The sequence below is a fragment of the Misgurnus anguillicaudatus genome, chromosome 19 (genome assembly GCF_027580225.2).
Source record: "Misgurnus anguillicaudatus chromosome 19, ASM2758022v2, whole genome shotgun sequence".
Taxonomy (NCBI): domain Eukaryota; kingdom Metazoa; phylum Chordata; class Actinopteri; order Cypriniformes; family Cobitidae; genus Misgurnus; species Misgurnus anguillicaudatus.
In genome coordinates, this window is record NC_073355.2 from 3,852,534 (window position 1) to 3,913,481 (window position 60,948).

The following is a 60,948-nucleotide window of genomic DNA, read 5'->3' on the forward strand; positions in this document are numbered from 1 at the left end:
CAGTGACACTGTCATAGAGTACCTGGTGAATGTGACCAGTGCTCCTGACTTTAGGCCTTGGGAGCTGTCTGACCTCTCCCCTAGAATCAAGATAGACAGGGCTGTAGCAGAGCAGAGCCCACAGACAGGTACAACACACCTTACATAAGCGTATGATAGCAAATAACTAGATAGCAGTGTGATGCTGATTAAATGTTGTCTTACATAGGTGTTCTTGAAAAGCTGCATGAAGCTGCATATAAGAACGCTCTGTCAAACTCACTCTACTGCCCAGACCACATGATGGGCAAAATTGGTGTTGATCATGTGAGTGAATGAGAGCTAGACCATGTCTGAATGTTTTTGTGGGTAACATGATGTGAGACATAAATCAAGGCGCATACAGACACACTCTCTCTGCTCTAAAATTGTAGCTGCAGCAGTTCTTCGAAAATCATTACACCGGTGCACGCATGGCTCTTGTCGGATTAGGTAAGTCTGTGTCATTAATGCATTTATCATGCGCTGTAGCATTTTGTGTTTGTACATAAAAAGGGTTAGAAACTGTGACATTAAATTTCACAGATTTCCAATGTGGGTGGAGCAAATACGGTGCAAATATCACTTAATATAATAGTCCGACTACAACCTTATAGTATCTTTACTATTTTTTTCTTGCTCATTAGTCATTACATTTTATTTATGTTTAAATGTTATTATTGCAAAATTTGTTGTGCATGTAACAGCTTAAATGTTTTAGAATTTTTATTAGCTTAATACCTGTCATATTTCATGGTATTTAGCTAGATGTATTACACAATGTGCATACTTTTTTAGTAGGCTATTAGCATGGCCAATTTACTAATTTAATGTTTTCTTAAAGCTGTAAACTGTAACATTTAAAAATGTATTGTATTAATGCTATCATAAAGTCAATAATTTCTTTTACATTTTATTCTAATTTAAAAGTGTCAGTATTGGTAAAATCTGAATGGGAAACAGAACTGTTAAACTGTATTTCCATTTACATCTGTTGTCTTACAGTAACTGTGTGGTTAAAATTTGTCCTCAGTTTCCTCTGATTAAAACAACAACTCTTAAAGGAGCAGTGTGTACATTTTAGAAGGATCTTTTGACAGAAATGGAAAATAATATACAAAACGATTTTATCAGGGGTGTAAAAAGACCTTTTATAATGAACCGTTATGTGTTTATTACCTTAGAACGAGACTTTTTTATCTACATACACCGAGGGTCCCCTTACATGGAAGTTGACATTTTGTGCTGCCATTTTTCTACAGAAGCCCTTAACGGACAAATGTTTTTACCAAGTTGTCTCCGACGATGATATGTTTGTCCGGTGGCGGCTACCGTAGCTTCTCTGTGTTTCAAAAGCAAGGGGTGAGCGGTGGACTAATGCTGCATTTACACCAACCGCGGTAGAGGCGTGAAGAGCGAGTGATTTCAATTTGCTTTTTGTGGATTTTGCGGTTCACGCGAATTTGCGGCTGATGCCCGAGTTGAAACATTTGAACTTTGGCGGAATGTGGTGGCAGCCCCGCTCGGAGTCACAACGCTTGATATTGTCCATAAGCAGTCACCCGGAGCTATACGAAACAAGTTCTTATTTCTATAGGAGACAGGAATAAAAAGGACGTCGCTTGGAAGAGTGTCAGTGAGGACATCGGGCAACCTGGTAAGCTGTAATACACATTTCACTTTTGAGTCACGTGACGTTTATCGACCCGCGCTGTTTATTTTCCCCTATAGTAAGGTTACCACATACAAACCGGTAACTCTCTCGATAAATGCACAATCAACATCAGTCATCTTGCAAACAGACAACCGCATAGCACTTGCCCCTCCCACAAGAAGCGGAGTTTGCCTCTGACGCGCGTCAAATGCTTGCTTTTTCCGCGCGTCTACTCCGCTCTACATGCACGAATGCATTCAAAGTGTTCAAGCAGCAAACTAGGCGCGGTAGACGCGATTTTGACGCCCAAAACGCGATTGGTGTAAACTCAGCATAAGCCATTTGTTGCAATTCGCAACCTCACCACTAGATGCCGCTAAAATTTACACACTGCACCTTTTAGTTAATAAAGTAGAGTTGTGTGATTATGGAGATAGGGCTATCACAATTATGAAATTTGGCTGACGGTTAATGGGCTTTATGCCCAGCTGCACTACTTCCTAAGCACCTTGTTTCCTGTCTGCCATTGTTGGACGGATTGATTGGTTCAGGTGTGTCTGATTATTGTTGTTGTGACTACTGAGGTCAGGCACACCTGGATTAATCAGTTTGTTTGTGACTACTGAGGTCAGGGACACCTGGATTGGTCAGTTTGTCCAGTAATGGCGGACAGGAAACAAGGAGCTGGCTGGGGTTCGGGATGTATTGCAGCTGGGCATAAAGCCTATTGTCTAATAAATTATGATGATTAACTGTCTGTTTTAGGACTTTGACGATTATGACAATTCATTGCAGAAAGAAATAAATTCCTCACAGATCCTTTCCTAAATTTGGAATTATGTATGTTTACCTGACAGTTTATACTACTTATCAAAGTTTTGCAGCATTTCTTTAAATGCTGTTTTTTCTAATCTACTGTATTGAATAGTTTTGCAATGTATTGCGTTAAAGGTGTCGCACACTGGCCGCGCTGCACCGTTCTAAAAAAATTGAAAATTGACCGGTGTGCGACCCCCTTTACACTGTCAGTAAGGAGCTCCATCTAATACTGTCTCATTTATACATGCATTGCAGCTCCCCCTTGTGTTTTTTAAAGAGATGTGCAATCATTACGGTGATCTGAAATCATCGCAATGAGGTCAAACAATCGTGATGAGAAGATTATGTAATCATTGTGATAGCCCTATATGGAGATGATGTGATGCATTGGTATGTGAATCTGTTTGTTTGTGAAGGGGTCAGTCATGATGCACTAAAGCAGGTTGGAGAGCAGTACTTAAGTGTCCGTAAGGGAGCTGGTGCACCAGCAGTTAAAGCTGTTTACCGCGGTGGTGAGTACACCAGTACCATGACATGTATGTTAGGTTTGGGTGTAATAAAAATTATTTGTGCAAGGAAGGATTTTTGTTTTCAGAAAATGAAACTATGTTTTTTTTAAACCGAAGACCTGTTCAATTATTTTAAAGAAAAGCCATGACAAGCTGTGGGTTATAGGGATGGAACGATACTTCACCGTACGATACTTCGCGATACAAAAAAGCTGTGATGTTGCATCGTGCATGAAGGGGATATTTATACGATGACGTCAACACGTGATCTACTCTGCGCCAGCGTCACCACAGTCACACAGACATCGCTTGAATCACCCGCAGCTTGAACTGAAGGTCAGCAACATGACTTCGGTAGAAACAGAAATTGATATAGATAATGCCCGTCATCTTTTAAGTCCAACGTCTGGCAGCATTTTGTTTTCATATCACTCGACGGGAATCGTACACGCACCAAAACATGTCGAGACGCGCTTCTGTCCGTTTAGCTGCGCGCAGCCGCTTACGAAAACATAACAAAACTATAGTAAGTTTCTAAATAATAATGATAATCTTATTTTGACTCAATCACTATTGGCTCCTGTAGATGGACATCAGAAATGTTTGGTGCAAAGCAGGGAAAGGGAAGCAGAAAGGAGAGATGATGAGTTTTAAGTAGTTTAATTCTCACCCATTCAGGTCTTAAACATTAGAGGAAAAATCTCAAGTAAACCTCTGCCAATAGAATTGCATTGTTGCTGAAAAAAATCAACACATGTATGTGTTATACTATTCTGTATTTTCAGATATGAAATTAATATTTAGTGCAGGGGTGTCCAGACTTCTTTGTGTGGTGATCTACTTTCAAAATGATAAAGCCGACAAGATCTACCTGCTAAAAAACACAGTTAAATTTTTTAATGACAATTTAAAAGCGTATTAGGACTATACTGCATATCTCTACATTGAATTTATTAGGCTACTCCATTCCTTTTGAGGAGTTAAAAAAGTCCTTGAGTACATGTCAAGTACTGCTTAAAATAGCGGAGATGCAGTTTAGTGAAACAAACTAGAAAAAGACAACAGTATCAGAAGCGTATCTCTCTCTCTCTCTCTCTAAGATTTATAAAAAGACATTTGCTAATCACACTAAAAGCTCTTGAAACGCTTGGAAACGCAAGGCGCGACGCACTGCCTTAAAAAAAAAGAGCAGTGCGACGCGCTTTTTATATTGCTAGGTAACCACCGAGTCAGCTGTCTTGTCAATCAAATATTGAAGGGTGAGCGCTCTTTTGCTGTTAACTGTCATATTAGCAGAAACTTTAAAAAGAGGGCGCTTGCTCTGACCTTGTTTGAGGATGAGAGGTGCACAAACACGGGAGAGAGTGAGCGAGTGGAGTCCGGTTCTTCAAAGCAACTGTAAACTTCCCTTACCACGACGTCGGGCGCTTCTCCGCTCTCAGCGTTCCTTCAAAGGCGCGTGCTGCGGCCGGCGGCAAAAACTGCAAGGCGCTCGGCGCGCAAAAACAGCGCGCAAATGCTCCCTGCCCATAGAATATCATTCAAAAAAGCGCCTGCAACTGCCATAAACGCTTTTGGTGTGATTGGCCCCTCTCATAATGCTTATTTCGCGCTCTGCTTTCCGATGCTCATGGAGCATAATACAGTTAACTTATGTGCGATCTACCGGCTGGTCGATCGCAATCGACGTATTGGACACCCCTGATTTAGTGTATAGCTGTAAGCAGGGCAGGACTTACCAGGGTGGAGGCCCCTGGGCTTGAATAAATTTTGGGCCCTACACTCTCAGAATAAAAGGTACAAAAGCTGTCACTGTGACGGTACCCTTTAAATGGGTCCTAATATTTACAATTTAGGTACAGATATAGGTATATTTGTACCCATTATATGCACTCTTTAGGTACAAAGGTGTAAATTATCTTCTGAGAGTGCACATACAGTAAACAACCTAAAATAAAAATACATTATAGAACTATATTTTAGGGAAGTTTCCCGACAGGGTTTAGATTAATCCAGCACTAGGCCTATTTCTAGGTTATATTAGGGCATTCAAGTAGTTTTTACCAACAAACCTTACAAAAAACATTACTGGTGTGCGTCTTGAGACAAAACAATGGCAATGATATATGTTAAGATATATCAGTGCAAGATGTGTTTAAATTAAGACAGATCAAACATGCATTTTAGTCTTGGACTAGGATAAGACCTGACTAGGAAACTGCCCCTATATCTCTCTAGCAGAACATAAGCCCAGTCTAAAATTAAATCATTTTTAGGGATGTCACAAATCCAAATTAATCATGCACATTAAAAAATACCCCATAACAACATTTAAAATCATTGTGTTAGACTTAGCTTAAGAAAAGAAAAATTAGTCTTGATAAACATTCACCTTATTACACACCATATAATGTTATAAACATAATCCACAAGTGTATTTTTTGCAAATAGCGTACAAGGGGTGCAGTGTTTAAGAATGAAAAAGAAAAGATTTTAGGATGTTATTTAATAATTATGACAAGACCGTCATGTAATATTAGACACCAAAAACCAAAGTGGAGAAGATGATCAATCATTAATTTTTGGTCTGATATGAACGTAATACATTAAAACCTTGAACGTAGATATAAAAATGAACACTTTTCAGAAGTTTAAACTGTGATTCTGTTAAGCACAAGCAAACATGCTGAAAGAGAAACTACAGGTAGGCTAGCTAGTGGATTATATCAAAAACCATCAGGACATCAACATGGCCATAATTTAGTGCATCCTCACCTCCAGATGAAGTAATAAACTGGACTGATGATTTAAATGTTGACATAGTCATATGTGCGTTGTTAACTCTCCGGATTTTGTTATGTTTCGTAGCTATGCTCCACTCGTTCACTTCTCCACAGAAACTGTTTGGTTACAGTGTCATGTGAGCTGCAGACTGCGAGCAGATTGGATTTCATTTGGCGCTAGGCAGACCGCTTGGTGATGTCAAAGTACCGCAAGAGCGATTAGAAAGCAGACTTCCCCGTGTGATTTCTCGAATCGCTCTCGCGGTACTCCGATGTCATTCTTCTGGCTATTGTTGAACCACATGAATACACCCGTCTGCTTTCCAGTCACTTTTGCGCAGTGATAATTTGATTTCATATGATGATCGGATCACGCAGTGTCGCATGAAGTCAAATGCACCAAATACCAAATAGCCGACTGTACTGTATATGAGGTTCAACCCGCCAAAGTAGCAAGTGGAGCATGCGAATGGTGAGTGATTCAGATGTCAATTTATGACTGAAAGTGTCAAAGGTTTGTCACACACTGTTAAGTATTTTCACGCTTTTTTAAATGGGTATACGGAAATCCTTGACCATTCCAGTGGGTATACTGCGTATACCGGCGTATCACGTTAGATTACAAAAAAAAAACAAGAAAAAACAGAGTTACAAGACCATAGCTTACTCTAGTAATCTTTTTCATGCTGAGCGCTTCATTTTCGCGTTGCTCTTTCTCGTTATATGTAAAGCTCATTCATGACTCCCATTTCGCGTATTCGCTATTAGCATCTATGGGTTTCAAAAGCAGTAAACTCTGTGCGTCATATTCAGCACCAAGATGACTGACATATATATATATTAACGAATTAAATGCAGCACCAAACAATTTCTCACCAACCAATAGGCTGTAAAATAAAAAATGAAAACGACTGAACAAATCAAACGAACGCAAGCAAGCACGGAGGCCCCTATTGGCCGGGGCCCCTGGGCTCAAGCCCAATCAAGCCCAATGGTAAGTCCGGCCATGGCTGTAGGACACATTTGGCAGTAACTATGACTGAGATTATTTTAGTATAGCAGTCATAAAATGAATGGTTTCTTAAAATAGTGCTATTGTTAAAATATTCTTGTAAAAAACGTTATTAATTATTCTTGTTATATTTGTATAATGTAAAATGCAAATGTGCAAGAAAATATGTTCATTTCCAAACCTTTTATGACATTTATGCCTCCAAACATGTTAACAATGTTCATGTTAAGTATAATGAACATGATACTTAAATATTTTTAAATACATGTAGGAATAGTGTGTTAACCAAAGGACATTGTATAGAAGTCTTAGGCTTTTAAAAAAAATGAGGGGGCCTGTGCCCTAATAGAGCTTTATATCTAACAACACCCTGCTAAGTCCCTTAATTCTAATTTTATGTAAAATTTCCCTTTTTTCAGTGACCTGCAGTACAGAAGGTTCAGTTAAGCCTTAAAATGATAAAATTATTTATTAAGTTTTATGTAAAAAAAGTTACTGAAATTGTAAAAAAACCCCGTGATGTGTATCGTATCGCGAACCAAGCATCGAGATACAGATCGAACCGTGAGCTTAGTGTATCGTTACACCCTTAGTGGGTTACAATAATTTTACACAGAATGGCTAATATGGCTAATGGCAAAAAATATATATATTTTATTACTTGTTTTGGGGTGGATTTTGAGCTGGATATATATTTTTGGAAACAAGATCATTAAGTATTCATTGAAATATTGAAGTGATGTGGTTTTTGCGCAGGTGAGCTCCGGGCGGAGTGTGGTGGAGCTCTGGTGCATGCGTTGGTGACTTGTGAGGGAGCAGTAACAGGCTCTGCAGAGGCAAACGCCTTCAGTGTGCTACAGAGGCTTCTGGGAGCTGGACCGCATGTTAAGAGAGGATCCAACATGACCAGCAGACTTAGCCAAGGCATTGCCAAGGCCACCACACAGCCATTTGATGTGAGTGTTACGTGTGGTCACCCTTGAGGTACAGAAGTATTGATTAGACTTCATCTCGGTTTTGATGGTTTGAATTAATGTTCTTTACAGGCCACAGCTTTTAATGCCACTTACTCTGACTCAGGGCTGTTTGGACTGTATACTATCTCACAAGCACACTCTGCCAGAGAGGTGAGTGTCATGTGACCGGGACGTACACCACCATCAGTCTGTCTTATTTACTCATGTCGGTTCAAAATTGCATACATTAGCATTAGAAAATAAAAATGATTTTATTTTCACTCTGCGTGACGTAAAATGATTTTGGTCTTTGTTTTTATACTTTTGTTATTTTTGATTTCTGTAATTCGCTTTAAAGGTAGATTGTGGAGGGTTTCAAGATCAATTACTTTGAAAAATTGTCAATTCGCTCACCCTTACTCATGGTAAAGATCGACAGAATGTGTTTCATGCAAATAATCATACAGGTTTGGAATGACATGACTCATCAATAGATAATGGGAATGTTTATTCCGGCTGAAAGCAAATGAGTGACTGACGTGTATTGATCTCTATGCAGGTGATCAGTGCAGCCATGACAGAGGTGAAAGCTATAGCTGAAGGAAGACTTACTGCAGATGACCTCACCAGAGCAAAGTAAGCATGTACTCGCACTTGGTGCAGTTGCCTCAAACTGTGCATGAGCCAGTTGTTTTCCCTCCCCACATCCCCGCAGGCCTGCACCTACACTACACTATATGTGACCCTGGACCACAAAACCAGTCTTAGGGCGCACTCACACTATCACACATATTAATCACGCCGTTTCAAAAGAAAATATGTCAATTACGTGACCACTAGGGGTGTAACGATACACTAAGCTCATGGTTCTGTCTGTATCTCGATGCTGGGTTCACGGTTCGATACACATCACAGTATTTTGAGCAAATTAAAAAAATGAAACTGAAATTCAAAAAATAGATTTACTTTCATAATATTAACAATTTCAGTAACTTTTTTGTTCTACATACAAATTATTTAAGAATTGTAACATTGTGAGAATTGTAACATTGTGAAATTGTGCAAAACTAAAGCATCCACTGAGAGGAATTTCAAAACCATTTAATTTGTCATTTCAAACTGGTCAATTTCCAACAAAAATGAAAACAGCAAAAGTAATACCTCTGTACAAATCTGGAGACAAATACCACTTCACAAATTATAGGCCTGTTTCTTTATTGCCATAATGCTCTAAAATTTTAGAAAAACTATTCAATGACAGATTGGATAAATTCATTGATAAATACCAATTACTCACTGACAGTCAATATTGATTCAGAAAAAGTAGGTCAACATCACTAGCTTTAACTGAACTTATTGAAGAAATTACTAATTCTACAGACAAAAAGAAATATGGAGTTGAGGTATTCATTGATTTGAAAAAAGCCTTTGATACCATTAATCATGAAATATTAATCAATAAACTGGAAAGGCTCGGGATTGGGGGATAGTTTTGAATTGGTTAAGCAGCTATTTAAAAGACAGGAAACAATTTTTGAAGTTGGGAGATTATGCATCTGATTGTTTGGATATAAAGTGTGGTGTCCCCCAAGGGTCAGTATTAGGACCAAAATTATTTATTCTCTGCAGCAGGCACTTATTTTGACAAGACACGTGATGCAGTAATACTTTAATAAGTACACTTTATATATTTATATATTTTAATACATTTTATTTTTACTTAAATATATATGAAGAGTTTGTTCCAAAATGCAATAAATCCATTTGGACAAATTTTGGTAAAAACGTGTTATCTTTACCAAGAAAGTGACAAGATGAAAACCACTATTTTCTGTTACAAACTTTCACAAAGCATCTTTAGGTTATTAAAACATAAAAAAATTCAAATCCATAACTTGATTTTCAAAGATTTATTATTAATTATTTTTTCCACAAAATGCAATAAATCCATGACAAGTTTTTTTTTCCCAAAATGCTATAAATCTATTGACTCAATATATAAATGTGCATTCATCTTTGCCATGTTATATTCATTTAGTTGAACAGTGGTATACACTGATTAAAAAAAATAAACAATCAATGCCATTAACCAAAACACTTACTTTGTCATAGTCATCGCTGCGGTTATACTTGGGACATCGTCGCTTAACATTTTTCACAGCGTTCAGCTGTAAAATGTTTTGGTCCTGCTCGATTTTCTTTGACTTTGAGTAAAATTATGGAATGTTTTTGATAAGATGCCATGGGGTCAATGTGTTAGCACGAGAGAAGATAAATGCTGTCGGGAGAACAAGCAACCGTCTCCCAAGTGCCTCTTGCATAAAGTATTAGATGTTGATGGCTTCCGTTTCTTTTCCATCACAGAAAACCACTACACGTTTATCAATGCCATTAAAGTATTATTTTGTTTTTGTTTGTTTGTTGATCACAAAGTACAAGATTAGGAAAACTAGGATTGCGTGTACTCAATGAGCCGTTTGATTGTTTACATTGCGTGGAATGGTGCTCTGTAATTTGTGGAGCGGATTTATTGAAATCTGCAGAAAATGAGGAGTGGCGTTTATTGCGTTATGGGAAAAAGGCAGAAAAGATGACAGAATAACACGGCGGATATTGGATTTTGCGTAAAATTACGAATTTACTTTTAAATACTGACCTGATATAATACTGATTTTGGCAGTAACAATTTTTTTTAATGGCGTTTATCGCGATTTGGAACCAAACTCTTCATATGTTACACTGAATGACATTTTGTCAAAAAGGAAGAAAGTGTGCTGGTATTGTTTCTGGAATAAACAGGCACTGATGAATGATGGAAAGGGTCTGTTGGGTAATGAAAGTGTTGATATTGTGTGTTTTAGGAACCAGTTGCAGGCTGATTATCTCATGTCTTTGGAGAATTCTGAGAGTTGGTTGGAGGAACTGGGGGTTCAGGTTCTGAGCAGTGGATCTTACAGCTCACCGCAGTCTGTGACGCAAAGCATTGACTCTGTGACCTCCAGTGACGTTGTTAAAGTAAGCAACATAATTTTTTTGACAGCGGTCATATCATAAAGGAATATTGGTTCTTGATAAAGAAAATGTACTGTAACACTTGTCCAAACTTTTTTAAACTAAGCTCCAAACCTTTTTCTGGTCTAATATTATAAAGTTCAGAACATTGATTATATTTATGGATAATTACAGTTTAATTTGTGAGCTGTACTTGGTGCTTAAAAGCTTGGCTAAACTTGTTAATGTAATTGTAACGAAGATTTTGGTTCAGGTTGGAGGGAGGTTGAAACTGGCAAATGCTTAACTTTTAATGACTAAAATAAACCACACTACTAGTTAAATCTTGTGAAACCTGTAATTAACGTGTCTGGGTCATATTGCATCCCCAGATCAAAAGAAATAAGAAATTATATTTTGCTTTCAAACAATTTTTGTATTGTGATAAATTTTTGTTATGACAATTAAATACATTTGCTCCCAAATTCGCATAACTGTACTAAGCGCTAAATGCCCTCCAGTGTTTTTGTCATATAATTAAACAAACCCCATGCTGTATGGGCAGATATATTTTTGATCCCAAAACAAGAAAATATTCTTGATTAATGCTGCATTTACACCAGCCACGGTAGAGGCGTCGAGCACGAGTGATGTCAATGTGAAGACGCTTTGACGCGCGTCTGGAGGTCTCGCGGCGCGTCTAGTTCGCGGGAATGGTGCGAATTGAGCCTCTGACGCAGTATGCGTGAATGGTGCTTTTTGTGCATTTTGCGTTTGACGCGAATTTGCGGCTGACGCTCGAGTTGAAAAATTTGAACTTTGGCGGATTTTCGCGACGCGTTAACCAATCAGGAGCCTGCTTGCTGCTGTGGCGGAATGAGTCACTCATTCAACATGAAGGAACGCTTGTTATTGTCCATAAGCAGTCACCCGGAGCTATACGACACAAGTTATTATTTCTATAGAGACAGGAATAAAAAGGACCTCGCTTGGAAGAGTGTCACATTTCACTTTTGAGTCACGTGACATTTATTTTCCCCCTATAGTAAGGTGACCAAATACAAACCGGTAACTCTCTCGATAAATGTAACATCAGACATCTTGCAAACAGGCAACTGCATAAGGAGCGGATTTTGCCTCTGACGCACGTCAAATGCTTGCTTTTTTGCAGTCTTGCATTCAAACTGTTCAAGCGGCAAACTAGACGCGGTAGGCACGATTTTGACGCCTCAGCATTAGGATATCAAAATAGTATAGTCAGTTAAATTAGCCCAAAACTTTTGAAGCCTTCACTCTATTATTGCAAGTAATATTCATTGGAATAAATGATTGAAACAAGTAAAAGTTTTATTATTGTGTCTTTAGCTGCCAAGCTGTTGTAACTTGTTCCATTTGTATAGGTTATGTAATTAGAGGTGTGCCTTTTAACACATTTGAAAATGGCTCATCCAATCAACATTTAAATTGGGGTTTATGTGTTATAAATATAATTAAGGTAGTTTTGCTAATAGCACTGCTTACACTGTAATTAACCCAGTAAAACCACAAAACTGATCAATGACATTTATCAAAACCACCCTTATATTTTCTACAGGCTGCGAAGAAGTTTGTTGAAAGCAAGAAGACGATGTCATGTTGTGGACACCTGGCAAACACACCATTTGCTGATGAATTGTGAAAAAAGGTCCTGGTCTAAAATCAACTATGTTCACTTTACTGAGGTGGTTAAACCTGATTGCTGTACAAAAGTTTTTAATCACTTCATCACAAAATCTGTTCTTTAGTAATACTTTACTGAAAATAATAGTGTAACTTTTGTCCATGTCACTGTATTTTATGTATGTTCATTAAAACAACTGATCAATGAAATGTATTTCTTGTCTGCCCTATTATTCACTTTTTTTAATTTGTACATCAATTTATACAACTATAAAGGACAGTCAACCTGCCCAGCCAGGCAGTCAATTACAAAAGCGGTGGGAATCCTAATAATTTGATCACATATACCATACATATTCATTAGGATTAAATAAAATGAAATGCAGCAATTAAAACGGAAATTTGTGAAATCATTCATTACCACTGACCACAGATTTGCTCCCCATCATGTTGGAAATCGGCACGGCTTATACCATGTCAAAACATGGCAACTCACGTGTTATTTATTTGAGAAATGGGTTTCCAGTCATAAATATGACTTTGTTGGATTGTTCATGTGCTTGGAACTTGTAATTATGATTTTTGACTCCACTTGAAGGCAAATTTATTTGTAATTAAATGTACGTTTTAAGTGTAAAATAGTTTATAGAAAATAATATTGGAAATGTATGGATGTCCTGGACAATGAGGTTGTGTATTCGAAACAAAAAATGTTAATTAATAAAAAAAAATTAAAATGACCTTCCCTTATTACTTAACATATAAGCTTAAATTAATCAGCTGCAACAAAAATGTGAATTTTGTTAAAAAAAACGTTTTTTGTATCAGATAATGTCCAGGATAATTTTAAAGATTGGTTTAATAATATAATGTATTATTATTAATACAACTAATACAATATAATACAATTTGGCATGATGTTTTATTGTTACATAATTATGCTGGTAATGGTCATCTCTGGAATGTAGGACTTTATCAAAGGACTTGTTTATGACTAAGATTTGTTTAAGTTTATTAAATCAATAGTTGTCATTAAGTGTTAAATAAACTTAAGAGTTAAATAAACTTAAGAAAATTGTTTTGTAATTGCTGCATAGTATTTGGACTTAAAGCCCAATTCGACCCACTTACTATAAAAGAGAAAGGAGAACCTATGTGGCCCTATCTGTAAAATCCAGGCTTAAGTCTCATAATCTAATTATAAAATAGGGAGCATCGCAGTTTGAAAATGTAGTCATTGATTTCACATGAATTCCAATCTTTGACATGACCTTACTCAGTCAACATTAAAGATATCAAGGTAAAATTTTCACAGATTGTTCTTTACATTATGTATGATCATTTTAGGTGGAAAACTGTAAATAAAAAAAAGACTTTAGCTGGGTTGTCACAGGCAGGGTCACGTATGATAATACAATGAATTTATTCTTGTGATACTCATTACTGTTATAATGTATTTGTTTTCACGTTTTAGTGTTTGTTGTCAGTACTAACCATAACCCTGGCTTTGACTTAAATGTCAATGCACTGCCACAGAGCTGTGCTCTCGCGATAACAGCGGAACGTGATCTCGGAGGCCTGTTGTGTCTGACGATAGACACTGCGTGGGGGTTTTCGCTTTATGTCACTGGGAGAGACGCGAGAACTGCGTTTAGGCTGCCGTTTCTCATGCGTTGGCGGTGTCTTATTATTGTCCTTTCTTTACTAACGCGCTCATATAACGCTCTTTCATCCCTCCGGGCTGGATTTTGAACAGTTTTGCGATGAAGAAGATGATGCGGCGGCGGTACTGTGCTCGCGCTCGGCGGTCGTACAGATGCGCTTGCAGCTGAGGTGAAAGATGGACCGTAAGACCGTCGATGAAAACGACCAATTAAGGCTCTAATTCGCTGTTGTTTTCCACTTACCCGCTAAAATCCCATGTTTAAGATCTTGTTTAGGATGGTATTGAGGACGTCGAGCGGCGCAAGGCCCTCCGGACGCCAAACAAACAGCCAGGGTCTGTAGCCTGTTAGCTAATAACAGTGAAACACTGCAGTCAACATATAAAGATGGAGCGTCAGCCCTAAGCTGTTATTAGGACGAAGATCAGGAAACATAACCTGGTCTTTAGGCGCTTTTTGCGCTGTAAGGCTCTTGGACTTGCAGCCACATCATATCATTGCATACCATGCTGTCGGGCTTGAACATTGAACATCCTGTTTACTGGCGGCTGTCTGACATCTAAGGAATGATTTAGTTCTTCAGTCATATATCAGTTTGCAGATAACCTGAGATGGATAAACTCACCATTATTTCAGGATGTCTCTTTCTGGCTGCGGATATATTTGCCATAGCGAGCATTGCAAATCCAGACTGGATCAACACTGGCGAGTCAGCAGGTGAGATAAAATCAGTATTCCTCTATAATGTTATGTAAGGGAGCTTTAACTGTGCGCATCAATAATTAAGTTACTTTAATAGATCGGCGACTTCATCTAGTTAGATGAATAATCTTTCATGACAACAAGGGCTCTTCTCCTTTGAGTTGACACTTTATTTTAACCTTCATGAATGATATTAAGAAACAGATATTATTAAACAACGGTTAATAATTGACAGCAATAAAAAATTATTGGAATACGAAATTCATTGGTGAAAGTTATGGGAAACACTATCCATCACTTGTGTTCTTGACATGTCACTCATTGGGGTCAAACTCCACCAGTTTTTAACATTTGGTTATCATGCATATTTCATTCATGTGAGCACTTAGACATTATAATAAATCCCAATATTGCTTGTCATTATTTTTGCCAATTCAATATTTCGGTCCTTCATCTACCTTATTTTTGTTGATTCAATAGCTTTATTTGGCTCCCATGTCATACATACGTGGGATCTACTCCATTATTAAACATTTAAACACGTCCTGCCAAACACTGTCCTCAAATGTCCATGTGCAGGCGGGCTGTTGATAAACAGCTGCTCTTTGTTCAGCATGCATGACCGCTTAGTAATTGGGTCAGCAGGGGTTCAAGCAAAATCCACTGAATTCAGCAAGATTGAGCAGACTTGTGTCATTGTTATTGTCACTTATTACAATGGTGAATCGGTGTCAAAACAAGCTGATAAATGTAACAATACAATTTCAGCAAGTTTTCCCTGACTGTAAGTTTTCCTATTCTCTCTAGCTGTTATTGCTTTTAGTTTGGTGAAAAAGAACAATATACAAATGGTTTATTACTAAAATAGGTTTTGTTTTCTTTACGCAAAGTCTAACCTATTATTTCTTTGTTATTAAACTTAGTGAGAAATATGGCATGGGTGTTTACTGCTTAAACTAAATAGATGCTGTTTTCCAAAGAATGACTTGGAAAAAGGAAATAAACCTCATTGATGCATAGCTGTTTGGTGTTTTTAGATTGTATATCAGCCTACAAAATAAAGAATTTAAATGTTGTTGTTTACTGCATTCAATTCACTAAAATGAATGGTCTCCTTTGTCGAGCCATTGTTAGATTGTTTCCTTCCTGTGAATGGTAAAATCATTGAAGTGTTTGTAGTGTCCCAACCTCCTCTTTGATGTGGTGGAAGACTAAAATGTGGCAAAATAATTCAGTGATGAGACTCTTTTGTGAAAATTCTGTCTTTGTTCTACTTCTAGATGTTTTGACTAAATTCTTGCAGTGTTTTTTTTTTTGTTGTTGTTGTTGTTGTTCAAGTCATTATTTGTATTTATTATTGCTGTATTGATGGGAACAAAATCAAAGACATTTTCTTCTGGCTTCAATTAAAGGCGGAGTGCACAATGTTTGAAAAATGCTTTGGAAAAGGAGACGGGCCGACTACCAAAACACACTTATAGCCAATCAGCAGACACGCTCCTTACTACTAACCAACATCCTTGCCGGGTTGCGTATGTGTGGGGCGGGTCTTTTAAAAGAAGGTCCTGATTCTATTGGGGTAGGGGCGTTTTTGTTTAGGTGATTTCAAATATCAACATTGGCTTTGTGCACTCCGCCTTTAAGGTTATTGTCCTACATAACTATTAGGCCTAAACTTTGGCCTGGTAATGTTTCCCACAAAGTTTGTACCACAGACATCAGTAACTCCTTTTACACATTATAACCCCATTCACACAGACCTTTGGTCCCAGAAAATACCCGTAAAATTGCCAGACAAGCGTCTGTGTGAACACAAACTCGTCCCGTTAATCTTCTGGGATCGTTGCCGGAAAGAGAACCTAGTCAGATGAAACCCTCTGTGTGAACAAGAAGCCGAAAGAATGCTGTAATGGGCGTGTCGTAGTGAGGACGCACGGGTCATCACAACAAAAGTTATGGTTCAGCTCTTTAAAACGAGAGATAACATGCATATAAACATTCACCACGAGAAATGTTGCAAACTATATTGATGCAGTTCAGTGTTTCCTCTTTTTCCAGCTGTGGCGGCAAGGGGCGCCCATGATGATTATAAATGTACATTATTTTTTTAAATATAGAATATAGGCTACAGTAAACTAACATGTATTTTTTATCATTTTCATTCTGTCATTTACTTTTCCTTATATTTATAGCATATTGCTTTTCTATGTTTGATCTAAACTGTATTTTCGTAAAAATACGTTATTACGTAGTACGGATCTTTCATTGTAGTTTTAATGTAGTGTGCATTGCAAGTTCGTGTTCGTGTTTAGCGTTACAGTTTCCTGTTGCAAAGTCACGCACAGTCCTGTTTGATAATCCGCACCGCTGTGATTGACCGAACACCCGACCAGTTATCCGACATCATCAGCAATTTTATTCCACACCCGACCCGTTTGACATAAAGACCCCGACCCGGTCTCACGCAAATCGCGCAGTTAAATATAAGCCTTTAATGGTCTTCAGACAGATCTTAAAGACACATAAGCACGGGCCATTTAAAAACGAGTCGAATTTTGGTCTTGAATGTTAGACCCACATTTTACTCTTGTCTTTTGAGTCCCGACCTGCATCTACAAAGCAATGACAGGCGAATAGCCTATTATTACACCCGTTACATCAAATATTATGCAGCTCACCCGCGGGTACCCCGACCCTGCTGTTTTGTCTGAAAACAGTTAAAACAGTCTCACAGTCTGCCTCAAGTTTTTATTACCAACGTTCTTCTCTTACCACGGGAATAATGTAAGTTTCCTTACAAACAGATTCGACTATTAATGTCTTGCAGTCGCATATGAGTAGTATTCAGTATTTAGCCTTTTGTTTTTGGACAAATATCTTATCATTTAATGTGAAACTTAATGTGAGTGTCGAAGAACGGAAGATTGACAGCTTGAGCGGTCAGCAGTGCGCTGCGTTTATAGCCTATATTCTGAATAACAATTGGCCCGATAAGTTGATTATATGAGTACAGTGGTTCGAAATGGATGTCCAGAAAAACTCGTAATGTGTTAAATCGAAAGTTTAATAATGTCTTTTCTCGCAGCCCTGCGCTGCGTCGGTGTAGATATGCGCCAGTGAACATGATGACCTTGCACCTTAAATTACCCTAAATTTATAGTCATAAAGATAAAAGTAAAACAACATTCGAAACTTCAAATGATGTATTTTTATTTGTGTAAACTCACAATAAGGAGAAAACCTTGTGCTTATTTAAAATAATTAAAAACATGACGTGCCTTCTGCTGCTTTGGTTGTAGAGCGCGTCACAAAAAAAGATCAGAAACTCAAATAGGCCTACTTTTTTATTCGTTTTGTCAATTTGATAATTATTTAAGTAGGGCTGAAACGATTCAGGAAGCACATCATAGCGCGTGGTACATTTTGAATTTAGTTGGCGCGATGGCGGAGCGAATATGTCCATAAACGGCAGAGAGAGACTGTCTAAAGTTTGGGATCATTACATTATCATTACATTCCGCATCTGAACTGAAAACATCCACTGTTGTTTCACCAAGCGTCGATGAAACAAGGTAACGTAGCTTCCGTTGATTTTAATCCCATACTGTATTTGTAGCGATGTCGTTATGCGGTTTGACTAGATTTGATGTTTTTAAGTACTAAACGTATTCACGTTCAATTGCAGGACAGTATAGATTAAAAAAGAACCCCTTCACACACACGCATGCACTACAGGTGTGTGTACTAAAAAACGGCACCACAGTGCAATCATATATGAGCAACTTGTAATCTGACATATTTTGTTCAATAATAATAATAATCTCTGTCTTATTGGAGTTTAGCATAAGGAAGTTATTCTCTCTCACGCGAGTCAGACCGATCGCGCAATGCATCACATATGCTTAAACTTTTATGTAGCCATGCAACAATAATTTCAGCTGCATGCATTCACTGTATACAGCGGGACGTGATGATGTGATTTTCGAACGGATTCTTAACCTAAAATGCCCCGCAATGCGAGTGATGCAAACCAAATGCAGCGATCTATTGAAAATTAATATGTGTATTTCTGCAGTACCAAAATGCAATGAAGCAACTGAACGTCTGAATGGGGTGTCACTCTTCCTCACGCACAGCACGTGTGCACACACAGGTTGTTACCATAGCAAATAGGCTCACCCCAGAAATGATATATTATGGGGTGGTTTCCCGGACAGGGATTGGCTTAAACCAGGACTATGCCTTAGTTTAATTAGGAAATATAACTAGTTTTATCAAACATGCCTTACTAAAAACATTACTTGTGTGCATTTTGAAGCAAAACAAAGAGCACTGATGTATTTTAAGATATGTCAGTGCAAGTTGTTTTCAGTTTGGACAGCTTTTACATTTATTTTAGTCTATGACTAGTCTAATCCCTGTCCGGGAAACTGCCCCTATATGTTAGTAGCCTAATGGTAAATGCTGCAGGTGTAGAAATGTACATAAACTAGATATTTACTTTGATGTCAGGGCTAGATTACAGCACGAAACCTGTTGTGCATATTAATAAATTAAAGTGCTTAATTGTTGGCACTGGCACTAATAAACACTAAATGGGTAAAAATAAATGAAATAAATAGGCTTATTTTTTGGAGCCAAATACCTGATGCTTGAACATTTTACAGCCAAGTCATTTTCGTTATGCATTATTTGTTTTGGTTGTTTAACCTCTCGACGCGCACTAGTTCGTGCACGGAAAAACGTCAGTTGTTTTTAATGCTGCTAACACTATATATATATATATATATATATATATATAGCCTACTGTGTACAAACAAACAATAATAATAACATTGCTATACATCGTTTAAAAGGTCTAAGGGTTTAGCATCAGTGTATGGTGTCCGTTTTGAGATACAATTGCTCTAGCATCATAAATATAGTATTTTGTTACAGAAGTCCAGATGACAACATGCATAAAATAAGCTGACTCCTTACCTTTGTGCTGGTATAAGGAACGCGAATCAAATTCAGTCTGTTTCAGATGTGTGAATAACCCATAAAAACTCTCCAACAAAGTACATCCAATGACCATTTTTGTCCACAAATGCGTATAATCCGTGAAATATAGATATATTGTTCATTGTTTACATCAGATTTCACATGCACGTCTTGTAATAGATTATAATATACAATCTGATGACTATTTACATCGTAACACTTGTATATGAGATTACACTCGCGTTCAAAACCAGCGGTCAAACTTGTTTGTAAAAGTAGGCGGGAGTATAATACATAGTATCCAAACAGCGCTGTCAAATATCGTGACATCATCTGACTCACGCGTTCCTCCAATGACTTCATGGAAAATATTGATAGACAGAACGTGTAGCCAATTAGATAACGAATTCAACGATCTTTGTGTGAAGCTTTATTTCCTGGTGTGGATACGGCATTTTATACGCTTATATAAGGATAAACAATAAAAAGAACGAACGTGTATGCATGTAAACAAAAGACTTTTATTTTGTGGCTGACTGGCACTAGTCTTACAAAAACTCTTGCAAGAACCTCATTTTTGGGTCTATTGACTTCAAATGTGAAACATAACTTCTTTAGACTTGTGGCTTTGGCATCATTGCATTTCTAGGTTTCACACATATATTTATCATTAAGATTTTTAGTGTTAAAAAAGATGTTATGCAAAAAAAATTTATTACAATGTACTTCAGCCTCTCTAACTTTTTTAATTTTTATCTTAAAATTATTTTGAAACATGGAAAACGAAGCTCAAAGTGTCTTCTATCTAATGATACCACAGTTATGCTTATACTCTAAATGGTTTAGTAAAAACAGCCCTTTTAGTGAAAGTAGGTATTTTCATGGTTTGGGGCCAGAATGGGGGTGCTTTTCAAGAGGTTAAAAACACACAAAATTTTTTTATCCGATTAATCGATCGATTCAGTGCTAGATTAATCGATTACAAAAAGAATCGATAGCTGCAGCCCTATTATTAATACAGTGTGTGGAAAGCAATGTTGATGTGAGAGAAGACATGTTTTACACGCAGCTGTACACTATCTCCAAAAGTGCCACGTAAGGTTTAGGTTGTGTTTGTGTCCAATACGTCGATCGCAAAGGCAATGCCGGTAGATCGCACATAAGTTAACTGTGTATCCTCATGCTGCTCCATGCCTCCACGAGCTTCGAAAAACCGAGCGCCAAATTAGCATGGTCTTAGAGTAATTGTGAAACACGTAAGTCTTTTTGAGTTGCTGTGCCTTTCTTCTCAAATGTGTTTTTATAAATCTTATGCCTGCCCACTGCAGCTCAGTCGTGTAAACTTTCAAAATTTACCAGGATGCAATCGCATCGCATTCTTGCAGGCACTGATCCACGCGCCCTGTGTGTATGTGTGTGTGCGCGCGAGCGAAAAAGGTAGAGAGAGAGGAAGCGTTGTGCTGATTTATATCCTTCTGATACTATTGTAATTTTCTTTCTAGTTTGTTTCACTAAACCGTATATCCGCTATTTTAAACAGTACTCGACATGTACTTCAGGATTTTTTTTAAACTCCTCAAAAAATAGAGTAATGGTGACAGCCCTAAATCCAATGTAGAGATATATGCAGTATAGTCCACGCTAATGCTGCAACGGCGCATCGACGTCATCGATTACGTCGACTATGAAAATACGTCTACATGCGTAAAATGCGTTGACGCGTCGCTGTTTACATTCATTTCGCATAATGGCGGCTTCTGCTCCTGGCAGTGTTATACATACATTGATTTGTTTGCGTGCGCCACAAAATCAACAATGCCCGCAACATCACCATTTTTATTTTCATTTAAAACGGCTTCATTTATTGTTGTAAGCGCTCGGTGGTGCCTCTCTCTCTTTCTCTGCGTGAAGCCCCTAGACAGCGCCTCTCATACATGACACTGAGTGAAAGAATTAAAAGTTGGCTGTGTTTTCCATGCGGATTCCTCTGTTTACTTGCATTTTCACGTAAACGTCAGATGTTACTGGCAGAGAAGACGACTGATTCGAGTTTATCATGAAAGGTTAGCAGTGTTTTCCCACACACACTGGTTCTCTATGTGCTTGTGCGCGAGCTCTCTCTCTTCTATGCCCGCGCATGCCTTCTGTAGTAACTCTGTGTAATGGCAATTTTTTAATTTGCGCCGAATTGTCTGCGATGTCGCGTTTATAAATGAAGATTTTAGTAACTTAGTAGTTAAAGGGGACATATTATGAGATTTTTTTAGAGATGAAAACTAAGTCTAAAATAGGTCTCAGCAAAAGTGTGCCGTTTTGGGCGTGTCATTTAAAATGCAAATGAGCGGATGAAGTGCAACCACTGATCACAATGATGGTGGTTTGTTGCAATTGAAACTCAATTGTGCTGTGAAATATTTTATCTCTCTCTTTCTCTCCCTACTAAATGGTTGTGCTGTGGTTGGATAGTGCAGATAAAGGGGGCGGTATTACCTTATTCTGACATCACAATAAGGGCCAAATTACAATGACCTATTTTTCACATGCTTGCAGAAAATGGTTTACCAAAACTAAGTTATTGGGTTGATCTTTTTAACATTTTCTAGGTTGATAGAAGCACTGGGGACACAATTATAGCACTTAAACATGGAAAAAGTCTGATTTTCATAATATGTCCCCTTTAAAGTAACAGCTGGTTGGATTAAACACAAGGTTATTGGGTCATGTCTAGTCATTATTTTAATAGTCTTTGGGGTGGTTTCCTGGACAGAGATTAGCTTATGCCAGGACTAGACCTTAGTTTAATTAGGAAATATAATTAGTTTAAACAAACATGCCTTACTAAAAACATTTCCTGTGTGCATTTTGAGGCCAAACTAAGGGGACTGATGTATTTTAAGATATGTCAGTACAAGATGTTTTCAGTTTGGACAGCTCTTATATTTATTTTAGTCTAGGACTAAAACCGCCCCTATATGTCTGACAACAGAACAGATAATATGTGAAAATAGCATTCAGTTGTGTTAAAATACAATAAAACAAACAATGACTGTCAGATCAGACAGAGAGTAGAAAAACAGATTATCCAACAGATGAAATGGCTATAATCAAAAAAAGAACAGTGTATTAATAATAAAAAATAGTCGTTAGAGTAGTCGACTAATCGGAAAAATAATCGCTAGATTAGTCGACAGAAGAAATAGTCGTTAGTTGGTAAATGGACTGCATTTATATAGCGCTTTCATAGACCAATGGCCATCCAAAGCGCTTTACATGTTGCCTCACATTCACCCATTCACGCACACATTCATACACCGACGGCGGTGTCTGCCATGCAAGGCGCCATCCAGCTCGTCGGGAGCAGCTGGGGTTAGGTGTCTTGCTCAAGGACACCTCGACACTTGGTCGGGTGGAGCCGGGGATTGAACCACCAACCTTCCGATTTGTAGACAACCTACATGAACCACTCGACCACTGCCGCTGAAGTTGCAGCTCTAGTCCACGCATTTAAAGTGTTTTAGCATGTAGATCTTGTCGGCTTTATCATTTTAAAAGTAGATCACCACACAAAAAAGTCTGGACACCCCTGCTTGTGAGAGTGAGGGCCGGGTGATGCGAGGGAGAGTTCGGCCAAATTGTTCAACACAACCAATTTGATCACCCACTTAAAAAATAAGCATCCCGAAGCTTACATAGAATATGGGAAATCAGCTAATTGATGACATTTTGCACATGGGTAAAGGTGCCCAATCAGTAATTTCTGGAAATAAATTACAAAAGTAAAAAAAAGTGTTTTGGAAAATAGCTCTTTATTTGATTATCATAAAAATGTGTTTTCTATTCATAGATATCGGCGAATATCGGCATCGGCCATAACAGACAAGAGTCATATCGGTTATCGGCATCGGCCAAAATGTTCACATCGGTGCATCACTATTAATTACTGTAATCTTAAAATGTTTTTAATTTAGGGATGTCCCGATCAGGTTTTTTTGCCCTCGAGTCCGAGTCATTTGATTTTGAGTATCTGCCGATACCGAGTCTCGATCCGATACTTCTATAATACATAAAAAAATAATAAATAAGAGCGAAAAAAACAGAACCAGGATGTTCCTTATGTCATGCCGCACGCATTGCTGTTTCTGTGTGGAGTCAAAAGAGTCTAACTCTGTGCCAGCGCATAACTACAGATGTGTTAAAAATAATGAGAATATATATAGTTATATATATATATATATATATATATATATATATATATATATATATATATATATATATATATATAATATATATATATATATATATATATATATAATATAATATATATAGAATATATATAGAATATATATAGTACAGGGGTTAAATTGAGATTTGTTTTGTGGGGATGCTCTGTTGGGAGGGAGGGTTCGAGGGGTAACATGTTTAATCCTGATGACAGCAAAGCCACTGGTGTGTTTCAATGACATTTTGGACCTCTCTGATAGGATTTTATAAGTTTCAGTTTTAAAGCTGTGCCACATGTTGACCCAAACTTTAAAACCTGAACTTTAAATTATGCAAATCTATGAGTCTGACACCCTATATGCATTTGTTGCACATGTCATTATGCACAATTGATCAAACTTTAAAGGAAGTTATAAGAATCAACCTCATTGACTAATTCTAGGCATAAGATAGGCTACCCAAAAAGACTCAATTAACAAGAAAAACAACATACTGATTTAGCAATATATCTTATAAATTAGCCATAGAGATTCCTTAAGCTGGTCAGCAGTTAGTTATAAAATACCTATAGTTAGGTTGTAATTAATCTGTATAATCAAAATACATTATTTTATTAAACTATACAATCAGTTGTATCCAGTTAGTTAACATATTGTAATGAGATGAGTGACATGGCTATACATACTTTAATACTAAGTTTTCTCGACGTGGGCACCATTCTTACCTCTCTCTCTCTCTCTATCTCTATCATCTCTAGTCAACAGTATCCTGCGCGAATGCGCGTACGTTCTTGAGGTTCTGAGTGAGACGCGGAGCTGCGTCTGAGCACATGGTGACAAAAACGATTAACGCGTCGTTTAAATGAGCGGTAAAACCCGGTTTTGTCGTACGTTCCTTGCACGCACGAGTGTGAAGCCTATGAATGAAAGCACGTCAATAGGCTTGTTCAACTTCATGCGGCGCCGCAATAATCGACAGCCGGGTGACGTCAAACTACCGCAAGAGTGATCCGCGAAATCATACGGAGGAGTTTGCTTTTAAATCGCTCTCGCGGAAATTTGACGTCATCCGGCTGCCGGTTCTTGTGGCGCTGCATGAAGTCGAACAAGCCTATTCTCTTCTCATCAGTTTACACGCACCAGCGCAGCGCGTACACTGGCGTGGAGCAGAGCGAGACGTTAATGGATTTTAAACCCTGCATATGTATCCGAGTCCTGATCGGGAGGTAAAGTCCGATTCCGATCGAGTCTGAAACCACGTTGAACGGGGCCGATTTCCGATCACGTGATCGGATCGGGACATCCCTATTTTAATTTAATCAATGTAAATTAAAAGGGCACATATTATGCAAATTCCATTTAAATGCAATATGCATCAATGTGTGCATCCGCACACACACACACACACACCCAACATACATACGTTCTATAATCACTGCACCACCGTGGTGAATTGGTTCGTTACCATCGCAGTTGTAAAAAACTAGCACCATCACAGCCCTTTAATCTTATACTTTATCCACAGGAATTAGATCTATTTAAACTAAGAGCACTCGCTGTCTGTTGGTAAGGGACTACGGAGCTGTAGAACATTTGCATTTAAAGGGGAAAAGATATAAAAACAGCGCCTTTTTTACTCACACCCAAATAGGGGCATTTTTAACATGCTATTACAAGTGATCTGTGTGGTATTTTGAGCTGAAATCTCAGTTTTCTGTTAAATCACCCAGGCCTACATTAATAAGACTTGAATGTTTAAAAAATGAATACATTTCCACGTGTGTGCTGTGGGTTTACCAGAGGCTCAGGATGTGCATCTGTGAGTGTTAGAGAGAACAAGCCTGCAGCGGCTGATTTCCACCCACCGGGGTTCAGAGGCTGTTTGACTCATCTCCATAGCATTCCTTATTTCCAGAGCTTCTCAGCCTGCACTAATGAGAGAACAGCCATGTTCAGGAAGCAGACACGTTTGCATGATTTCCTGTTGTTTCACAGACATACTGTGTCTTGTGCATTGCTTCTGTATGTTAGATAAGATAAACATAAACAATATGCATAGCAGTGTGTCCCAGAACTGGAGTAGAAAGGTGCACATTTCAATTACATTAACTCTTTCACCGCCATTGACGAGATATCTCGTCAATTAAGAGAAAACCCTTCCCCACCAATGACGAGATTTTCCGTCTTTCCACAATACCGCTATTATCCACCGGGTGGCGCAACTTATACAACCTGGAAGTAGCGCCTCACGTGAAAGAGAAAGAACTCTGTGTATGTTTTAAAGATCGCTCTGCATCAGATCTCTATCAAAAGTCCTTTGCAAAAATTTAATTATCTCAGCTTTTTGCTCAAAATTGGGTGTTTTTGAAGAAACCTACCAATGTTTGAGAGGTGATTACAAGATAACTAATGAAGGTAGGATGAAAGTTTTTTTGTTTGAAAGCAGATGGTCTGTTCTTTCATCTGATATATTGTTTGTTTATATATTTAAAGAAGAACATTTTCTGGAAGACATTAAACTTTTGTAAAAATCATGAAAAATGCTGCCGCTGGCTGGCAACTTTTTTTTTAAATGCTGTCGGGGAAAGAGTTTAGGCAGAGGTCCCCAACCTTTTTTACACCGCAGACCGGTTTCAGCTTGAGGTTTAGGGGGGTGTTGAGTTGCTGTTCAAACAAAGTGCTGAAAATCCTCCTTTGCAAAATGTATAACGTTTTAAACGGAAGAAAGATTAAACAACCATGCATTGGGAAAATTTATAATTGCTTTATTTATAGTATATTTTATATAGACGTGTAAAACCATATTTTGACGGATATTTTTTTTACTTTTGTCTTAATAATTAACAGTAAACTAACTTGGCTTGCTGTTCTCAATGGCAGCTCGAATCTTGGTCGGGCTCGAGCCCCAAGTTCAAGTAACAGAACGGAAGAAAAATGCAGTAAAGGAGGAGAAATGCCAGAAGAATTGCGGCTGGGCTCGGAGGCACGGAGACTCCCGTTTACCCTAATGATGATTGACACAGTTTCCTTTTAAACCTACGTTAAAAGTGTAGCCGTTAAAATATTATTACTGCAGTAAAAGAGTTTATTTTGATCATGGTGCCACGATCGCTGGATAATTCTGAAGTTGTTTTACAGAAGAATAAAATAATTACTTTTCAGTACTTTGCAATGTCACACAGTTGAACGTCTCTGCGTATTTACATGATTTGCGACGTACATTTGCAAATGATTCATTAATTCATACCTCTGCAATACTTTGATCGATTGTGTTTTAGAAGTACTATATGCTCAAACTATGACAGCAATGTGATTGCCGCTGCGCTGGTAGAGATAAAGAGAGACCACGAAAAAGAGAAAGTGCGGCTTTGTACAAAAGTGGAAATGATTTGTTATTTCAAGTCGGCTCTTAAAGTACAAAATATCCGATTAAGCCATTATGTTGCTATTATACACTTTTTTTCAGGATGTTCTTGCGACCCGGTGGCATTTTGTCCACGACCCGGTACTGGGTCGCGACCCAGTGGTTGAGGACCTCTGCGTTAAGGTATTAAAATCAACCCAGTGTATTACTGACAGCTCTGCAATGCATTATGAAAAATATGCATGAATCCAATTGTTTTTACAAAATAAACAAAATAAATATACTTTTATTTCTATTTAATTATGCATTATAAATAAACTAGTTTTTCTAATTGTTATTATTAATTATTATTCAGCTTAAATAGTCTTAAAACCCCTGTTTCAACAGTGCTTTTTTACACCTCAGATTTGAAAAGCTTTCCGAAAAGGGACGTTGTTAACTGGGGGTTAGTTGGGATTGTGTAAATTGCATAAAAGGGGAGTTCCATTAAGTAAATGAATACTGTTTATTTGCACACTGACAATCTTAACAGGCACACCTTGGCGAGTTGGACAGCGATGCCAAGAGCGGCAGTTTAAGCGCTACTGAGAGATATGTAGAAAAGAAGGACTTCTCCCCACCAGAATCCCCTGAATCACACTATGATCAGAATTATGACAGTGCAGGTCCACTGCTTTATCAGTTTTGAACCTTAGGACCCTCGCATGCATACAAGAGAATGTGAAGATGAAGCACATATAGAAGTCTTGCGCTGGTAGCGTTTTTATAATCATAAAATAACTTTTTATAATTTCTTGCATATAAAAGGTGCATATAAAAACTGATAACAAATACAACCTTAATGCAAAGTGCTAAGTAAATTTGTTATTAGTAAATGCATTAGCTAACATTAACTAACAATGAGCAAAATAGTTTTTCAGCATTTATTCAAATTTGTTAAAGGGCCATTTCACCGATAGGAACATTAATCTTTATAGAAAGTGGGTCATATTTGTAGTCAAAATGTAACATAAATTTAGAATTTTGTGCCTATTTGACAGAGAAAAGACAGAACGTGACTTTAGAGCACATTTGTACGAAAAACTACAACTCCCACTATGCACCACAATGCACAGCTCTGCAAGCCACTCCCATTAATCGGAACACAGCTCAGATATGATATTGTGTACATAAATGCCACGTTAGTAAAACAAAGAAAATAGCCACCACCACTGTGTCTGACAGACACCAATCATGACTTACTTTTAAACGTGATGTTACATTGTGTTACACACAATAACACTCTGGTCTGGTGTGTAGCAAAGTCTTATTCAAACAGTAACGTGCGGTTTCAGATCCGCAGTACAAATGTCTTTTCAAGTAGTTAAAAAGGGTATGCATTTTAAATGTTTATTTAGTTTTACCAATTTTCTTTTTGTCTCTTGGTTACTGTAATTACATCCGTGTTATATCAGCCTCACTGCTCTCAAAATATAGACATATAAAACACCGCTCAGATATCCTATTGTGTACATAAATGCCACCTTAGTATAACAAAGAAAATAGAAACACTCACTTTAGTCAGACGTCTGTTTATCCCGGCATCCTCCACACAAACGTGTCCCCTGCACAATATCTCCACAGACGTGCTGCCTCAGCTCGTAAGCCCAAACACGTCTTTGAAATAAGCACACGCCCAGACACGTTCACAAAACAAACGTTTATATCCTTATCTGATGGAAAAATGTTAAACCGAAAGCACACAGTGCGAGTCCGTCCAAGCTCATATACTCCGCAGCGCGTCTGCTCGTGAGCCGAAACACGTCTGTGAAATAAACACGTCCAAACATGCGCAAAGTTGCTCTCTTGCCTAGAAACCTTCACCAAACAAACGTCCATATCCTTATCTGATGCAGAAATGTTATAAAGCAAGCACACAGCGAGAGTACAGGCAGTAGTCTGTCCAAGCTTCTCTACGCAGCAGAGGCCGATGGTTGCGGCGTCTTCCTCGGGCTCCTCTACTCAGCCGAAGCCCAGGCTCCGGCCTACTCCTCGGGCTTCTGTTCCTCCATCTGCCTCAGCTCTTTGCTGTATGGCTCATAAAGGTGCAATGAACAGCGGATTAGAGCATCACGCTTGTGAAATCACCCTCTTCCATATAATATTGATTAACTTCCACTGTTATTGTAACATGAAGTCTGGCTCGCTCACAACTTCTGTTTAGCTTAGCTTAGCATAAAGATGGCGGCTAATCGTTTATTTTCCGTCTGTGTTCGTATATTTTCGTAAGTCCCACCCACTGATCTGTTATAGGTCTGTAGCGTAAGTGGGTCCCACCCATAGCCCCCACCTTGGAAAAATGAGGAATGAGTGTCTGTAGTCTTTCACACTCAACAGAGATACAGGATTTCCTTCTTTCAATGACGCAAAATGACGATTTTTACATCATTGAAAGAAGGAAGTCCCGTCTCAGGGGAAACTGAGGGAATGATGCACGACCATTCAAAAACATGACTGGGGTTCTTCTAACTATACAAAGCTTAATGCCAATGGGTGAAGTTTCCCTTTAATATTAGCTAATGCCAATACAATTGTTCATGTTAGTTCATTGTGCATTACAAGTAATGTTAACAGTTATGACTTTTGATTTTAAAAATGTATTCGTAATGATAAGAATAAACGAAGATTAATCAATGCTGTAGATGTTTTGTTCAATTTTAGTTCATGTTACCTAATGCATTATCTCTTTCAGTAGTTTTGTTGGATCAGGATCTAATATACAGATACACAATGACGATTTGGATGATTTTATTCGTTTGTTGTACTATTGGATATAGTGGTGGCTGATTGCGCATCTTCGATATTTCCCTAATTAGCTATGTTTTTGTGAAGAAGTTTATAAAATCATTGCTATCATTCTGTAGTTTAGTTTCTGTTGACACTTTTTTTCTTGCCAGTTTTGAAACTGTATTGAAAAGGAATCGAGGGTTGTTATGATTTTCTTCAATAAGTTTGCAGAGATTAGTAGTTCTGGTGGTTTTTAGAGCCTGTCTCTAGTGGTGAAAACTTTTTCCATGCATCATGCCATACCTTGGTTTGTAGTCCTACATCTACGCTCCATTTTTCTAACTACCTTTTTAAGGGCTGAGCTGTAAAGATTGTACCGTGGTGCTGGTAGATTTTGTAAATCCTCTTTAACCTAATGGGAGCAACAGTTTCAACATGCTGGAAAAAACTTGAAAGTTTCTGTCACAGCATCAAGATCTTCAAAGTTATTTACTACATGATGTATTTGAGGCAGGGCTGGAAGATTGCTGATTAAACTATCTTTAGTAGTATATATGATTGTTCTGCCTAATAGATTATGTGGTGTAGAGAAAGTTCATATCTAAAGGGATTGTGTATGAGACAAGGCAATGGCTCAACGCAAATAATTTTTTATACAGGTTTTCACTTGCCCTGCCAAAATTTGTACTGGCCCCATCAAAAAAGATTTCAGTGTCACATATTTAAAATAATAATTCCAAAGTCAAATATAATTGTATACATATACATTTTATTCATTATTAATTGGCAATAAAGTTCAGTGGACCAGATAAAGGATTATCTGAGAAGTTAACGTTTGCAATGCTTAAAATGTGTCTCTGTGGTAACATTACATAAGAATACATACAGAAAATATATTTTAGTGACTGAGAGCTAAGCACTGGCCCGATCGGGCAAGTGACAATACTCTCACACTGGACCCGGGCCACCGGGCAGTCCTTTATGTTGAGCCCTGAATGGTCTGAGATATCAACCCTCTGAGGTCATTTTCCATGTTATTAAGTTGAGTCCCTACAACAGAATTAAGTCTATGTCATGTATGTTTATGGTTATGTGCACCGTGAGAAAAAACTACGGCTAGTCATGTGCCTACACACTAGAGTTTACGTTACGCCAAGTACACAGTGCATCCTTCGAGCATGTTCAGCAAATGAAAATACTTATACTAGTTTATACTAAAGCTAACCTTTACTTAGCCTCTAACACACACAAAGGCGAGTAAAATCTAAGAATTTATGAGACAGTGGCTAATATTAGACATTTAGTCGGCAAGAGTAAAGATTTTGTTGTGCATTGTAGAGGGTTGATATATGTGGTCCCACCTTTTGTTTCCATTGTAAATCCATTACTTTAACTTTTGTTTATTTCAAGTAGGCATGTTGATTATTATGTTGTTATTGTACCATAGCGTGCCAGCTGGTTGTAGTGATGGAATTAGACATTTAAGTTGTAAATCAGCAGGGGATTGGTAATGCTGAGTGAAATGTTTACCGGATGCAGACACAAGTCTTTATCAAGCCTTTAAAAGCTTTCTTCCCACCAAGACAAAATGTTTCTTTCTCATCAACAGATTAGATCTTAAACTCATTCTGGTTTTTGTTTGAAGCCTTACGTGCTGGGTGTGGCTCAGATTTCTTGCAATACAGAGTTTGTATGAAAATTAAGCCAGTCCTCTTTGCCTTGACATTATATTTTATTACAAGTTAGATTTGTAATACCGGTATTGAAGTTTATGTTAACACATTATTTCCCTCATTCTAACTAAAGGATATCTTGTTGTTAATGCTAGTTTTTTTGTTACACAACTTTTCACTAATGCCTCGATAGGCCACACATTGTTCACTTTCTCTTTTTCCTTTACAAGTGCCAGATGCTCCATTTCCAGATGCTGTACTGTCTTTTAAGCTGGAAAGGAGGGGCTATGTTGACCTTGTTGTTTAGACCATTTCACACCATGAATGCGCAGCATGCTCAAAGCATCCTTAGCCTTCCGCCGATATTAAAAGAAACAAAACAAATAACCTTACAGGGCTCCAGACTGCCACCAAATGGTGGCATTTTGCCACCAAAATTTGAGAGTGTGCCACTGAATTTTACATCCAGTCGCACATGTGCGACCAGTAAATTTGACCTTTTTTTGTGATGTGACACTGAATTTGAAACAGCACATTGTACTTTCTGCATCTGTCATTAAAGTATTTATTAGTAATACAGTGGAAATTAGTAGAAATGTGAATATTTGGTTAGCATGTTGATTTACGGTGTGTGCCCCTAAATTTTCTGGTTGCGCCCCTAAAATTTTCAGTTGGGGGCCACTGTGCTCCTAGTGAAAAAAGTTAGTCTGGAGCCCTGCCTTATTAGAATCTTTAAAGCCAATATTTATTTGTTTCGTACTGGTATTGACTGTGAACTGTAGTAATGTGATAATGACATGCTATATGTATTTTCTAGCTATACTGTAGCTAGGAGAGAAGCTATCATTCTTACTGTATGTGGTGTAAAGCACAGGATTTCCTTGGTTGTTTCATGTCCAGGATGTTTCTTGGTGGATTCCCCACAATCTGCTGCTTGTTTTCCAGGGTGTAATGTGAATACTTCCTCAATGGTGTCCTCCAATCATTCTGGTTCAGTGTTGCATTTGAAGCCACTAACCTAATTTTGTTAACAGGTTTCCATTAGATGTCATCTTCTACGTATGCCCACAGCTCTTCAGTGCTGTGTAGACAGACTGCAAGAGAGGCCTTAGTAAGAAAATGCATTAGAACATAAATAAGAGCAAGATTTTTGGGAGTGAGAATAAGTAGCTTGCATTTAATCACACCAAATTAAACCAATCTGTCATAAATACTAAATAGTTATCAATTTGTATTTATAAACAAGTGTGCAAAATCCTTCAGAATAGTAATTGAATGAATGTCGGACACGCTTAAGCCTTAAAGGAATATTCCATTTTCTTAAAAGAAAAATCCAGATAATTTACTCACCACCATGTCATCCAAAATGTTGATGTCTTTCTTTGTTCAGTCGAGAAGAGGTTGTGTTTTTTTGGGGAGGGCATTGCAGGATTTTTCTCGTTTTGATGGACTTTGATGGACACCAGCACTTGGCACTTGACTCAACACTTGGCAGTTTTTTTCAGCGGAGTTTCAAAGGACTATAAACGATCCCAAACAAGGCATAAGGGTCTTATCTAGTGAAACGAAAAAATATGCTCTTTTAAACCACAACTTTTCGTCTAGGTCCAGTCCAGCGCGACCTAACGTAAATGCGTAGGGACGTAGGGAGGTCACGTATTACATATATAAAATGCACATTTGCGGACCATTGTAAACAATAAACTGACACAAAGACATTAATTAGTATCAGTTGACATACAACAACGTTGGTACGGTCCTCTTTCTCAACACTTGTAAACACTGGGGCGGAGTTTCACGTTCGTCCTCTGTGACCTCTTGACGTCATGACGTATGGCGTGGGGTCACGCTGAAGCATCACGACCGGATCTAGATGAGAAGTTGTGCTTTAAAAGTGTATATTTTTCTTGCCAAAAATGACAACCGTTTTGCTAGATTAGACCCTTATGCCTCGTGTGGGATTGTTTATAGTCCTTTGAAACTCTGTTGAAAAAAACTGTTACGTGTTAAGTGTTAATTGTTGGTGTCTATTAAAGTCCATTAAAATAAGAAAAATCCTGCAATGTTTTCCTCAAAAAACATAATTTCTTCTCGACTGAACAAAGAAAGACATCAACATTTTGGATGGCATGGTGGTGGGTGGATTGTCTGGATTTTTTTTTTTTAAGAAAATGGAATATTCCTTTAAGAATAGTCCTGTTTTTCAATGATGATAATGATGTTAGAATGCACATGTTTTTTTTTTAGGAAAAACATGGTCTTTACAACAATTGTGACACCAAAGCTTTTAGCGTGGCTGAAAACAGCAGGCGGTTGCCGACTGTGGGTGCTTGTCTGCGTTTTTTAGCTAAGCACTTTGGTTGCTATGATACTTCTGCTTTGTTTATCAGTCGTTAAATGATGCACCGGTTGGTTGTTATGATTTTTGTCACAGTCGATCACACAACTACTTTTCCCATTTTAGAAGTGTTTTCCACGTTATGCTAATGCTGTCGCTCAGACTTTTTGCCACTAGTGGGCGTAACCGCAGTCACTTTCGTCGAAGGTGATGTCACCTGCATACCCTCTATACATGAACTCCTCACCAATAAATATGGAAATAAATAGTTGAGGGAATATGTTAATATTCATTTTTCTTTTTGTGCTTTGATTTACATGAAAAATAGACAGAGGCGGGTTTATTTAGGCTGCTGTCCCATTAAGACCAGTGTACCAATGACCCAATATACTGTTACACACACAAACCTGGGTACATTTGACTGAGGTCTGAGATGGGCTTTGGATGTACGAGCACAAAAATTTTCTCAAACAGCAGAAGATTCGCAAAGAAATGTTGATATTATTAAATTGGCCAAATAACATCCAGATAATTGCTGTAAGCAATATACATACATCTGTCTATCACTAGTTTTGACTGCTTACTATGGGTAAGGTGTGTAGTGTCACATCATTGATGCTGTTGTTTGTTTGTTATTCCAGGTGCTCTTACTGTGGGCCTAGTACGTCAATGTCAGACCATTCATGGACGAGATCGAACCTGCATCCCCCCACGACTTCCCCCAGAGTGGGTTACCACACTTTTCTTCATAATCATGGGCATCATCTCTCTAACGGTCACCTGTGGACTGTTGGTGGCCTCTCACTGGCGCAGAGAGGCCACAAAGTATGCTAGGTGGATCGCTTTCACAGGAAGTGAGTTAAACATCTGCTGTTTATTCATTTACTGCTGTAAACAACAGTTACAGTTTTCCTCTTTGCTTTTTTGACCTAGCAACTAAGGCACCTGAGGAATGTGATATTTGGCCAACAGCACGATTGCAGGTTGAAATTGAAGTCTTTGTCGTCGTAGTGTTTTGCCTGTTATTGAGTAGTACAAAACAGTAAAGCGGCACAGTTGTCAGAAGGTTCTGTTTCTAGATCAGGACTCTTGGAATCTACTTTGTGTTAACAATAAGTCATGTGCTGCATCTGAAATTGCATACTTCCGTACTATATAGTAGCTGAAAATCAGTAGGCGAGGTGAGTAGTATGTCCGAATTCAACAGTAGTATTCGACAAACAGTGGGCGAAAAGTACCCATATGACCTACTACTTCTCACAAGACTTTAAAGTGTGCGTGCATTCATGTCAGATACACTTAAGGGGGTCGCACACTGGACGCGCAGCTCAGCGCTGCGCCATTTTAAATAACTCGAACACATTGCTTTCTATGAGTATACGCCCACCGGCGCCGACAGGCGGCACCTGCCCACGGCGCCCAGCTACGACTCAGGAAATTGCTCTAATCCCTGTGGCGCCAGCCACATAGTTTGACATTAAATAACATCATATTTATTCCAAATCAGTAACGTTGGCTGCAAACATTTATTTTGCATTTTGAAGTAGACGCTATCTGACTAAGATACTGGAAGGATCTCTACGAGGGGGGGTGAAATCCAAGCTCAACCAGATGGGGGATGTCCTATATCAGGCCTGTAAGAACAGGTTTGGCGAGGTGACCTCCAACCAGAACACCAGCCAAAAAGAGAAGGGAAGGAGGGAAAAGGAGATTGACCTTCTAGTGCGAAGGCGTCGACAAATACGGAAGAACGGGAGGAAGGCAACGTTGGCAGAGAAAGAGGGTCTGAAAGCCTTGTGGGAAGAGGTGAGGAAAAAACTGTCCAGGCTTTGCAGGGCTGAACGTATCCGCAAGCGCAGCAAACGGAAACAGAAAGAACTAGCCAACTTCTTCAAAGACCCCTACAAGCACGCCAGGTAACTGCTGAAGGAGAAGAAGAGTGGGAAACTCAAAATCACCAGAGAGAAACTGGAACAACATGTCCGAGAACAGTACAGCGATTCAGTAAGGAACATCCCATTAGGAACACCAGGATATGTTCCTAAGCCTGCACCTCCGACTGCTGCTTTTAACATCAAGCCCCCCAAGCTCAGCGAAGTCAGGCAAGTTGTGGAAAAAGCAAGGTCTGCATCAGCGCCAGGCCCCAATGGAATCCCCTACAAGTTCTATAAAAACTGCCCCAAGGTACTAGAGCTGCTATGGTGCCTCATGAGAACTGCCTGGAAAAAGCAACTCATTCCATCCGAGTGGCAAAGAGCTATTGCGGTCTTCATCCCTAAGGAAGCGAACTCCAGAGACATTAACCAGTTTAGAAACATCGCTCTGTTGAACGTAGAAGGGAAGATCTTCTTTTCAGTTCTGGCCAGAAGGATGACCACCTACCTGCTTGAGAATGGCTACATTGACACCAACTGCCAGAAGGCGGGAGTCCCAGGCTTTCCAGGGTGTGTAGAGCATTCTACAATGATCTGGGACCAGATCCAGAGGGCCAAACGGGAGAAGGCCGACCTGCATGTCGTCTGGCTCGACCTTGCAAATGCGTATGGATCTGTCTCACACCAACTATTAACCTACTCCATGGAGTTCTTCCATATGCCCCCCTGCATAAAGAACATAGTTACATCCTATTTCAACAACCTGCAGATGTGATTTGCCCTCCAATATTTTATCACCGGGTGGCAACAGTTAGAAGTAGGAATTGCCATGGGTTGTGCCATCTCTCCCATCTTGTCTGTGTCAGCCTTTGAGATGATCCTCGTCGGAGCAAAACAAACGGTTGGGGGGATTAAACTACCATCCGGGCAGAGACTACCCCCACTGAGGGCATACATGGACGATGTCACCAGCCTCCTTCAGACAGCAGCATGCACAGCAAGATTGCTGGAAAGGATGGATGAGTTGATGTCGTGGGCACGAATGAAGATCAAGCCATCAAAGTCACAGAGCCTGTCTCTCAGAAGAGGAGTCAGAAACGACAGCACCATTTTCGTCGTAGGGATAGAGAAAATCCCACTCATCTCTGAGCAACCCATAAAAAGCCTGGGGAGGCAGTATACAGCAGAGCTTACTGACAGACAGATGGGAAGAACTGTGACCAAACTGCTCTCAGAAGGATTGGAAAAAATCAACCAAAGCCAGCTACCGGGAAAGTACAAGGTCTGGTACTACCAGCATACATGCTACAGGAGGGTGATGTGGCCACTAAAAAAAAAAAAAAAATGAGTGAAATCCCCTCATCCACCATAAGCAAAATGGATGGAAAAGCCAATGTAGCCATCCGAAAGTGGTTGGGGCTTCCACGGTGCCTGTCAGAAACAGGTCTCTTCGGAAGGAACATCCTGCAGCTGCCATTACAATCAGTCAGTCTGGGCTACAAAAAAAAGAGAAGACCAGGCTGGTCCTCGAGTTGAGAGAGTCCGCTGATCAGGCTGTAAGAAACGCAAACCCGAAGGTTCGGACAGGCCGAAGGTGGAACGCCCAATCTGAGGTTGATCAAGCTGTCAGTCGTCTACAACACCAAGAGATTGTTGGCAGAGTCCAGATGGGAAGAGCAGGGTTAGGGTGGGGAGAAGCGCCACGGTTCTGGTCCAAGGCCAACCGCAAAGAGAGGAAAGAGATGGTGGTGGCAGAGGTGACAAAAATGGAGGAGGAGCGCTACAAGATCAAGGCCGTGTCGCAGGGCCAACAGGGAAGGTGGACAACCTGGGAGGGAATTGTCACCCGAAACATCACCTGGGCAGACCTGTGGAAAATCCCACAGGCGAGACTCAGTTTCCTCATCCGCGCAACCTACGACACACTTCCCTGTCCTCGGAACCTCCACCAGTGGTTTAGGAGCGAGGAAAGCTGTACACTCTGCAATACCCCTTCCGCAAGCCTCCAACACATCTTGTCAGGCTGTAAGATTGCGCTCTCCCAGGGATGCTATAGATGGCGCCACGACCAGGTCCTGAGAAAGCTAGCCGAGGTGATAGAGGGGCGGTGACAGGGCAGAAAAGGGGTACCACCAGCAGAGAACCACAACCACATCACTTTTGTCACGGAAGATGGGGGAAGAAGGAACCTTAGGCCAAAAGAAATAGTTCGGCCATTTTCCTCTGACCAGGAGTGGAATATGAGAGTGGATCTCGACAGGCAGCTCCGTTTCCCGGTCGAGATTACTGCTACATCTCTCCGCCCCGACATAGTGGTGTGGTCTACCAAAGCAAAATCCGTGCTCATCATTGAGCTCACAGTACCAGCAGAGGAGGGTATGGAGGCCACCTATGAGCGTAAGAAGGCCAAGTACTCAGAGTTGACTGCTGAGTGCCGGGAGGGTGGCTGGAAGACCTCCATTTATCCAATGGAGGTTGGATGCCGAGGCTACGTGGGGCTGTCAACCACACGCCTTCTGAGGGATGTAGGAGTGACCGGAGGGAACCTAAAGAAGGCAACCAAAGACATAGCAGAGGAGGCAGAGAAGGGGAGCTTTTGGCTCTGGCTGAGAAGGAATGACAAGAGCTGGGGGAACAACTAACCCCGATAACAGCCGCAGAGGGTGATACCAGTCAGTTGCAGGGGTGACAGGGAGACGTCCCTGCCACTGCTCCGCCACCAAGAGACAGTCCAGGATTAAAGGGGCGAAACGTTGATGAGTGGTGGTTCCTGGCTAATGACCCTGCAGCTGACCCATGGGCACCGGAGGAGGTGCGACCGGCAGCAATGCCTAGCAGGAGTTCCATCTACCTGTACATTTCACTGAAGATCTGGTAACCCAGTGACTACTGTGAACAGGGCAGTTGGAGTCCAGGGAAGACTGGAGGACAGCCAGGAGAGACTGGATGACCGCAGGGAAAGACCGCACTGGAAGTGGGCGGCTAGTTACCCAACCCACTAGTACCTCTGAAGAGGCACACCCATAACCTTGACTACAAAGAACCTTAAGAAAAAACAACCCGGAGGCCCTCCGAGAGGCGGGTGAAAGATGGGCCTAACAGGACGGACTACACGGTAACGACAGCAACGGAAACAGACAAAGAGATGAACATTGGAATTTCAGGAAATGGAAAGAATATCCTCTGGAAGTGTGGATGACGATGGGAAAAGGTTACCACATTCCATGGGTTGCGAATCCATCAGAGGAAGCGAAAGTGTAAACAGAAGGGCCAACAGCAACCTTGCACTGCCCTAGCAGGTGAGACAAGAGGAACCAAAAGCCAGGTTGAAAACCACAGAGCTGATGGACTCAATGTTGCAGAAGGCAGAAATGTCATGGAGGAAGAAGGCCCACTGGTGGAGGGAGAGCCCCCATGTGAGTACCAAGACCCAGTCGCCACCAACCCACTCGGGACTGAGCCAAAAGCAGAGACAAGGAAACCAACTAGAAGAGGCAAGCTCAAATGGCCAAAATCATGCGAGACAGAAGCATGGCGAACACTGGACACTGACTTGGTCAAGATACTGGAAGGATCTCTACGAGGGGGGGTGAAATCCAAGCTCAACCAGATGGGGGATGTCCTATATCAGGCCTGTAAGAACAGGTTTGGCGAGGTGACCTCCAACCAGAACACCACCCAAAAAGAGAAGGGAAGGAGGGAAAAGGAGATTGACCTTCTAGTGCGAAGGCGCCGACAACTACGGAAGAACTGGAGGAAGGCAACGTTGGCAGAGAAAGAGGGTCTGAAAGCCTTGTGGGAAGAGGTGAGGAAAAAACTGTCCAGGCTTCGCAGGGCTGAACGTATCCGCAAGCGCAGCAAACGGAAACAGAAAGAACTAGCCAACTTCTTCAAAGACCCCTACAAGCACGCCAGGCAACTGCTGGAGGAGAAGAAGAGTGGGAAACTCGAAATCACCAGTGAGAAACTGGAACAACATGTCCGAGAACAGTACAGCGACCCAAGAAGGAACGTCCCTTTAGGAACACCAGGATATGTTCCTAAGCCTGCACCTCCGACTGCTGCATTTAACATCAAGCCCCCCAAGCTCAGCGAAGTCAGGCAAGTTGTGGAAAAGGCAAGGTCTGCATCAGCGCCAGGCCCCAATGGAATCCCCTACAAGTTCTATAAAAACTGCCCCAAGGTACTAGAGCTGCTATGGTGCCTCATGAGAACTGCCTGGAAAAAGCAACTCATTCCATCCGAGTGGCAAAGAGCTATTGCGGTCTTCATCCCTAAGGAAGCGAACTCCAGAGACATTAACCAGTTTAGAAACATCGCTCTGTTGAATGTAGAAGGGAAGATATTCTTCTCAGTTCTGGCCAGAAGGATGACCACCTACCTGCTTGAGAACGGCTACATTGACACCAACTGCCAGAAGGCGGGAGTCCCAGGCTTCCCAGGGTGTGTAGAGCATTCTACAATGATCTGGGACCAGATCCAGAGGGCCAAACGGGAGAAGACCGACCTGCATGTCGTCTGGCTCGACCTTGCAAACGCATATGGATCTGTCCCACATCAGCTGTTAACCTACTCCATGGAGTTCTTCCATATGCCCCCCTGCATGAAGAACATAGTTACATCCTATTTCAACAACCTGCAGATGTGATTTGCCCTCCAATATTTTATCACCGGGTGGCAACAGTTAGAAGTAGGAATTGCCATGGGTTGTGCCATCTCTCCCATCTTGTCTGTGTCAGCCTTTGAGGTGATCCTCGTCGGAGCAAAACAAATGGTTGGGGGGATTAAACTACCATCCGGGCAGAGACTACCCCCACTGAGGGCATACATGGACGACGTCACCAGCCTCCTTCAGACAGCAGCATGCACAGCAAGATTGCTGGAAAGAATGGTTGAGTTGATGTCGTGGGCACGATTGAAGACCAAGCCATCAAAGTCACGGAGCCTGTCTCTCAGAAGAGGAGTCAGAAACGACAGCACCATTTTCGCCGTAGGGGGAGAGAAAATCCCACTCATCTCTGAGCAACCCATAAAAAGCCTGGGGAGGCAGTATACAGCAGAGCTTACTGACAGACAGATGGGAAGAACTGTGACCAAACTGCTCTCAGAAGGATTGGAAAAAATCAACCAAAGCCAGCTACCGGGAAAGTACAAGGTCTGGTACTACCAGCATACATGCTACAGGAGGGTGATGTGGCCACTAAAAATGAGTGAGATCCCCTCATCCACCATTAGCAAAATGGATGGAAAAGCCAACGTATTTATCTGTAAGTGGTTGGGGCTTCCACGGTGCCTGTCAGAAACAGGTCTCTTCGGAAGGAACATCCTGCAGCTGCCATTACAATCAGTCAGTCTGGGCTACAAAAAAAAGAGAAGACCAGGCTGGTCCTCGAGTTGAGAGAGTCCACTGACCAGGCTGTAAGAAACGCAAACCCGAGGGTTCGGACAGGCCGAAAGTGGAACGCCCAATCTGAGGTTGACCAAGCTGTCAGTCGTCTACAACACCAAGAGATTGTTGGCAGAGTCCAGATGGGAAGAGCAGGGTTAGGGTGGGAAGAAGCACCAGGGTTCTGGTCCAAGGCCAACCGTAAAGAGATGAAGGAGATGGTGGTGGCGGAGGTGAAAAAAATGGAGGAGCAGCGCTACAAGATCAAGGCCATGTCGCAGGGCTAACAGGGAAGGTGGACAACCTGGGAGGGAATTGTCACCCGAAACATCACCTGGGCAGACCTGTGGAAAATCCCACAGGCGAGACTCAGTTTCCTCATCCGCACAACCTACGACACACTTCCCTGTCCTCGGAACCTCCACCAGTGGTTTAGGAGTGAGGAAGGCTGTACACTCTGCAATACCCCTAACGCAAGCCTCCAACACATCTTGTCAGGCTGTAAGACTCTCCCAGGGACGCTATAGATGGCGCCACGACCAGGTCCTGAGAAAGCTAGCCGAGGTGATAGAGGGGCGGTGACAGGGCAGAAAAGGGGTACCACCAGCAGAGAACCACAACCACATCACTTTTGTCACGGAAGATGGGGGAAGAAGGAACCTTAGGCCAAAAGAAATAGTTCGGCCATTTTCCTCCAACCAGGAGTGGAATATGAGAGTGGATCTCGACAGGCAGCTTCGTTTCCCGGTCGAGATTACTGCTAAATCTCTCCGCCCCAACATAGTGGTGTGGTCTACCAAAGCAAAAGCCGTGCTCATCATTGAGCTCACAGTACCAGCAGAGGAGGGTATGGAGGCCGCCTATGAGCGTAAGAAGGCCAAGTACTCAGAGTTGACTGCTGAGTGCCGGGAGGGTGGCTGGAAGACCTCCATTTATCCAATGGAGGTTGGATGCCGAGGCTACGTGGGGCTGTCAACCACACGCCTTCTGAGGGATGTAGGAGTGACCGGAGGGAACCTAAAGAAGGCAACCAAAGACATAGCAGAGGAGGCAGAGAAGGGGAGCTTTTGGCTCTGGCTGAGAAGGAATGACAAGAGCTGGGGGAACAACTAACCCCGATAACAGCCGCAGAGGGTGATACCAGTCAGTTGCAGGGGTGACAGGGAGACGTCCCTGCCACTGCTCCGCCACCAGGAGACGTTCCAGGATTAAAGGGGCGAAACGTCGATGAGTGGTGGTTCCTGGCTGATGACCCTGCAGCTGACCCATGGGCACCGGAGGAGGTGCGACCGGCAGCAATGCCTGGCAGGTGTTCCATCTACCTGTACATTTCACTGAAGCTCACGCCATTTAATGTGCACTTCTGGTGTACGATACCTTCTGAGTTGTCCTAGACGCAACTCGGCGCGGCGCTGCGCGTCCGGTGTGTAACCCCCTTTAGACTCCATTCACACTGCAGTCAAAATCATTTTTTTTTGCTCATATGTGACACAGATTTGTCGCTTTGCAAGATAGTGTGAACATTACAAACCGCATGGCATCTTATCTTTTTAATTTTGATTTGAGCCACCTTCATATGTGGTTCTAAATCGTATACAGTAGGGATGCACCGAATATTCGGCCACCGAAAATTTTCGGCCGAAAATGGCCCAAAAGTGGATTTTCGGTTTTCGGCCGAAAGACTTTTATCACCGAAAAAATACGGCCGAAATAATGTGATGACGCAAACAGAAACCGCGACCTGCACGTGCTTGTCTGAAGTAACATATCTGCGGTGTGGACTAGATTTCTCTCAAACCCGCGTCCGCCGAATTTCTGACCAGGACCTCCGCAACCTCCGCAATGCCTTTTCTCTGGGCATTTGTGTACTGTTTTCACAAGCTCCGACTAAACATTCGTTCAGATTAACATCCAGAATAACAGACATTTAACATGATTGCTTTTAAAATTAGGGATGTGCACGAATGGTCAAACATTCGATCTGCAATAATAATTAGAATGGGGAAAAATGATGTTCAAACGTTTTTAATCCGCCACCGCAGCATTACGGCTACTGCTCATTTAATCCTTTTTCACTTCACCTCTACGGTCTTTTACAGACTTAAAATATACATGAAAATTAATATGTTTGTATTTCTGATTGTTTTGGTAATTCAGATTGCAGACCTTATTTAAGTGTTTAGAGTTTAATGCCGGGTGTTAAACGTGCTTCTCCGCCGCCGCAGCCGTGTGCATCATGAGAGATTTGTTCGCTTCCTTATATAGCCTTGTTTATTTTGTCGTTAATACGACACGAGACACACATGGTAAGCGAAACGGAGAACATTAATTTTATCTGTGGATATGGTTATAACGAACTCGAAAACTGCAAATGCCGTAACAGCAAACAATAGCTCCGTTTTGTGAAGTGTTGTTAAATTAAGCTCGTAACTTTGCACCCTCAGCAATAATGTATCAAGCCAGCTTGCGTTATTTGTAACATAATATTAAATTCAGATATATTTGTTAGATCCGTTTGTTGTTCTCACTGGATAACAACAGAGCAGAGTTTTTTCTGCAGCTGGCATTAATGAGAAAAACGGGTTTCAGCGGAGAAGGTAGGCTAAATAGGATTTTCTATCTAAACAAAAACATGTCAGACTAAATAACGAAGATATTCACATTTGACTGAGCCTTCGATCCATTCAGGGTTTTAACGTGCATTAAAATGCCATCATTTTTATCAGCATTATGTAACATTAATGTTAAAAAAAAACACAGCTAGCACATCTCAGTTTTTAAATGTATACTGCATGGCAAACAAGCACCAAAGGATTAATCAAACAAACAGTTTAACTTTTAACAACCTGATGTGTCACTAGTAGCCTACTCATCAGTTTTTCCAGACGTGAGGCAGATAGCCTAAATCAGTGGTTCCCAAACTTTTTCAGCGTGCGGCCCCCCTTGTGTAAGGTACATTCCTTCGCGGCCCCCCAAAGAAAATTTGTGACAAAAAAACTGTTCTAAAACTCAAAATTTTAATTAAAAAAAAAATTAAATTATACAAAAAAGTTGTGCTTTTGGTTAGTAGCCTTATTTTTTTTTTGTTGATTTAATTACACAGAATTCATGATAAATTAATGTATTTCATAAAATGTCATAAAACTGGGGCCCCCCTGGCACCATCTCGCGGCCCCCAGTTTGAAAACCACTGGCCTAAATAACTGAAGTTGGGTTTGTTTATGCCATATGCTGTTTGGCTTAATTTTCTTCTCAAATTGTGTGTGTTGACTCCATTTCTATTACACGCAAAAATACCATAAGTGCAATGGTAGTACTAATAATTGGCATAATTTCTTTCGGTGTTTCGGCTTTCGGTTTTCGGCCTTGGTTTCCTCTTTTTCGGTTTTCGGTTTCGGCCAAGAATTTTCATTTCGGTGCATCCCTAGTATACAGGTTTTAATGCGACCTCAATCTGAATAGTCATATCGAAATTCATGTGACTTATGTCATTCTAGATTGATATGCGTCACAATTGCGGAAATATGCCCCAGAAGCATACGAATGCCCCTAATGTGTAAACAGTAGGTGTGTTCGACTTCATGCAGCGTCTTGCAGAGGAGCAGATTGCCTCGTCTTGTATGCTCTCGTATCTTATTGTAGAACTGAGATAACTCGTGTCGACTGGCCGTTCTGCCACATCTGCTCAGTAGTCTGCATGTTCATTTCCATATGACTGCATGCAACGTATTATTGTTCTTTCAGGGACGTATGTGCTGCAGTTCAGGACCATGACAAGTTCACCCTGGAATCTAATATTAGCCACATAATGTAAACAGCCAAAAAATCTGAGCAAAAAAATCTGAATTGAGCATTAATGTCCCTTTCTCTGTATGTTTGCATGAGCATTTTACCACTGAAAATGAAAGTGTTGATAATAAAAGATTACATAAAACCTTATTATATAAATCATAAAATCTTAATGCATAAAATCTTAATGCAAACATAGTGTATGAATGTAAAGTTTATACAATTGTTTCCTTATTTGTTGTTTAATTGGTGGCATTGGCAGTACATGCAGAGAGATGGTGTTGAATGGCAAAGTAGTTTTGCTAAAAATTGCATATGTAGTGGCATGGTTGCCATGGTAACAGGAAAGAAATGGTCCCGATTGTCCAGGTTCTCTAAACCTTGCAGACTCGCTTGTCTTTCTCTGTCGCTGTGTGGGGGTGGTACTTGCGTCACTTAAAAGAGCAACAGCTCCTTAACTAGAACACAACTGCTGGCTGATAACATAAACTATCAGGAGTTACATTTGAGGACGGACAATAATAAAACACTTGGAAGAAAAATGGAAGCTAAAGTACAATAATAGCACAGGTGCAAGCTTTTTTCTTCAAATTGTAAACTTTGCAATTACACGGAATAAGAGTATTCATTGTTGTATTTTTTATAGGATTTTATCCCAAAATTTTACATATCTGACATATGGCTGCTGATTTACTTCGCCTTTGAGTGTTTTTTGCAGTCTAAAAAAAGACAGCTCCACATTTTTGTTGAATCTGTTAGCACAATCGATCACACAACTACTTTTTCCATTTTAGATGCGTTTTTCACACTATGCTAATGCTGTCGCTCAGACTTTTGCCGCTCAGTGGGCGTAACCACAGTCACTTTCGCCAAAGGTGACGTCACGTGCATACCGTATATAACCAAGAACCCCAAAACAACACTTCCAAAAAATCTGCATTGTGTGAAAATTAATCGCACAATTCTAATAGAAACTGTGAAATTGAAACCTTGCTGCACAGTTGTAGTAAAAATAAATGGCAGCCAAAAAAGCTGACAGAGCACAAAGTTTGTGTAAATAAGGTTATATTTTCACTTTCAAACAGAATTACATTACACTGCCCATGAAGTCTGTCCGAATGCATTTCCTGGAGCTGCTTTCCTGCCACCGAAGTCATTGCCTCGTGAGGCAGCAAGGCAACAAGTCAGCCGCCTTGGGTTTTGGACGCAGCACAGCCTATATATGGCTCCGTGATTAGTCGTAAAGCGCCATCACCTGCTTTCGGATGGAGCGGCGTTTACTACACAGAGCTGTAGTTCACTGACATGGCAATATCATTTACATTTAGACATTTAGCAAATGCTTTTGTCCAAAGCGACTTACAAAGATTAGGAAATAATAAAAGTGATGTGTCATAGGGAGGCAATAGGACAAAAGGTGCTTGTTACAAGATACAAGTTTTTACTATTTCTAAACAATACATGTTTGAGAGAAAAGAAAGAGTTAGTTTAGGTCTTGAAGATACAACGTCCCTCCTGTGACAGAAGCTTCACAAAACTTCCCAAAGTTTGGTTTAGGGAGAACTAAGATAAGTCACAATATCACATACATTTTCGCAAGCGATTTGTCAGTGATTATTAGTGTGATATTGCCTAGCTTGTTAGTGAACTACGGCTCTGTGTAGTACAGTCTTGTTCAAAATAATAGCAGTACAATGTGACTAACCAGAATAATCAAGGTTTTTAGTATATTTTTTATTGCTACGTGGCAAACAAGTTACCAGTAGGTTCAGTAGATTCTCAGAAAACAAATAAGACCCAGCATTCATGATCTGCACGCTCTTAAGGCTGTGCAATTGGGCAATTAGTTGAAAGGGGTGTGTTCAAAAAAATAGCAGTGTCTACCTTTGACTGTACAAACTCAAAACTATTTTGTACAAACATTTTTTTTTCTGGGATTTAGCAATCCTGTGAATCACTAAACTAATATTTAGTTGTATGACCACAGTTTTTTAAAACTGCTTGACATCTTTGTGGCATGGAGTCAATCAACTTGTGGCACCTCTCAGCTGTTATTCCACTCCATGATTCTTTAACAACATTCCACAATTCATTCACATTTCTTGGTTTTACAGCATTTTTGATATCACCCCACAAGTTCTCAATTGGATTAAGGTCTGGAGATTGGGCTGGCCACTCCATAACATTAATTTTGTTGGTTTGGAACCAAGACTTTGCCCGTTTACTAGTGTGTTTTGGGTCATTGTCTTGTTGAAACAATCATTTCAAGGGCATGTCCTCTTCAGCATAGGGCAACATGACCTCTTCAAGTATTTTAACATATGCAAACTGATCCACGATCCCTGGTATGCGATAAATAGGCCCAACACCATAGTAGGAGAAACATGCCCATATCATGATGCTTGCACCTCCATGCTTCACTGTCTTCACTGTGTACTGTGTCTTTAATTCAGAGTTTGTGGGTCGTCTCACAAACTGCATGTGGCCCTTGGACCAAAAAACAAAAATTATACAATCATCATTCCACAAAATGTTCCTCAATTTATCTTTAGGCCACTAGATGTGTTCTTTTGCAAATTTTAACCTCTTCTGCACATGCCTTTTTTTTAACAGAGGGACTTTGCGGGGGATTCTTGAAAATAGATTAGCTTCACACAGACGTCTTCTAACTGTCACAGTACTTACAGGTAACTCCAGACTGTCTTTGATCATCTTGGAGGTGATCATTGGCTGAGCCTTTGCCATTCTGGTTATTCTTCTATCCATTTTGATGGTTGTCTTCCGTTTTCTTCCACGTCTCTCTGGTTTTGCTCTCAATTTTAAGGCATTGGAGATCATTTTAGCTGAACAGCCTATCATTTTTTGCACTTCTTTATAGGTTTTCCCCTCTCCAATCAACTTTTTAATCAAAGTACGCTGTTCTTCTGAACAATGTCTTGAACGACCAATTTTCTCAGCTTTCAAATGCATGTTCAACAAGTGTTGGCTTCATCCTTAAATAGGGGCCACCTGATTCACACCTGTTTCTTCACAAAATTGATGACCTCAGTGATTGAATGCCACACTGCTATTTTTTTGAACACACCCCTTTCAACTAATTGCCCAATTGCACAGCCTTAAGAGCGTGCATATCATGAATGCTGGGTCTTGTTTGTTTTCTGAGAATCTACTGAACCTACTGGTAACTTGTTTGCCACATAGCAATAAAAAATATACAAAAAACCTTGATTATTCTGGTTAGTCACATTGTACTGCTATTATTTTGAACAAGACTGTATATGCCGCTCTATTGAAAAGCAGGTGCTTGGATCAATCAATCTTTATTTAGAAATTTTTGTCGCTCAGTTTAGTTTTAAAAACCGAGATAGAGGGTGCAGCCCAGATATCGGGGGGAGGCTGTACCACAGTTTCGGACCGGCAATGGCAAATAAGTGATCTCCTTGGGATTTGAGTCTGGATCTGACAGCTGACACAGCTGTTTGCCCTAGGGCAATGCTTCCGGGTTTTATAAGTTGCCACCTGGTGGATAATAGCGAATATTGCTGATTGACGAGATAACTTGTCAATGGCGGGAAAAGAGTTAAGGTTTTGTAGATCGGGGTCACATAAAGCAGAAATGACAGTAAAATTAGAGATGTATCCTTAATCAGAGACAACAAACTGTGGGTTACTGACTTCAGTCCATCTTAAAAAAAGATGTTGTAATAATTATTAGGTGTATTTGAATAAAAAATGTCAGGTCTACTACTATATTATGCTTGGGCCATTTCTTCATTGTAAAAAATACCTTTTGCAAGAGGAGAGAGCAGAGACTCTGGCATGATATTTCTGCACATCTCCCAAAGCTGCTGTGTTTAATTGCAGTGCAGGATTCTGCTGAAAGATGCTATTATCCTGCTAATGGCTACCAAGATTGAGTTGAGACTGCACTCAGGCATCTATTAGCAGTGTCTGTTTTTATCTCACTAAAAGCCTTTGTGCTAACGTAAATGCATAATGTGTGTTTAGCTCTCTGGTCAAGAGGGAGATCTGTTTTAAAATGTGATGGGTCAGAGGTTCAAAGGTTGGATCATTCAGAATTGTCATTTAAAGAGTTTGCAGTTGCCACAGCGTCTATTGGTCTGCAATTATACATTTTTACAATAGTTTTGTGTATATATTAGGCAATAACATTTTGCATGGTGTTTTCGGGCCATGTCGATGCATCCAGTTTCAATTAACAGATCGTGATGTGATTAGGGTTGCAAAGGGGTGGAAAGTTTCCAGCAAATTTCCAGAAACTTTCCATGGGAATTGGGAACTTAATCTGGGGGATTTTGGAAATATTCCAAATTGGAAATGTAAAGGGAATTTATGAGAATTATTTGAAAATTTAGGAAAGTTATTTATAATTATTATTATGAACTATATCATATACAAACAAAAATAAAAATCTTGTTTGGTCATAAGCAGACATGCATTCAAGGTAATACAAAATGTGAAGAATTCTTATACTTGGATTAAATCAAGATTTTTTTATTTTCTGATTGCCTGTGGTTGTGTCATTGTGCAGCAGGTTTGTATTCATTGTAGGGAGAAATTAGGGGTGTCCTCGCAGGGCTCCAAACTGCGACTAAAATGGTCGCATTTGCGACCAAATATATTTATTTGCGAGTGAAATTCCTGTCAAGGTCGCCATTGGCGACAATACAAATTTACTTCCTTTGATTGTAAAATTTGCATCATGCGTGCATGTTTTATAACCAGTAGCCTATCGCTTCATTTGTTTTATTAACGTCATGAAATGAGATGCGTTAGCTGTGTCCCAATTCAAGGGCTGCAACCTTATGAGCATTCGACCTTAAAAGGTGAGCACTCGGTCTTTCAAGGTGGAAGCCTCAGAAGTGGGTGAGAACTGAAGCCGTTTCTCAATATGCATTCTTGTCTGTACTTGCGTTCTTGTGGACTTGTGAAACGTCATCAGTCGCGGCCCAAGTACTGTTCCAATTCAAAGTTCGCCTCAAGCCCAAGTTCACATAAAATCCTCGGATGTGTTCTTGATCCGCCCATTTTATCGAGGATGCATCAGAGGAGACTTGTGTGGACTTATGACAGCAAAGTTTTCCAGAATGCATTTCGCGTCAGGAGTTCGTTCTTCCGAGTCTGAACTTGCAAGTTCGAACTACGAAGGACACAAGTCCGAGTTTGGCGTACTTGGTATTGAGAAACAGCTTGAAATGAGACGGTCTAACCTTTGGCGGACCCATAATTGGCGTCATCTGCTGCATGCGCCCATCGCGCCTGTCAGCAGGACACAGCAGCTGTGTCCCAATTCAAGTGCTGCGACCTTATAAGCATGGGACCTTAAAGATGAGCACTCGGTCTTTCAAGGTGGCAGCCTCAGAAGTCTAACCTTCGGGCGACCCATAATTTGGCGTCACCTTCTGCACGCGCCTGTCAGCAGGACATAGCGGAAACGTTTCTGACTTATTAAAATGAATATGAAATCAGAAAAATAGTAATTTAGTTTAGAAAATATGACACGTTGATGTAGATTAAACTATTCAGCAGTATATTAAATTAATCAACCTTAGAAATATATGCATCATAAAAATAATAATATTAACACAAAACATAACTTATAATACTAAAACAGTGACAAACTTTTTTTGATAAATACACACACACTTTTATTTAATGAAGGTTTTAATTGTTTATTTTAGAATATCCAGCCATTATATGCAGCCGTTGCAGGCGCGCATTGAATCTTGGGATATCCTCGGCTGTTAAGGATCCATTCGTTCTATCCTTAACATCGCGGAGAAATGAGGACGCATTTTGAGGCTTCATTCCATAGACATTATATACGTAGACACCTCATGACGTGCTGGAACGCATCAAGCGTCGGCGCCATATTGGATGGGTCTCCTCACTGTACAATAGCACCAGAGTCAATGGGAGTTAACGGAAAGAAAGCCATACTATGGCCGTATTTTGTGTAGCTTACGGTTGCAATAACTGGCGCAATATTGATTCCAGATCACATGGGATTACATTTCACAAGTAAGATTGAACAATCATTTTGGTTATTTTACGTTATTATTTATAATATTATGTCAATGTTCATCAGGAACTGGTACTCTCTCTCATGATCTCTCGCTGTTTTTTCTTCACATTTGAAGGTTTCCCAGTGATACAGGAATGAGGAGGCAATGGGAAGTTGCTATAAAACGGGAGGGTTTTGTTGTGACGAAGTCGTCAAAGCTCTGCAAAGAGTATAGAAGAACAAGAGGGGAAACTCTGATTCGTTTTTAGCAACAGCCACTAGATGGCGCTTCAGTAGCGCGGCCGCTATTTGGAATGAAAATTCTCACAGCCAATTGTCAATTCATTCTCAATTCATTCATATTAAAATTAATTTAATACCCAATTACATAAAATACCTAATTACGTAAAAATTACATAAAAATTGTGTTCTAAAGTACTTTTTAAGTAAAAGTAAAAAAAGTAGATGTTTAATGTACTTAAATATAAACCAAAAACTTGAAATTATTAAATGTAGTGGAGTAAAAATTATGATAATATGGTTTGGAATATAAGTTTTCCAAAGAAAAACACTGATAAAATAAAGATACTTGAAAATTTACTTTTATGTATAAAGTAAAATAGCCTACTTAAGTAGTGTCTGCCTCTGTCAATATGCCTTAAAGAGCATAATACAAAGTATTTTAGCATGAAAGCAGTATTTTTCAATTTGTGACAGCGTCCTGTATCATAACTAAATCTCTGCCGCTTATAACAACTCAAACCGTGTGAAAATCCGGTAAAAATTAGAGGAGTTATGATTATTCCTCATTAGAAATGAATGCAAGGCGCACTGGAGACCCATCCAAGATGGCGGCCGCCCGATACGTCAGCTCCAATAGGCAGCTCAGTCTACGAGGTGTCTACGTATATTGACCGTGTGTCTCAATTTGTTCCCTAGCTCCCGAGGTCGTGAATCAGTATATTGTGTACACAGGTTCGGGCACTGGTAAGGACCCTAGCTCACTTCACATTGGGACAATGTTCACTTATTTTTCTGTCACGTGGCTGCTTAAGCGCGTTGTAATCACTCACAGCTGTTACTCATCAACAACCGGCAAAACCAACATCTCTCTGACTTAATTTTAAAAACAGTACATTGTGAAAAATGCTCTCACTATTCTCTTACATATCTGTGCATAAAATTGGAGGCATATAATTACATTTTAAATGTAATAAATATATTTACAATTTTAAATAAATATTATTACTTTAAATATTGAGTAGATTGTGGTTCCTTACTGTGTAGCAATTTGTGTTTATATTTACAACTAAAACAAACGTTTGTCTTTATAAAAGTTCTGTAACATTTCATAAAGTTTATTGAGTTGGATCACGTGATGTTCGGTTGGCGAGCTTCAGAAAAGGTCACGTGATTTCCGTTTAGGGAACATAGGGACCATCGATGCTCACTGGTTTTTGCGTTGCATTGTGGGAATTTTTAGGAAACTAACGTTCCAGTGCACTGGACGGATTTTGCGATTGAGACAGCCCTTAAAATGGCCGACTCCCTGATCAGTGCCCTGACTACTGAACAAGGGAGCTGGTTGAGACACACGGTGTGCTTCATTCTAATTATCCTTTGAATTGGGACGTCCTTACCAGCCTCAAAGTCGCGCTGCTGTGACGCAATCGGTCTTAAAATAAGTCCTTTTTTTTTAATTGTTTATTTTAGATGATTCCAGCCATTATATGCAGCCGTTGCAGACGCGCAATGACTCTTGGGATATCCTCGGCTGTTAAGGGTCCATTCGTTCTATCCTTAAAAGCGCTGAGAAATGAGGACGCATTTTAAGGCTTCATTCTAAGCATTCTTTGAATTGGGACGGCCTTACCAGCCTCAAGTCGCGCTGCTGTGACGCAATCGGTCTTAAAATACGTCCTTAGAAGGTCGCAGCCTTTGAATTGGGACACAGCCGTTGTGTGAACTTCACTGAGTGAAAGCGCCAAAATATGAACGGGTAAAAGCGGATGACACTCCTGCTAACAAAAAGCAGGCTCCAGCAGCTGTGCCAGAACGAGCGCGGTAGAGAACGCCAGAGACACAGGTATTCATCTTTCCGCATCAGTCAAGGAACACCGTGCCGAAAGACATTTCAAAACGTCCTGGATTTTAGACTATTTGAACGACAAAGATGCTAAAAGGGGCGGTTTTCTGTGCGCATACGTGCACACACTCAAGCCCAACACGCGTTTTTAAAATCACGCAAACACATAATTCCTTTGGGCTTGACAGGAGATATACGCACAAATGATCTTGTAATGCCACAGTCTCTGCAAGTATACTAAAAAAACAGACATTTATAAGTGAGCAGTTGATCAGATGTGTCAGTATATAGACCAGCACTTCTCCGTTCTTAAAGGGACAGTTCATATTATAAGAAAAGCTCATGTTTGAGTCGTTATGTAAATCAGACTACAGAAGACAAAAGGAAAATCACTTTTATAACTTCAAAAAGATCAATTATGTTTAATTTATAGAATGAAAACAGTGCTATATTATTTTGATACTGTTTCTCTACCTAATCAATCTTAGATCTTACTTTATTTGTAAATTTGTTCTTTTCTATTTTATATGCTTGTAATTTCTTGATTTGTTCTTATTTTATTTTCCCACATCACTTTTTTGCTGATCTGAAAATTATTCAACCCATGACTCAAAAACCATTAAGCAATTCATTTAACCAGTACTATATTGTAAAATTAAGTAATTTTAAAATACATGTACTGTAGGCATTCAGGTCCACCCTATTCCAAGGCCAACTTAAAATTGTATGGCCTTGAGACTGATGGTCAGATTATGGCAAAATAAAATTATTGCAGATGTCAAATGGTAAGGTAATGCTACATGTTACAGCTTTCCACATTTATCAACCCATTTAATTATGGTTTTGGATAACCTACTAGTCAAATGTTTACATTTTAAATGTACAATCTAAATTGTCCGTCAGAATTAAATAATTGAAATAATGGTCATAATGTATTTTTTGCGTTTGTTATGTTGTGCATTTTGTTTCTGCGCCCGTGCAGGGGTGTGGGGGGATGTTGGGTTCCTTCCTCCTTTTTTGTCCTTGGCCAATCACATGCCTGAAGAATAAACAAGTTAAGTTACCCCTAATGAGCCCGTAATATTTATTCTGGGGGAGTCCCCCCACCTCCAGGCCCCATCAGAGGCCACGTAGCCCCTCGAGCACACTTCTCACCCTTTTCACCCCTGACCATTTTCATGCCTGTTAAAAGTAAGTGCATTGTTATGTGGCTCTTAAAAAATTATTTGGCGCCTGCTTTTTTCCCGTATAGGAGCCAATGGCTCCTTTATTCATTTTTTTGTTTGGAGCCCTGCCTCGACTTAGTATTTACATATTCGAATCAGAATTGTCGAATCTTTCCATAGTCGACCGATAGTCGAATCATCTGTGTGTGTGTGCATGGGTTGGGAGGGGGTCAGACCAGGTAGAAATGGGTAACTTTTATTTTCTTTCACAAGCAACACACACAAACAACTTTCTGATAAAGGGACCAAAACTGTCTTTCAAGTGATGAACGAAGACAAAACTGATGATGCATTATATATTTTTAAGGTAAAATGTAAGGCAACATTTGTTTAATTATTCATAACATTTTAAAGTCACGATCTACAGAACAAAACAAAAAAACTTTTTGATAACTAAACCTAAAAATTTAACAAAGGTGATCCTGCCTTGGAAACCCCGGCTACAATTCAGTGTTTTTTTATTTAATTTGCAGATTTAGCACGTCAAAGTCATGACCAAAAAAAAACAACAAATGAGAAATGACAAAAAAATTGTGATTGTTACTGCAAATGATAAAAACTAAGCTTTATATATAATTCATTAAACGTAAATTTATAACAAGAAAAACACTGAAATTAATAGATACTACGCGTTATTATTTAGCACAGAAATAATTGCTTGCTTTGACTTTGATCATCTCTGTATTCACTTGATGTTATTTATTTCAGCAATCTCTTTGCTATCATTTGAAAGTGAACACCGACCATAATAATAAATCACAAGAAAGACAGTCGTGTCAGGCATAAATATAGGTTCAGTGCAGATATTTTCCGTTTCATCACCGAAATTTAAAGAAATGGCTTACCTGTTTTGGAGTTTAACTTTTGACAAGATAACCACTATGTTTTAAATAGACTTTAAAAACGTATACCCGTCGAAAAACATCCGTTTTTTTATGTTTAGTTTGATGAACTCCTAAATATGAGACGCAGCAACCCAATATCACGAAATTACGTGACTATTTCACGTATGGACCAACGTGAAAATGTCACGTTTTGCCGCGTTTGAACGTGAGCATGTCACACTTTTCTGTTTGTGTCACTGTCACGTATTGGTTACTCAACTTTTTTGTCCTAATTTCTTACCATTGTCGCTTCGGTTTAGGGTTAGATTTACATAAAAGGACATCCTTACCAAAACAAACTCTATCCCCAACGTCAGGCGACAATTGGTTAAAGTTTAGAAAATATAAAAGAATAAATCTTTTTTTATAAACCAATACTTAAAGTGACAAATACTTAAAGTGACATATAACGCAAGCACCAAATCTAACCCTAAACCGAAGCGACAATGGTTTGAAAATAGGACAAAAAAGTTGAGTAACCAATACCTGACAGTGACACAAACGCGGCAAAACGTGACATGCTCACGTTGGTCCATACGTGAAATAGTCACGTATTTGCGTGATATAGGGTTGGACGCAGAGCGTTCGGCTAAATTGCATACGCAAGCATGGCCAGCACGTATAGCGCAATATCGATACAACGAAAAGCAATCCAAAATTTACAGACTTAAATTAGATCAGAATTTACGTTTATATTAAATACTTTTTTTAATAAAATAAGGTCAGAAGTAACAAAGTGCAGAACAAATGTGCAAAATGCCTGAAGTGCACGGAAACAAAGCACAAGCCAAATAGATAAATCAGATAACCCCGAGTGATTTATAAATAAAATAAAATAAAGAAATTATTAAAAGAACGAAAGTATAGCCAGAATTGCCATCTTTGTCTTTTAAATGTAGAAACAAAGAGCTAATGGTTTTTTGACCACTTATGGACGTGTAGCCGGGTCACAGGGGTTGTTGGATTTATTAACGCATTTTAAAAATATTTATTGAAAGCTGCTACTTCACATATTATTTGCAGCATTATAATAATATGCTGTGTATTAATATATTGGGAGAAAGCTGTTATTTGTAAAATCAGATAATGTGTGCACCCATATACGGCCAAAATTAAAGGATCCTCATTTCATAACGCATCTGCGACGATTCGACTGTGAGATTGGTAGTCGAATCAGGCTTCTCCTATCGATTTAGTCGAATCTTCGACTATTTGGGGTCACCCCTAGGAGAAATATTGCTTTTTGTTTCGAAACTGGTAGCATTGCACCTGTTTAGGACACCTGACTAGAATGTTTTTTTTTTACAAATAGCTTTTTGATAATTAAAACCATTCTCAAGATATGACTTTATAAACATGAGAATGCCAAACAGGAAGTATGATTGTATCTTGGCAAAGATTTGGCAAATTGAAATGCTAAACGTAAATAAAGCTTTTTGCTGCTCGCATAAACAACTTTCTGATAAAGTGACCAAAACTGTCTTTCAATTGATGAACGAAGACAAAACTGATGATGCATTATATATTTTTAAGGTAAAATGTAAGGCAACATTTGTTTAATTATTCATAACATTTTAAAGTCACGATCTACAGAACAAAACAAAAAAACTTTTTGATAACTAAACCTAAAAATATAACAAAGGTGATCCTGCCTTGGAAACCCCGGCTACAATTCAGTGTTTTTATTTAATTTGGAGATTTAGCGCGTCAAAGTCATGACCAAAAAAAAAAACGACAAATGAGAAATGACAAAAAAATTGTGATTGTTACTGCAAATGATAAAAACTAAGCTTTATATATAATTCATTAAACGTTAATTTATAACAAGAAAAACACTGAAATTAATGATTTTATAGATACTACGCGTTATTATTTAGCACAGAAATAATTGCTTGCTTTGACTTTGATCATCTCTGTATTCACTTGATGTTATTTATTTCAGGAATCTCTTTGCTATCATTTGAAAGTGAACACCGACCATAATATTAAATCACAAGAAAGACAGTCGTGTCAGGCATAAATATAGGTTCAGTGCAGATATTTTCCGTTTCATCACCGAAATTTAAAGAAATGGCTTACCTGTTTTGGAGTTTAACTTTTGACAAGATAACCACTATGTTTTAAATACACTTTAAAAACTTATACACGTCGAAAAACATCTGTTTTTTATGTTTAGTTTGATGAACTCCTAAATATGAGACGCAGCAACCCAATATCACGAAATTACGTGACTATTTCACGTATGGACCAACGTGAAAATGTCACGTTTTGCCGCGTTTGAACGTGAGCATGTCACGCTTTTCTGTTTGTGTCACTGTCACGTATTGGTTACTGAACTTTTTTGTCCTAATTTCTTACCATTGTCGCTTCGGTTTAGGGTTAGATTTACATAAACAAACTTTAACCCCAACATCAGGCGATAATTGGTTAAAGTTTAGAAAATATAAAAGAATAAGTCTTGTATCTTTTTTTATAAACCAATACTTAAAGTGACAAATACTTAAAGTGACATATAACGCAGCACCAAATCTAACCCTAAACCGAAGCGGCAATGGTTTGAAAATAGGATAAAAAAGTTGAGTAACCAATACGTGACAGTGACACAAACAGAAAAGCGTGACATGCTCACATTCAAACGCGGCAAAACGTGACATTTTCACATTGGTCCATACGTGAAATAGTCACGTATTTGCGTGATATAGGGTTGGACGCAGAGCATAGCGCGTTCGGCTAAATTGCATGCGCAAGCATGGCCAGCACGTATAGCGCAATATCGATACAACGAAAAGCAATCCAAAATGTACAGACTTAAATTAGATCAGAATTTACGTTTATATTAAATACTTTTTTTTATAAAATAAGGTCAGAAGTAACAAAGTGCAGAACAAATGTGCAAAATGCCTGAAGTGCACGGAAACAAAGCACAAGCCAAATAGATAAATCAGATAACCCCGAGTGATTTATAAATAAAATAAAATAAAGAAATTATTAAAAGAACGAAAGTATAGCCAGAATTGCCATCTTTGTCTTTTAAATGTAGAAACAAAGAGCTAATGGTTTTTTGACCACTTATGGACGTGTAGCCGGGTCACAGGGGTTGTTGGATTTATTAACGCATTTTAAAAATATTTATTGAAAGCTGCTACTTCACATATTATTTGCAGCATTGTAATAATATGCTGTGTATTAATATATTGGGAGAAAGCTGTTATTTGTAAAATCAGATAATGTGTGCACCCATATACGGCCAAAATTAAAGGATCCTCATTTCATAACGCATCTGCGACGATTCGACTGTGAGATTGGTAGTCGAATCAGGCTTCTCCTATCGATTTAGTCGAATCTTCGACTATTTTGGGTCACCCCTAGGAGAAATATTGTTTTTTGTTTCTAAACTGGTAGCATTGCACCTGTTTAGGACACCTGACTAGAATGTTTTTTTTTACAAATAGCTTTTTGATAATTAAAACCATTCTCAAGATAAGACTTTATTAACATGAGAATGCCAAACAGGAAGTATGATTGTATCTTGGCAAAGATTTGGCAAATTGAAATGCTAAACGTAAATAAAGCTTTTTGCTGCTCGTTTTCTTGTGTGTAAATAAGCATTATTATCTAGTCAATAATGCGTGTTTTTTTTCTTCTCTTTACAGTGATCTTGTTTTGTATGGCAGCCCTCATCTTCCCAATAGGATTCTACATCAATGAAGTAGGGGGACAACCGTACAAGTTACCCAACAACACAGTGGTGGGCTCCTCTTATGTACTGTTTGTGCTCTCCATTTTCTTCACAATAGTTGGACTACTGTTTGCAGGGAAAGTCTGCCTTCCTGGCTGATGGAATGTGGGAACAGGGACAGCTGGAGCGTTCAAAGTGAAAATGGAGGAAAACTGCACTCGTAGAAGAGGAGCGTCAGCAGGGGATAGTATTATAAAACAACAAAAAGAATCAATGCACTGGGCATATGGCTACATGCTCCCCCCGCCCTGCCCAACCTGTGCTTATTTAAACCCTGTCTTTTGTTGCATGTCATTTTTTCAACCCAAAGGATTAAAGTGTTGAAGTACAAGGAGCCATCCAAAAACAAAACAGCCACAGCGGTTGCTTCCACAAGAGTTTTCTTATTTTGTTGTTGTGCAAGGATTATTGTTTCAGTATGTTTTATTCATTCAAGTTTTGCCGTTTTATACACGTATGTGTATAAAGCGAAGAAGAAAGCAGTTGGAGACATGATGGGGCCGGCCGTACAATAGTGGTCACAGTTGCACCCCTGACATCCTCTGTGTGTCCAGGTGCTGGCCTGGTCAATACACTGTTACAGAAGAGGGAAAGGAAAAAGGGAACAGTATTAAAAACAACACTACATAAGGCAAACACCAGGACTGCCGGTCAGGACCCTGCAAAGCTTTGCCTCGCTGTTAAACACTCAGATACTAATGGATGCCTCTGAATTTAACATCCATACCAAAAGAAATTGGTGCCTGCCAGTCAGTCATAGGCAGACATTTGCGCTTTGACTTAAAGGGATAGTTCACCCAAAAATAACATTTCTGTCATCATTTTCTCATCCTCATGTTGTTCTAAACCGGTATGATTTTTTTTCTGAAAATATTTTGATAAATGATGTTAAGCACACAGTTGACTGTGCCCATTGAATTTCACCGTATTTGTTTTCCTACTATGGAAGTCAATGGTTACAGTCAGATGTGTGCTTACCATAATTTATCAAAATATCTTCTTACAGATTTAAAACAACATGAGGATGAAAAAATTGACACAGTTTAAATTTTTTGGTGAACTATCCCTTTAATACCAGGTCATTTTTTTCTTATCTTGAACACTAGATTTGCAGAGCCCTTTACTTGTTTGGTTTGATTTGCTAATGTGCCATACACCTGTTTTTGTTGTATGAATAAAAAATTTGGTTTTAGGGAGCACTGTTCTGTGCAGTATGGCCGTTGTAATAGGTGAAGCACTACAGATGTACAAAATGGGAACTCCTTACCTCATTATTTCGCAATTCAAACTATTTTTCCCTTTCACCATGACAAAATATGTGCCCTGTAAGTTATGTTCTGCTTTGATCATGGACATTTCATAAAAATGCTAAGAACATGACAAATTATTTATCTGACACTGAATAAAATCAGACCAAGAATGTGTGTGTGTTACATCAATTGTTCTGTTTCTGAAACTTCTCCCACAAATCTGTTACAGTGAAATCACAATCGCTGTTTTTGACTGATGTATAATATGAAGGTTAGATTTCCCCACAGGTGTTTGTTTTTTCATTGTTTTTATTTTGTTTCCTAACAAACCGTTGAAAGGGTAATATTTACAGCCACCTTTACATTCCTTATGAAATTAAAGGATTACTCAACTTTCATAAAAATAAAATCCCAATAATTTACTTACCCCCATGTCATCCAGGTTGTTTGTCTTTATTTGTTTTTGTCGGGAATTTTATTTTTATTTTTTTTGGGATTTTTCTCGTTTTAGTGGACTTTGTTGGACCCCAGCAGTTTACAGTTTCAATGCAGTTAAAAATTGCAGTTTCCAAGTAGCT

The 60,948-nt window shown here is 39.5% G+C and overlaps 2 protein-coding genes across 3 annotated transcripts in view; both read left to right on the top strand.

Moving 5' to 3' along the window:
- The window catches only part of uqcrc2a (ubiquinol-cytochrome c reductase core protein 2a), an 18,618-nt gene extending 6,003 nt beyond the window's left edge, over nt 1–12,615 (top strand). Inside the window, exons 6-14 of the mRNA XM_055184186.2 lie at nt 4–128; nt 209–306; nt 414–471; nt 2,908–3,003; nt 7,552–7,751; nt 7,842–7,922; nt 8,311–8,387; nt 10,613–10,766; nt 12,337–12,615. Coding sequence (XP_055040161.2) covers nt 4–128; nt 209–306; nt 414–471; nt 2,908–3,003; nt 7,552–7,751; nt 7,842–7,922; nt 8,311–8,387; nt 10,613–10,766; nt 12,337–12,420 — 973 coding nt within the window. The 3' untranslated portion in view covers nt 12,421–12,615. The remainder of the gene's footprint in view (nt 1–3; nt 129–208; nt 307–413; nt 472–2,907; nt 3,004–7,551; nt 7,752–7,841; nt 7,923–8,310; nt 8,388–10,612; nt 10,767–12,336) is intronic.
- A 1,336-nt stretch (nt 12,616–13,951) lies between these two features.
- On the top strand, nt 13,952–60,542 carry mosmoa (modulator of smoothened a). Of its 2 annotated transcripts, XM_055184172.2 has the most exons (4): nt 13,952–14,782; nt 34,753–34,965; nt 59,035–59,090; nt 59,179–60,542. In XM_055184172.2, exons 1-4 carry the CDS (start codon nt 14,677–14,679, stop codon nt 59,257–59,259), a joined length of 456 nt encoding a protein of 151 aa, XP_055040147.1. In that variant the 5' UTR covers nt 13,952–14,676; the 3' UTR covers nt 59,260–60,542. The 2 variants fall into 2 exon arrangements, with proteins under 2 accessions (XP_055040147.1, XP_055040141.1); XM_055184166.2 differs by having other exon boundaries at nt 13,953–14,782; nt 59,035–60,542.
- The last annotated feature ends 406 nt before the right edge of the window (nt 60,543–60,948 follow it).

Bases quoted from the DNA above. Each gene is read 5' to 3' on its own strand.
- mosmoa (XM_055184166.2), top strand. From the start codon at position 14,677: ATGGATAAACTCACCATTATTTCAGGATGTCTCTTTCTGGCTGCGGAT. The intron at 14,783-34,752 runs GTGAGATAAAAT...TTGTTATTCCAG, and splicing joins CAACACTGGCGAGTCAGCAG to GTGCTCTTACTGTGGGCCTA. The intron at 34,966-59,034 runs GTGAGTTAAACA...TTCTCTTTACAG, and splicing joins GTGGATCGCTTTCACAGGAA to TGATCTTGTTTTGTATGGCA.